The 72089-nt window shown below is 35.0% G+C and overlaps 1 protein-coding gene across 1 annotated transcript; it reads left to right on the forward strand.

Annotated features, from left to right (window-relative positions):
* The first annotated feature begins 35405 nt into the window (after positions 1-35405).
* LOC131029318 (phenylcoumaran benzylic ether reductase TP7) lies at positions 35406-37706 on the forward strand. The gene is made up of 5 exons (XM_057959762.1): positions 35406-35859; positions 35947-36081; positions 36235-36472; positions 36624-36827; positions 37324-37706. Exons 1-5 carry the CDS (start codon positions 35650-35652, stop codon positions 37509-37511), a joined length of 975 nt encoding a protein of 324 aa, XP_057815745.1. The 5' UTR covers positions 35406-35649; the 3' UTR covers positions 37512-37706.
* Positions 37707-72089: the final 34383 nt, after the last annotated feature.

Here is a 72089-nt window from a genome sequence, read left to right on the forward strand (position 1 = left end):
CCATACAATATTTCATAAGGAACATTCAACTGCATCCCAAACATTATAAGATTTTCAATCCTACCATTAGATCACTAACTACGAAGTATGATACTATAATTTCAAATTCTTTAATCACAACTCATAAACATGTCCTAAGATATCTTCCAATATTACTCAAACTCACACATCCTATCAAGACATAACATTTCTTCTACTTATATCATTAGTTAAAGACATCATTTCAAATCTAATACCATTATCATAACATTTACCCGATTTACTTTTAACATGGCTCATCAAGAATACAAAATACATCATTTCATTTTAAAGAACAATACTTATCCACATCTCATGCATCCATTTCATTTAATATAAATATGTTACAATACAACTCAAGTTTCATCATTACAATCACATACCATAACCAAAAGCTATTACTATAACTAGAACAACATAATCATTTCTCATAAGCATGGCTTCTTTTACAACCGTTACATAAGAATTTCATTACATAAATCACATCATCATTTACATTCTTGCTGCAATTATTATCCATGAACTATCTAAAGAAGCATCCTCATCCACGCAAGAAGAATCCAAAGACAGGAACATCCCAATGGTTTAAAAGCACCGACCACCCGACCATGTGGAACCAACGGAACCACCCCCCGTACTAGGAGATGACACAAGGTCCCAACACACACTCTACATCTAGGCTGACACTCAAAACCAAAGAGATTAACCAACAAGGACTCTCAAACAAGAACTCACACAAAGCCACAAGAATAAACTCCCAGAGGCGTAAAACTCATCAGGACATAAATGCATCCAATAAGCATAATCATAAATCATAAAGGGGGAACACATGTAGGAGTGGAGTGTCATCACATGCCATCCTCATAACATAATAACACAAGGCACTATCCTGATGGACATGTGGAGCCATCTCAACCTGTGAGAGACCAAGGGAGATTAGCTTAACGTCTTCACGGCCTTCTCATGCTTATCCTAAAACATCCTCCCTAGGACATAAGTCATGAGGCTCAAAACTATTCATTATCTTGTTTAAGTGAGTTATAATTTTCTCATCCCAATTAATTCATTATCAATGTTATCACTTGATTACAAATCATGGAAAACTCCAATGTGCCCTGGTGGTCTAGACTTCATACATCCTTACAAGGAACCTCATGCCAGCCTATCTCTCGTGACCCTGGTCATCACAAGGAAGCCCACTCCTCCTAACATGGCCCAACAACACATCACAAGAGGCTCTACCAACATAAATACATGAAAATAATACTCAATGCAACAATTAACTTCCACACATACTCTCACAACATATGCAAGGCTACAACAACATCAATATAACAAAATGAGCCTCTTGGCTAGCAATCAACAAAGGCATATCAAGCTATTCAATTTGTTGTCATTAATGAAAGTAAAACCAAGGCAAGGCCAACTCACTTGCTGCCCCAAAACAGCAACACTTCCAACTCACCAAACATAGCACATCAATATGGATGAAAGCACAATTCTTTCCCCAATAACATAGGAAGGTAAATATGCTTGAAACCAACAAAATACATCAAATAAAATCAGATATAAAACTATAAATCATCAACACCCTCAACAATGCCTTTGGTACAAGAATTAATCTGGAAAGTACCACATAATCAAGCAACTAGCAAATTAACCTACAAGAAAAACCAGTCCAAGCCTTTAAACGAATTTAAATCCAACCACTAGAAATCTCCAAATTAATCTCAGAAATTCATTCACCGAAGATGTCAACCCCCGTGAATGCACAGGAAGGCCTATTTATCAAAAATATAAAAAAATAAAACAAAACCAAGCAAAACCATGCTCTAATCAAAATATTTCAAAAATATTATATTCCATACCTACCTTCCCAAAGTTCAAGAAAATAAAATATATATTCTACCTACCACAAATTTCCAGCCAATCAATTCCAAGGGTAGGTAAAATAAATTAAACCATTGACTTGGGGTGAAAATGACTTTTAAATAAAAGAATACAAATTACCCCCTTTTTAAATTACTTAATGGGTAAAATAATATTACCCAATAAATAAAGTTCACTTCAACATTAAATAAATAATAAACACTTGAAAACCAATATTAAATCAAAACTCCATTCACGACATAAACTCAGAAAGACACAAAAGGCTTTCAGCAAACCGAGAAATACAAATATTTCCCACAAACTATAGAATAAAACCTTACAACAAATTCATGCCTTCATATATTTCCTTCCTCACTATACAAATTTTAGATTCATTTCCCCAAGCTCACACATTAAATCTGCAGACACAGAGCATACAAAAAAACTATAAAATAAAATATAAAAAGGTAGAATACATCTCCAACTTGCAACCCGTGTTATGGAAGACGCTGAAAAAGAGATTCCACCAGCCAAACCAAATCCAACCCAAGCTCCAGGCACAATCCAAGAGAGAAGAAAACCAAAACCAAGAAGAAAACTTGCTGGAGAATTTTTTCCAGCGAGGAACCCACCCCTGAAAACTTCACAGGAAAGAAAATAAAAAGACAAACATTAACCAAAAACCTTAGCCTCAATCTCAACCAATCAAAATATTCCAATCTATAATATATTTTACCAACCCCACCATATAATATAATTTTACCTCCCTTTTTAAATTCAACCAATAAGAGAAGAGGGTAGGTAAGGTAAATATAAATCATGCTTTTTACAATTTGGTGGAAATGTTTTATCATTTTATTATTTATGCAACCCACTTAATATAAAAGTCAAACCAATAAATAAAACATGAGCCACAATTAAATAAATTAAATTAAATTAACCAAAAGCTCGTAAATGAATTAATGAACTAGATAAACATTAAAAGTCAAATAAATATTAAACCATAGGCGATTAAATAAATAAATAAATACCAATAAAGATCAAATTACAAATAAATATAAAACACATCATAAGCTAAACAATAAAAATTAAATAAATATTAAATCATCATTAAAATAAATAAACATTTAAATATCAAATAATCAAATAACCAAAAAGTCAAGAATCCAATAAATTAAATTAAACATTAGATAACCAAATAATCAAATCGCTATTAATCAAAATAATTAAAATAAACATCATTAATTATTTAATCTCGCATCAATAATCAAATAGTCAATCTCAACATAAAAGGAATAATCAACCAATACTAACATACTCACAACACAAGAGAAACCCAGCTTACTAACTATCATGACTACTTGTGTCAAGACACTAACAACTCACAGTGAACAACTTAGATCTAGAGTATGTGAGGGGAAATTGTGCCAACTCCGAACCACATACCATTGGGATTTAAAGACACGCTCAGACCTGTGGAGCCAGGTGGAGTCGATGTCTGGTACCTGCAAATCCTGCATCCACAAAGCAACGATATGACATATGCATATATATATTATAACAGACAAGGGTTAGAGAATTGCAACGACACATCCCGCTCGCAATGAGTGATGTGGAATTGTCTCTATCCCGAAGATAGTCATACAACAATCAAACACACCATAAGATCAACTCATCATAGATAATCATTAAATATGGTTAGTACATAAAAACATCATCAAGTGCATGATTAGTATATTTCATGATTATAGTAAGGCATGTAAAATTCATCAACACTTATGCTCATCAAAACACATGATCAATATAATCTTTCGATAATTAATCACATAATATGTATATAGTGACTAATAAATCACATGATCAATAATGATAGTATCAACATCATATAAATCATCTGAAATTGCCTATGCCCAATAATGCCTATCATTTTTTATTAAAAGTCAACTCTAGTCAAAACAAGTCAAGTTAAGGGTGGACACTACACTATCAATATAATCTACTACAAATTTACCAGCCTTTGTTTCTAAAGATTCCTTAAGAGTGATTATTTAAAATATTATGCAGAGAGGGATAGCCACACCTGACCTCCTTTCCCAATGTTCCATGTTAGGTCTTGGTTGAATACCTCCCTGCAACTCACTATGAAGTTCCAAATTCTTGACCCTTTGGGTGTATTAACAGTTCTAAATATGCTTGTGGGATCCCTAGACTCTAAGTATTAAAGAGTTAGGATTCTAACCCATTTCTTGTGGGGTTCCTTATAGATTTTCAAAATTAATTTGGCCCCTAATCCCTTATTTTGGAAAGCCTGATTTCTAAGCCCTAAACCCCATTTCTCCTTAGGTAAACAAAGTTTCTCCCAAGCTATTAATGCAAATTTCTTCTTCTCTGTCAACCCTTGCCAAAAGAAAGTTCTAAGTTTTTGATCTAGCTTGTTCTTAACATTTGTCATTAAAGGGAGGGATGTCATGTAATGTTGAGGAAGGGCTGAAAGAACAGACCGCAGCATGATAACTCTACCTGCCGCTGATAACCATTTGCCTTTCCAATTCTGAAGTTTTTAATCAAGTTTAGATAAAATGTGACCCCAAAGTTTTGAATATCTCTGCCCCTTATTCACGGGGAGGCCTAAATATTTGCAAGGTAAAGAACCTTGTTGAAAGCCTAGCATTTTGGTTATGGCTCTCTCTATATTTGTGTTTTTATTAAAAAATAAAAGGTATGACTTCTCCTTGTTGATCACTTGCCCCGATGCTCTCGAAAACCAATCTAGGATGAATTTATATCTTCTGGCTTCTACCATACTACTTTCTCTGAATAACAAGGTGTCATCAACAAATTGTTGATGAGTAACAGCTGGAAGATTGCTAGTGACATTAATCCCTATTATATTACCCAACTTCTGAGCTTCATGAATGGTTCTTCCTAGGTCTTCTGCCATGATAATAAAGAGGAAGGGGTATAAAGGATCCCCTTGCCTCAGACCTCGCGAAATTTCAAAAAAACCTTCAGGAGGCCCATTGACTAATATTGATATGCTAGGGCTCAAGATGCATTAAATTAGATTTATCCATGACTTGTTAAAGCCAAAAGCCTCTAGGCATTTACAAAGAATTCTCCAATCTACAATGTCATATGCTTTCCTAATATCTAATTTCAACAACATACATGCCTAGTGATTGTGTTGGATTGAGTGGATTGCCTCTTGAGCTATGATGACTCCATCAAAGATAGATCTACTCGGGACAAAACCCGTTTGCTCTTCTAAAATTTTGATTGATAGTAGAGGCTTAAGTCTATTGGCCAATGCCTTTGAAAAACCCTTATATATAGTATTGCATATCGAAATGGGTATAAGGTCATTCATACCATCTACATTCTCCTTTTGGGGGATGAGTGCTAAAAATGTATTATTGATTTCTTTAAGGAATCTTCCTAAGCACCTGGCCACCTCTAGGGCATCTACCATCTCATCTCCTATGAAATTCTAGCAGGCTTAAAAAAAACATGTTGGGAATCCATCTGGTCTCGGGGCCTTATCTGGATGGAGTTGTTTTAAAGCCTCCTCAATTTCATGTTTGGTGAATTTACTATTTAAAAAAGTGTTTTGGTTGTCTGTTATTAATTGGGGGATGTTGTTTAACAAACTGGATTGAGCAATTAGATCAGAAATTCTATCATTATTTAGTAACTTTTGGAAGAAAGATATTGCTTTTGTTGCTTCTATTTCTCATTTTTGCCAGGCCTGAAAGAATTTGGTATTATTGTCTCCTGCTTCAATCCAAGTAGCTCGGGATTTCTACTCCCAATAGGTTTCTTCTTTAGACAAAATTTCTTCATACTTAAGAAGAATCTCTTTCTCCCGCACGTAACTATCTCGGTCCATCCCATCTCTAATAACTTTGTCGTTGAGAAGCACCAAGTCTTCTTCTATAGATTTCTTGGTGGAAAAGACGTCGCCAAAAGTTTCCTTGTTCCATTGAAGTAATTCCCTTTTAATAAATTTAAGTTTAGTAACAAAACAATAGAGTTTTTAGCCCACAACATCCACTTCTTTCCACCATCTTTCCACATTCTCAAGAAAATTTTCATTTTTCATCCACTTTTTTCGAATTTGAAAGGGAACCTCCTAGGCTTTGAGTCCACTTCAATGGTTATTTGAACCAAGTAATGATCTGAGCCTGAAATGGAAAGGATGGAGGCCTTGAGGAGATAGTTAAAGTCCAAGATGTTACCTTTGAAGAGAAACCTATCCAGCCTTTCAGCAATATTACTAAATCCCTGCCTCCTATTGTTCCAAGTAAAGGAACCATTATCCATATTAATGTCTATCATTTGATGAAAATTAATCCAATTCCTGGAATCTATCAAGGATTGGGGTTCTCTCATAACACCCCCTAACTTTTATGATAAGTTTTCTATAGCATTGAAGTCCCCCCCTCATAAGCAATTCCAATCTGGATGAAGTGAAAGTAAATAGCTTATGTCATTCCAAACTATTATCTTATCGTGAGTAGGGTATTGGAATCCAATAACACTGAGAGGGGGGGTGAATCACTGTTATACCAGAATGATTAATTTTAGCCTTATTAAAACATGCATATACCAACCGGTATACCTATACATACAGAATTGACAGAAGTAAAGCAACTAATAATCCAATCACATAAATGAGAACCATAACACATAGATTTATACGTGGAAAACCTCAAAGAGGAAAAACTACAGTGGGATTTGTGACCCACAATATCAATCCACTGGCCATATGAAGATATATTAATAAATATGAGGGGTCTTCACTTGCAGGAAAGCTTACAGCCTAGAGCACACTGCTCAATCACAAAAAGAGCCTCACTGACTACATAAAATTCCAGACTACAATCCAGAGAAGTGTGAACTGCTAAGATAGCATCTTCTATGCCAAAATACAATTCTGGTTTAAACTTTGTCTATTCCAATCTAAAACCCTAAACCCTTTACTGGAATAACCCTTACATGAATTTCCTCACATACATGATCTCTTTGATATATTTCGCATCATATTACATTTGCATATTCATAATCTTCTATCACATGTCTATGTCGAAATGATCTATCAAACTAACCTATATACCCTATACAAATTTTCATGCCTTATGTCAGCTTACAAAGATATATACAATATCAAATTACATGTCGGCCAGATAACATAAATGCATAAACATTAAAACTGATTGTCAATGTCAGATCCAAGAGATGTCGGCCTCCAATACCGATAACCTTTACTAAACCAAGTCAACCTACATTACCAGTTTCCAAAGAAATCCTTCTATCCTTTCGGTGTCGGTGCCGGTGCCGGTGTAGTATTTGTGAAGTACCTGCCGGTACACAACTAAACCAAAACATGAATTCGAAACATAATACCATGTTGCCATCAATGACAACATAGTGAAACCAACCAATTGAGTGTCAATTGCCAACAATCTCCCCCTTTGGCATTGATGGCAATACTCATGTGAAAAATGGTCAAGGTTTCGTCTGTCGGTTTCATCCTGCCCTACTCCCCCTAAGATGAATATGCAAAATACCCAAATCTCCATAACTCCCCCTAATGTATACAACTCCTTTTATTCTTTTTCACATCTATTACACTCCCCCTTTGACATCAATGCCATCAAAAATTCTAAAAAGAATGTCAAAGAAAAAGAATTGTACAATGATTATCCCAAAATGTCTTACCGGAGCCTAAAAAATTTCAAAATTTTCGGATAAGCCTTCTTTAGTAGCTCAAGATAAGTATCCCAACTGGTTTTGAATGTGCCAGAAATAGATACAAGTCCACTCAAAAAGACACTTTCTCATTTACCTCTGTCAGTGTGGGCTTTCCCACCATATCCATGCATTCTTTCTTGTGTACACTGAGTGAATCCAACCGGTGACTCACCAAGCCTCTCAGACTTCTGGCTCTTCTTATTATTTTGTCTCTTTCCTTCTCAAGAACAGAAATTTGGTTCTCCAAAATCAGAATTTGACCATCAATTGATGTAGTCAATGAAATCAATTCGTCAAAAGAATTAGCTATGCTTACAATTTTCTCCTGCAGTTCTTTTATCTTTTTATCTACATTAGTTGTAAGTATTTCAGTGTTACAACATACCCTATATATATTTGTACATTTCTTAAAGAATTTTCTATTAGTATCAGCTTCTTATCAATCTTATTCTTATCAGATTCAATTACCTAATCAAATGCAGCTCTCTTAGCCTGAGTAAACCTTTCTAGTGCTTGTCGGTTTGAGATTTGTTGTAAGGATTGAAAATCCTTTGAAATATGCTCAGTGATTATCTTAAGCTTATCAGATGGGCTCACTTCATTTTCAATCTTACACTCTGGAACCAGTCTGTGTAGAATAGTGATTGATTGATCTATAATCCCTTTATCCATAGATCCCTCCTTCATTAGTTTTTGTGCTGACATCATCATGAGTTCAGTGGGACTCATCTATGTGATATTTTTTCTTTTCGACCTCTGAGGTGTCAATTGACAACAATGATGGATCAAATAATGGTTCCCTGTTGGATTCCCCCATCTTCTCTTCTGAAGATTTATCCTTTATAACTTCCTCACTTGCACCAGTGGCTTCGCCACTTGGTGTAGTCTGTGTAACTGTCAGTTCCTCTATAGGAACTGTAACCTCAACCTATACATTTGTATCCAGAGGACAATTATCCTCAATATTAGTATCTTGTACAATATTAACTTGTTCACTCTCTATATTAACTAGTATCTCAATATTTGTCTATACATCTGTATTTACCAGGGGTTCAATTTCCACTATCTTAATATTTTTCAAAACTAAGGGTGAAGTACCCATAATCCCCTTAAATCCTTTTCCTTCAACTGGGGTATCTACAGTGTCTGTCTTGGTTTCTGGTGAAGTAAAGAATCCCCTGTTCTCTTCAATAAATTTAACCCATGCTTTTTGAGTCTGCTTTATTATTTCATTTACTCTTCCTAGCATCAAACTAGTTATCCTATGTTTGTATTTCAAGACTTTTATGTTTGTCACTTCAAGTGTCTTTTCCATTTCATCTGGAGCAATAGTAACACAAATAGATAATATCTCTTGAATCTTAATATGTTTATCTTCTTTCATAGGTGATAGTCTTCTAGCATCTAACAAATAATACAATTCAACTGGTATTTGATTTTCTATTTTTATTAAGGCTTTCATATAAATATCCAAGTGTAATAAGATTGCTTCCTCTACCTCTCTTTGTTCATCATCCTCTAAGTGTTCATAATAAAATTGAACATTCTTCAACATGTTGTCCTTAGTGATTTCATCTACTAATTTTGCACAAGTTTTAGGTGGTATGATAGTCACATTACCAGATTCAATTGCTAAGTTGATGTCACTCTTCTTCTTCTTCTTTGCAGTACCAGATGCAGCTGAAGGTGTTGCCTTTGGTGCTTTCTTTTGTGCCAGTATTTTGATTGTAACCTTCCTAACCGGTTGCTTCTTAGCTTCTGCCTTTGTTTCCTCTATTTTATTCATAACAACCCTCTTAAATGCCAATGGTGTGTCATCCTCAGATTCTGATTTTGTATTAATAGGTTGAATGTGTACTTCTGGGTCCTTCCTCTTTCTGCCTTTCTCTGGGACAGCATCAATTAATGCTTTGATGTCCTTTGATACCTTCTCCACAAATTTGCTTGCTTTCCCTTCTTGCTTCTCTCTTTTCTTCTTGTTGAACTCTATTTCAACCTTTTGTGTTTTTTGTTGTGCAGTACCACAGGGTTTCTCTTCCTCATCAATTAGTGCATCAATCAGCTTTTTTGCATAGGCATCAAGAATTTGTGCATCCACCTCATAGCCCATTTCGTCAATCTAAATCTTTTGGGACTTAAATGCTTCCATAAGTCTCTCATCTTTCTTCACCATGAAGCATATGTCAGTTGAATATTTTTCTACAATATGCTCACGCACCCTTACCCTGGACCTCATAGATTTCTGGAATGCTTTGAAATATCCCCATACTTTATCATCTCTCTAACTTCCTAAAGCAGCAATTGATTGTTTCAATTGTCTCCCTACTGGGATGTTAAATGCCCATTACCTCTTACCAAAATCGGGTGTATCATTCATGAAATATAACATCAAGCAAACTATCAAGTTGCCATACCGAAATGTACCCTTCTTTTCACCCTTAATCTTCCCTAAGTTTATTAACAACTCATCTAGCATCCAACCGCATAGATCTAATTTCACATTCTCTCTCATCATTTTGTATGCAGCCAAAATGCATGAACTGGAAATAGAATTCAGTCGGTTTGACTGAGTTACCTTATATCTGATGGTCATGCTACCGAATCTGATGTCTGTGTCAGTGATAGTGCTCACTTTCATGGACCTTTTGTCAGATGTCACGTCGATGATCTTTTTCACGAAATCATTTGAAACCTTCTTCTTTGGATGTTGCCCAACCGATGGTAAACCAGTGATTGCCCGAATGGCTTCCTTAGTGATCTTGTAAGGCATGTTTAACCATATAAATTCTCCATGAACTATGCTCAAAACATATCTGATTATCTCATCCTCAAATTTTAGAATATCCAGAATGTCAGTAAACCCTAGGTCTTCAATATGCTTGTATGTCAGTTTGATCTTTCCAGATTCTCCCATTGGCTCACTCATACACATGCCCTTAATTTCAGAAGTTCTCAAGTCGTCAATGTGACAGTGAATATATGCCCTAACATCCTCTACATAGACAACTCCCTCTGGAACACGAGAAAGTGCTCCAACTGAATCTTCTAGGGGCCACATGTGGATACCGCTTGAAAATTGGCCTGGGGTGGTCCTTTACCTCTATTACAGTCGGGTTTGCAAAAAAAATAGGAATAGATGATGATCTCACTTCCATGTTTAAAGATAAATACCTTTTGATCGCTCTTGATGAAACCTCCAACAAATTCTTCCAGACACCAGTGAAATCGCTCAAGAAGAAATCTAATTGCTTTGAATTGCCTTTGATTGTTCTTAGTCACTCTGAATCACTCTGAAATCGCCATGAATGCAAGGTGGTCAACAATCAAATGTATTCAACATTTTAACCTTCAAGAAAATCCCTAATCTTCCATTGACATAAATGACCGTTGATGAAAGATATCGGATCTCGCACAGAACATTTCCATGTCAGATAATCACCTCTAATGTCTAGAACATCTTCCCGAGGCATATGCAACATCTTCATGAATTTTGCCTACCCCTAAGGCATCTGCCTTAGTTATCGAATGAGCTACTTGTCGGTGCAAGAGCAACCTCTTCTATTGGATAAGTAACCGGTGCATTCCCATCTGACGATTGTTCTTCAGTCTTCCTAACCCATCTCTGAGTATGATTTTGTCAGATTTCACTAACCTTCTCTTTTCCTTTCTCATTTGATCCTCCATTACCAACCGGTGAATTTCTTCTTCTATAGAATTCAGCAATATGTCCTACCTCATTACATGCATAACATGTAACATTGTTCCTTTGAATTGCTTTCACTAATTAGCCATATGTCCAAATGTTCCACAAGCATAGCATTTAACATTCATTCTACAATCTTTTGTTTTATGACCATACTTGTTGCATTTAGAACATTTACTGGGAGCAGAATCAGGGTTCTGATTTGCTCTATTTCTACATTGCCTAGCCATGTGACCAAACCTATTGCAAACAAAACATCTACAATTGAATTTATAAGCATTAAATTTCCTTACAGATGCCTTATGGTTTTGATCTTCATTAGCAGTACCGGAACTCTGTCCTTGCTCAAATCCAAGTCCACTGGAATCTCCAATCTGCCTTTGTCTCTTCAGTAACTCATCTAGCTGTGTTGAGCTAATCTTGAATTTTTCTTTGTACTCGCTTGTAGTAGTTAAATCTTCTCTCAGAATTATCATTTATCTCTCAAGCTCTTGTTCATTACTCTGGGATTGTACCAAATCAGTTCTCAATATATCATTCTCATGAACCAACCTACCACATTCTTCAAATTTGTTCTTCTGGGATACAACAAGATTTTCTTCCTTCTTATTTTTGTCCTCAATCTCCTTAGACATCCTCATAGTTATAACTTGTATTTCATTTTTCATAACCATGTTCTCCTGACTCAATTTCTGACATTGTTCCTTAAGTGCATATTTGTCTTCATCATCCTGACTTTGTAAAAGTTCCTTCCTCCTAGCTTGAAAAGATGATAGCCTATCTTGAAGGACAAGAATGAATTCCTTAGCAGAATTCAATTCATCCTATAGCTTTAAGTTCTTAAACCTTTCAAGATCATAATCTTCAAGTGAAATCTCAAGTTGCTTCTCCAAAGCCATATCCAAGGATTTCAGTTTCGGGATCTTCCTCAAGCTGTTAAACTTCCTCTGAGGCACAAGGCTCTTATACCAATTGTTGGAATCCAATAACACTGAAAGGGGGGGTGAATAAGTGTTATACCAGAATGATTAATTTTAGCCTTATTAAAACATGCGTATACCAACCGGTATACCAGTACATACAGAATTGAAAGAAGTAAAGCAATCAATAAGCCAATCACATAAATGAGAACCATAACATAGAGATTTATATGTGGAAAACCTCAAAGAGGAAAAACCATGGTGGGATTTGTGACCCACAATATCAATCCACTGGCCATATGAAGAGATATTACAAAATATTAGGGGCTTGCACTTGCAGGAAGGTTGTGCCTAGAGCACACTTCTCAATCACAAAAAGAACCTCACTGACTACATAAAATTCCAGACTACAATCCGGAGAAGTGTGAACTGCTAAGATAGTATCTTCTATGCCAGAATACAGTTCCTGTTTAAGCTTTGTCTGAAACCCTAAACCCTTTACCGGAATAATCCTTACATGAATTTCCTTACATACAGGATCTCTCTGATATATGTTGCATCATATTATATTTGCATATTCATAATCTCCTATCACATGTCTATGTCAAAATGATCTATCAAACTGACCTATATACCCTATACAAATTTTCATGCCTTACGTCGGCTTACAAAGATATATACAATATCAAATTACATGTCGGTTAGATAACATAAATGCATAAACATTAAAACAAATTGTCGATGCCACATCCAAGAGATGTCGGCCTCCAATACCGACAACCTTTACTAAACCAAGTCGGCATGCATTGTCGATTTCCAAAGAAATTTGTTTGTCCTGCCGATGTCGGTGTCGGTGTCGGTGTAGTATTTGTGAAGTGCCTGTCAGTACATAAGTGAACCAAAACATGAAGTCGTAACATAATACCATGTTGCCATCAATGACAACATAGTGAAACCAACCAATTGAGTGTCAATTGCCAACATAGGGATTGGACCATAAATGTTGAAGAGAGTGAAGTTCAATTTACTTCTAAGATGTTTAATGAGGGAGCACATCCAGAATTTACTATTAGATAATATATCCATTGAGACCCTCCTTGGATCCCAAATGATTCCTAAACCCCCAAAAGCTCCTTCTATAGGGACCGCTTCCCAACTTAAATAGCCTAGACTCCTTTTAAATTTTTCAATTTTGGATTGATTGATCTTGGTTTCTTGAACTAGGGTTAATTATGCTTTAGAGGTTAAGATGCAACATTTTAAAATATGTTGCTTGTTAGGGGCATTAATGCCTCTAGCATTCCGTGTAATGATTTTCATGGATGAGTGGGAAGGAACTTCCCCTTCCCTACAATTAGAATCAAGGTAATTTTGGCTTGTCCTGCTACTTACCCATCAATGTTTCTAAGCTCGGATAAGGATTTCCTTCCTCTCCTTTTTGAGGATGAACCACAATCCAGTTTAGACTTGCCATCTAAAATATTACCTATCCCCAACTTATCTCCTCCTAGAGCCCCATCAACACGACCTACAAGATGGGTCATCTCGTGCACCCCCTCACCTTCAGCCTCCTCTAGAGATGTGAACAGCTCAAAGGGACATTATTCCCTAAACACATTATCATCCATCTCATCCAGATTAGGGCACTCGATTACATTTTGTCCTAAGCCAACTTGTTGATCCAATAAATTCAGCTGCTCCTGCACATCTACTTTGAATTCCTCTGCACCTATCAAATTTTTTTACAATTTTGTTCTTCTTTCAGAAGCCATTTAACTCTCAATCCTTCCTTTAGAAGAGCTAAAACTGCGACTACTATTGCAATCCCTCATATTGCCATTTTCGTGGCATAAATTCTTACCTATTGTGGGAGATTCCTCAGCTAACGATGATCTAGGGGCTACATTAGGGAAAATTAGAGAACCCTTACCCTTCTGGGGGTGCACTACATCTTTATTATTTTGGTGAGGCTTCCTATCCTTACCGCATACACTATCTACCCTAGAATTCACCCTAGGGTTTGAAAGATGTCCATCAGGCTTCAAGTTCGAGACCTCCTTTACAGAGCTCAAGTTCTTCCTATCGCTAGAGTTGGAGGCAGAGGCATGACATTTAGTGGATTTCTCATGGCTTTGGGAATTTTGAACAAAGATATTAAAGGCGTGTATTTCACCTATGGAAAGAGACGGAGAGATATGCCAACTGCTCTTTTCAAGTATTAAATCAATGGGATTCAAGTTTGGGGTTTCAAAATTAAATTCTAAAAGGAGTTTAATATCTTTTGCCCTATCCTTGTTCAAGATACCTTCTACACCTAGGAAAAATCCTAATTGCGATCTTATGAAATCCATGATTTTAGGGAAATGGAATTCTACTAGCATAGAGCCTATATTAACCCATTTTACAAATTTCTTAGGTTTGAAAGTTTTAGGGTTAAAATTCGACATCCAATCAAAACATTGAAAAATATAGCCTTTAAACAATTTTACCTCACTAGATAGAATTTCCTTTTTGATATTCAAATTTGCACAGGTAATGAGAAAGCAATTGTACCCTAGGTTAAAAATACTTACCTGATTAGAGAATTTCTTCTTACACCATTCCTTCATTTCTTCAAAGGTTTGGTGCTGCCCGTTCTAGTAAGCAATAATGCCCTTATTTTTATAGAAATTGCAGTGCTCTTGCAGGAGCTCCGTATTTAGATTAATGACCTTCCTAATTTGTTGTTGCTCAGAATTTGCGGCATTTCCAAAGTTAGCTAACGTCAGAGACAAAGCTTTCTTGGAATCCTCAATTGGTTGATAAGGGTTGGAATTAGGAGGGATAGGAAAAACCCTAGGGTTGCGGCGAGCAACCTGAGGTAGCCTTTGTGGTTGCTGAGATTTATCAAAGCATGATTTCAAGCAACTATATTGGCTAGAGTTTAACCATCTACTATTCAAAATCCTTCTGTAATCATGGGCCTTTCTCACAGGGCTATCGGCAACGCTAGATGAGTTGGGGAGAGATGGCGGGAAACACACATATTTAGTTCCACTTAATAGAGGACAACCATTATTTCCTAAAGGTATGGCATTAGGACCTAATGAATGCTTCTAAGAGTGCCACTACCTTTTGGCTTTCTTTCCCAACACCACCCGCCACTCTCCCTCCTCATCGCTCTGCGTTGGAGCAGGTTTGTTCATAGGATATTTCATAATTCGTATTGTCATTTATTATTAAAATATTCATACTAATGACTTACATTCTATTTAATTTTAAAACTCTTACATTATATTTTAACTCTGAAATGTTGTTACTATTAAAATACATTGATGACATATAAAAATAAAAAACATTATAAACTTGCAAACACTATTTCTTATGTATTATTTGTAAAACATTATATGTATTTAGTTTTGGGGCCAAATAAAATTCAAACTACAAGCACCTTAATCTTTTGTTGCTCTTGAAATAAGCTCAAATTTTCATATTAAAAAAGAAAAAGCTAAGCAAACACAATGTGTATTTAACAAAGCAAAAATTTATTGTATTAATTTAATTTAGTTTTTCTTCACCTATGAGTCTCATCAAAGTATCCTAGGGCATATGTCATGATACAATAATGTGTATCAAATTTGAAAAACAGATCTCTAAAAAAAGAAATACACATTTTTAACAAGAACAACCACCGATAAATTTGTATGAATTCCTATCCAAGGGTATATGACAACAGGTGATGTGCATAGGGAAAAGTTAAACATCAAAATAAATTTATGTGTCTTGTTTTGTACAATTTAGTGTGTCATTGCATTAAATTTCTGACGATTTTTAATTGTGACAGTTTTTAATTGTGTATTTTTTGTTCACGAAAATTAAATTTTATGCCTACAAAAATTCATATAGACCAATCACAGCACAAAGAAATCATTTTTTAAATATTTTTTGTTAAAAAATTAGCAAGTTAATTTTTGAAAAGAGAAAACATAATGAATGCATAAGTATTCCTGCCATGGGCAGGAACTAATAATAGTGACTTTTTCACATTGGGTTGTATTCTAGGAGAGAGATTTCTATGCATAAGGAGCCCATGTGAGGTAAATTTGGAATCTTTCGAGAGGGCAAGGTTCAGAGAAGTATTTTATTTGAAAGTTAGATTTTTTCGTTTTTGTGTATAATTTTTATTATCTAATTTTAATAGAGGATTGGCTACTTCATTTGATTTGAATTTTATTTTAATTGTAAATAGAAGTTTGTATGTATATAATATGTTTATATTTGTAAATAGTATTTATAATATATTAAATATATATGGGATGTAATGTTTATTTTCTTGGATACATTTATATTAGAAATGTTTTGGGAATGTCTTTCATATGTCTTTTATTTTTTGTGTAAAATTGTTTTGAAAGCATTCTAAAAATGTTATAATATTTTGAAAATGGTTAGTTGTGATGTTCCTCCGTCATTTTCAACATGGTTGGGCATCCCACGTAAAAGAACTCATAATTTATTTTTTTTAATTATATTTCTTGGTGGGCTCTCACAATATTATTAGCCCTTAATACCTTGTAAAATCCTTCATCATTCATTTGAACAATATTATTTTATCTTATTTAAGAAATTTCCATTAACACATTTTGTCAAAACTAACCTACACACATGAAAATGAGGAAAAATGGTTGTGTTGTATAGGGGCTTGTCTAAGTCAAACCTCATGTTGGTGTTTCCACCTCCACAACAATTATGGTTGATGAGAAAAGAGAGATTATCCTTAGGGAGGATAGAGGCCAAATCAAAATTGAAATATTGAATTCACAAGATTATAACTTAGGAATAATAATGGTAGTGATGCGATTATCTTTAGACAATTCCTTCAAATATTTATGCAATAACATGATAAACATAAAATAATCAATCTTGAAATCATACTTGAGTTTAGGTTGTTGTAGCATGCTACTCCTTGTACTCAGATATGCTCTTGATTGAATTGAATTGGAGAATGTTTTCTCTTAAAACTTTATTAACATTATAAATGATAAAATATTGATTTATATAGGGTTCACAAGGTGTTTTTTATTATAAAAAAAGCCAACATAAAATAGTCAAGTACAAAAATCAAGACAAGAATTCAAATTGTGAAGGTTGATACTAGAAATGGTTGTAATTTTGGAGAATTCTGGCAAGACATGATTAGAGTGCACACTACTCCCACCAAAATAGGGCCTTTGAAAGGAAGTCATAAGTGTTGGGTTTTGTGATGTTAAAGCGGGTCCTAGTTTGAGTATTTGATAATAGTTAAATGTGATAATGATAATTAAATTATAGGGTAGGATATGCCTCAAATATGCTTAAAATGATCTAGGAAAAGGCACACTAAAGTAGGGACCCCAAATAGAGTGTTGAATTATAAAGGAAAACAATTTACTACACCACACACATACAACATGAACCTTTTCTTATTAATCAGCCTCTATTAATATGGGTTTCATGGAGGAAAGTTTGGTTATATCTCCATGATTCTCCCATACAAGTGAAAGCTTGGTTGTTTATGTAGAGATGGGAATTTGTTACCTCTAAGATGATGAATCTCAGAGAACAAAATATCTGCCACTACCTCACTTAAACTGGCGGTAAGGGTGAGCCAGGGGATAAAAACAACAGAATTAGATGATAATGCCACAGAGAAGACCTCTGGATGACTTTGTGAAGCCTCTATCTTCGGGATGAATGTGCAGAATTGGGACACCAGCACAGCGCGCTATTGTCCTGTACGAACATAGTATGGAGACTATAAAATGGATGCGAATGCAATAATATAACTAAATTAACAATGTTATGATAAATAAAATAAAAGTGATAGAATGTTAACAGTTAAAAGAAGGTAAAGGAAAGTTGAAGGAAGCTTACAACTGGTCCATGATTGAAGCCTCCAGCCAGATAAATCTTCTCTAATAAAACCTGTGCACAAGCTAGAAAGAAAAAATATTAGGGGCTACTTGGGGACTTGCCTCAGTAAAATCCTGGTTTTGGTGTTTCCACCTCCACAAAAAACTAGATAGATAGATAGATAAATAAAACAAATGCGGGATAAGATAAATGATAAATGATTTGATGGATTAGGAATGAGATGAATCCCAAGATGCTCAAGGATAGGATAGGTAGATATATATTATCAAATAGGCTTGACAAAAGCCAAGAGAGTTGCAAGAGATATTGTGAGAGCTTGAGAGTAATGTAGCAAACTAGAGACTGTTGTAACAAGTGAGTGAGAGAGAGAGAGAGAGCTCAAAGAATAAGAGAGATTGTGTCTAGAATCTAGAGAGCTTGAAAGAAGAGAAAATATGGCTTTAAAATGAGAGAAGAGGAGGGAAAGAAGAGGTTGGCGAGCCATTTAGAATATTCCAAGCCGTTTCCATCGACATGTGCAGGTGACAAGTGGAAAAGCATGCTCAAAACTGACATTCAAACGTTAAGATGTCGTCAGACTAACGCACAACGTGCTAACGTTTGTGTGGCACGTTATTGACTGAATGAATCACACTCAAAAATGACAAGCAGTAAGAGAAACACGCGGCTAACAGAAAACGGAAGCAGAAGGATAGTTGTTGAAAGGGTGTCTTGAGCATCTTGAGAGGGAAAAGGCTGATGTAAAGGCATGGGGGTTTCGCTTAGTGAACCTAGGTCATATCACCTGCATTCATGGCATACTAAACAATCCCTATATTTTCAAAAAATATTTCCCTAAACTCCTTATTTTCCACCCCCTCCCAATACACAACCTAAATTAAAAGCCCCCCTATTTGCACAAAATTTTGCATTTTTTCATAGCCCGAATTAAAAACCCCCCTATTTTCACAAATGGGCAATATATTGCACCCTCATTTTGGGGATATTAAACCCCCCAATATGAGCACACGTGATATGATATTGCCTATTTAGTGAAGCCCCCTATGCAAGGGCTTAAATGAGCCTACTCGGGTGCTAGGGGAATGGACACCAAAGTCGTTACAAAAGATGTAGGTCAAATTACAAAGGGGTATGCAATTTTTGACACTACATTTTTCCCCCACTTTAGTGGGCTTATGAATGAACATGAATATGTATATTAAAGGAAATATACTAAACAACAAATAAGATCATGATACCAAAAGGATACTGTAGAGGAAGCAAATAAATCTCCAAGCCAAGGAAGCATGCCCCCAGGCTAAAGACCTACAAAATAAATGCATTAGATAGAAGAACTTGCACAAGATAACAGGGTTAGAGAATAAGGGAATACCAAGATGATAGGGTTAGAACATGATAAAGAAAAAGGTAGCACACACACGAAAGCACATAACAAAGAAACTACAATCTTGAGTCAGCAAAGTAAAAGAGACCTTGATGTAAAAGGTTGTCATAGTAACATACATTGTCCCCAAAATAACAAGAGACACAGATAGAGGAATTCTAAAATGAAGAGAAGAATGCAAGGATTGATCACTTCAAGGAATAATGCACCTAGAAGTCAGAGAAATAATCAATATCAAAGAGATACTACATGACCCAAACACTAGCTTAATGCATCACTAGCAGTCATGTAGACATGATGATGATAAAAAAGATAGATCTAGCAAGTTGTGTTATACTAGATGATCAAAGATAAGTAGCACCAACCTCACTCAAAAGAAAGGTCACTACCAAATATAAGTAGCACCAACCTCTCTCAAAAGGAAGGCCACTACTGATAAAGATAAAAAAAGATAGATGCAAAGCTAAAGTAGAGGAAGACAAAGAAGAGAGTCGCGATAGGGAGGCAGATTTTCATTGATCAAAAGAAATTTCCCCCTAGTGAGATGAAATTGAGATTTGGAATAGATTTTCTCAATACATCGCAAAAATGCTAGATACAGACTAACATGTCAGATGATAAGATAAAGGATAGAGATAAAAGATAAATAAGACAGCGTAATATAAATGAGCCTTGCTTTGGAAGAATGCCCCTTGTTATGAAAAGGTACAAGATAAGCATCCACCATGATATGAGATATGTCCGTATGGATAGCGAAGTGAATTATACTAGATAGTCATATGATAGGGCGATGAGATATGCCAGTATGGATAACCACATGATAAGGCGATGAGATAGATAGATTTTGTCGACATGGGTAGTGACTGTAGACACCTAAAAGTTGCACAATCAATTAAGTGAATTTTATTCATTTAATTATTCTTAATTCTTCGTATTAATTAAATTAAGATTTGATTAATATACCCTTCTTCTATCTAAGCCATTTAATTAAATTCACATTTAATTAAATACTCCCCCCCTCTATCCATTTTAATTAAATTTACATTTAATTAAAACTATCAATTTATCCCCTTTCCCATTTTAATTAAATCTACATTTAATTAAAATCTCATTTGCATTTAAATAAATCTAAATTTATTTATAAATCCCCCCACGTGCAAAATCCTACAAATGCAAGTTGCAACCAAATTGAAATAAAGCAATTTATTTTAATTAATTCTATTTTCCCTCACCCACTTGCATTTTCCTACATCTCCCACTTGCATCCATAACCCTCTTTCTAACCTCTTCTAGATTCTTCTAATCCTAATTTATTAACTCAAACCCATCCATTATCCCTTTCCCCTAAATTTGAGGAGGTCACTTCTCAAATTTGGAGTAAAGTCTTCAAAAAGCATTAAAGCCTTTATCCATTCAACAAGCTAACTTGTTGAATACCCCCAAATTTGGAAGGACTCTTACAAATTTGTCCCCAAAGTCTTCAAACCATTAATGGTTAACTCAACCTTCTTACATGGTCAGGGACTTTTTGCCTAACTCAACCCTCATCTAACCCAAGGGTCTGATCAAGCATTCATTGCTTTGACCATATTTATCCCTTTAACCTTTGCACACGAGTTTATCCTTTGGGTAAAAGCTTTATCCAATGGATAACCCTAACCTAACCTTAACCCTTACCTTCTAAGGTAACCATGAGGTCTTCTCAAGCATTTAATGCTTCTTACATCTCCTCTCAAGCAACCTCTTGTTGACAATTGTCACCATTTCATTGGTGAGAATTGAAAACATGGATTGATTAATTTTCAATCCTGGCCCTTGTTAAGATTATCCAATCTTGACCATCCATTGCCCTATTTTCCCTATAAATAGAGCCCATTCCTTCTTCAAAACAGATCAAGTCTTTGTTCATCAAACTTATAGTCTCATAACATTAAGCATATTATCTTTCTTTGATAGAATAGCATGTTAGATCATTTTGATAGCATTATAATCTTAGATATATCAGGTTAATCTCATATCATGTTAGCTTCATCTTAGTATCATTTTCATACTAGTTTAAGCTTCATATCAATATTGCATCCTATCATCATCTAGTTTCATATCTAAATAATCACTAGGATCTTGGTTGCATTCCATTTAAATCTTAGAATCATTTAAATCTCGTTCTTTAGGTTGTCATCTTAAAGAATCAAGTGCACTTCCAAGCTGAGAGCCACCTTGAATCTTGAAGGTCCTTGGAGATAGAGGAACATGGAACGATATTAAAGAGTTTAGATTCATTTAACTTGTTGTTTTGATTGATTTCTAACCTCTAATGCAATGTTTCATGTGTGTGTTTGAATTGTTTTCTCCTCCTACAGGTTGATACCACATTTTTGACATACATTTCTAGCGCCCACTGTGGGGCTAGACCCCATATATCAAATCGGTTTTTGAATTTAAACACTTTTGCAGGTCCGCGGGAAATAGGAATCAGTGTGTGGGAAACATTCCCTGGCGCATCCGGTTAATAGTCTAGCGCATCCCGCTTACTGTTTAGCGTGTGGGGTTTATACTCTAGCATGTGAAGTCCTTTCTTTAGCGCATGACTTCCACTAATCTTTTCCTGTAGGTATAAATGCGGGAGAAAAATAGAGTAGTGCATCTGAAAAATAGTTTGGTGCATCGGGTCTGTTAGATAGCGCATTCGGCTCACTATTTAGCGCGTGCAATCTATTCTATGGCGCGTAAAGTCTTTTCCTTAGCGCATCATATTCCTAACAGTTTCCTGTAGGTTTTGGTGTGGGAGAAAAATAGAATAGTGCATCGGGAAAACAGCTTAGCGCATTGGGGGCACATAATAGCGCATAGACATCATTTCTTAGCGCATCTGCTCTATCGTTTAGCACATAGAGTTGGCAAAGCCAAAAATTTATGACAAAGTCAAAAATTAGGCTTGTGGGAGGCATAATATATATGGAATATAACATTTAAGTATAAGATTTCTTATACTTTAAGTTATATTCCATATATATTGTCAGGATGTTTGAGAGGGGTTTCAGACCTCTAGGAGTTATAATGCAAAATCTAGTTTTTGGAAGATCTTCCAAATTTCAAACTTAGTCAAATTTCAGGGTATTTCAAGATCAGGATTGTAAAATTTGTAACCAAGATCATAATTTAGGCTTGTGTAAGCCCACACTAACATTTGATCATGGACTGTGTGCAGGTTCTAATATTTTTTTTGTGCAGGTGAAGGAGTTAGTTTAGAGGCTTTAAGTTTCTTTTTTTTACTTTCTTTCAACAAAAGTTGGTTAAAAATAACTCACTCTCCTTTTTGCACAAGTTAAAATAAACTTCATCATTTCATTTGGATGCTAAAATGAACTACATGCTTTCCTTTTTGGTGTTTTAAAAGAAAAATCATCTTTCTTTATTGCATGGTAAAAAGAACAACAAAGCAAACCTTTCATTCCTGCAAGTTAGGAAAAACACTTCATTTTGGAAGCTCTAAAAAGAGAAAGCAAATTTACTTTTAGCAAGGTTAAAACAGACTTCACCTTCCTTTGGTGCCTAAAAGGATCAATCTCAATTCATTGCAAAAGGAAAAAGAACCTCATCTTCATTTTATGTAAAGCAAAGAGGGAAAACTTTCCCCTATCAACTTTAATTCTGTTGACCAACATCACGATTTACTTTGTTGACCATGTTTATTTTTCAAAGGTTTTTGGAAATAAACACTTTGCTATGAAGGGTTAAAAGGAACACCATGCTTTTTGGAGCAACATCTCCAAGTAGAAGTTAGCAAATCATTGTCTTGAAGGCTAAAAAGAACCTTGTTTGCCTTGTCTCAAAAATGGAAGGTACATGCTCTCCCCTTAATTGGGTGATCAAAAATCAAAACCACTCTTACGCTTTCAGTATTTCAAGCAATAAAACCTTTAGTAGGCCTGCCTTCCCGAGGGGTTGAAAAACTCTTAAAGTCATTCTTTGGCCGGTTTGAAGGGAACGACCTAAGTGGGGAACGACTTTGACGCCAAGTGTTCCAACCCACTATAATCAAAAGTGGAAAGTGACGAAAGTCCTTTTCAACGGTTGCACGCAGCGATTAGCCTTCCCCCAGTATCCTTGAGATACGTAAAGCCTTTGTTCTAAAGGTTGGGAAGCCTCCTGAGGGAGTTTATCACTGATGGCCGAACAAGAAGCCTGATTACGAACCATAGAAATAGAAACTTTGAGCCGAGTCAGTAACCAGACATTTGTAATACCATAGTGCAAGGGTGGGGAAGAATCCGCCCCCAAGATCGCTCACCATATATCTCCAAGATAACTACTCAATTGTGAAGCAATTCACTTTGAGTTAATTTCTAGCAAAAGGCAAAAAAATGGGTGCCCTCTAGGGGGTGACAAGGCTATTTGAGCTGACGGGGTATCGAGACTAGTGGGCTATGATATTGTCAATGACCTTTGAATAAAGAGTCTATCTGATGTGTCTTTTGTTGTAAATCAAACCAATGATAACATCGAGGATTTGAACACATCCTCAAAAGAACATACACTCAATGTTTAGCGTTAGGATGACCATTGTCTTCATGTGTGCTATGTATTCTTGTCACAACTGTTAAAATATCTTGCAAAGTATCCAACAATCAAACTCAAAAGTCAGTTCAAACAAGGAAAAATCCTAAAGTGGAGAAGATTTCCAAATCCAACAAAACATCTTTTGAGATGGTTATCAACATTTCAACTATCTTTAGGAAAGACTTTCATCCAACAAGATTAGGGGAATACCAAACCAAGTAATCAAGATTTTATCTATTCGACTTAGTAAGCTTGAGTATCCAAAAAGAAATCATCCATCAAAATCACAAGTGTTAAAAGCCTCACAACATTAAAAGCTTGAGGGGACATGATGGTTACCTTAGGGGTTGGGTTAGGGTTAGGTTAATGGATATTCCTTTTATCCAAGGGATAAATGAATGTGCAAGGGTTAAATGGTTACCTTAGTCAAAACAATATTTGCTTTGAAGAAACCCATGAGTTAAAAGGATGGTCAAGTTAGAGGAAAGTCTCTAACCAAAGGTCAAAGGTGAGTTAACCATAAATGGTTATGGAAGAGTCTTTAATGGTTTGGAAGACTTTAGAGGTTAACCATTTGAAGGCATAAAGTCTTTAATGGTTATTGAAGACTTTGGGGGTTTTTGAGAAGTGACATTTTTCTTAAGGAATGTGCAAATGATTATGAGGGGGATTATGCTAAATTGGAAGTGATTAGAAAAATCTAGAAGGGGTTTACGCATGCAAGTGGATTTTGTAGGAGAATACAAGTGGGGGGATTTTTAGGATTTAATTAAAATAAAATTGATTTGTTTCAATTATTGGTTGCAACTTGCATTTGATAGATTTAAATAAATAGTGATTTATTTAAATGTGAATTTTGGATTTTATTTAAATAAATCTTAATTTATTTAAATGAAAAAATGGAGGATAAAGCATTAATGGTTTGAAGACTTTGAGGGAAACCATTGAAGGCTTAAGAAGACTCTAGAAGTAAGTCATTAAAGGCTTAAAAGACTTTAAGGGAAACCATTAAAAGCTTGAGAAGACTCTAGAAGGAAGCCATTAAAGGCTAATTTAAGACTTTAAGGGTTAACTTGCAACTTGTATTTTCTAGAAATTGCGAGTGGGGGAGGGATTTTAGGAATTTAAATAAATAATTCATTTATGTAAAATAATGGTGCAACTTGCCTTTTGAATAGATATTTAAATATATATTAATTTATGTAAATGTGAGAAGGATTTAATTAAATGTAAATTTTATTAAATGTGGAAAGGGAATTTAATCAAATAAATATAATTTTTTTAATTAATAGTTTAAATTTGTCTAGATGAATTAAATCAAATAAATTGAATAATTTATTTAATTAATAGAAGAAAGGGGTGAATTAATTAAATATTAATTTAATTAATAATTGGAAAAATGGATGATAGATTAATTAAATGTAAATTTAATTAATAGCTAGATGGAGGATAATTAAATAAATATAAAATTTATTTAATCAAGTGGACAGAAATAGGCCTCTACAATTAATAATTTGATGGAAGCTCTTGCCATTTTATATGTTGTGGAACATGGTTGTCAGCTTGGGTGGAGAAGGATCATTTGTGACTCTAATTCCCAGGTGATGGTGAATTTCTTGAATAGGTGGACTTTAGAAGATGTTAGTTGGCATTTAGCTTTAGTTGTTAAACAGATTCTTAATTTGTGTGTTTCTTTGGATTCTATCACTTTCAATCATATTCCTAGAGAATGGAACAAAGTAGAGAATTGTTTGGCCAAATGGGCCTCTAATCACATGCAAAATTGGAACATTGTGGATAGGGGTCAATTACCCTTGGATTTGTCTCAAAAGTTGGACCACTTAGTGGAGCTTGACAAGACTATGTGAGAAGCCCTTTCTTTGTTCTTCTTCTAGTTTAACTAAATTTTTACCCTTCTTTTAGTTAAAAAAAAACTATTTACCTGTAAAACAAAAGACTTATGCCAGACTCCACCCAACCCTATTTGACAAACAAACCTCTCAATCTTCCTTACGAATTTTGGCCAAGTATGCCAATATCAAACAAAATTTTCAAAAAAGTTGTGCCCAAAAGATTGTCAAATCGACAATCTTAGATCTGAACACAATGTCCTGGCAATAGCCAAAATGTTGTCAAAACAATTAGAAAATAATATTCCATTATAGTAAGGGTAACCCTTTTCACAGTTGCGATAGATATATTGGAGGAAGCTCCAGGTAGCCTTTTGTAACAGAATCCTCTTTCACCATGGATGGCAATATTAGGCATGTTGGTTTGCAGAGACAAAGCACAATTTTGATATTTGAAGCGACCGGTTACATGGGCCATGGCAAGCTTATAATCTTCCCACCCAACATGTGTTTTTGTTAGACCTTCATCTTTTCAAGATCCTATCAGGGTTGAAGTAGTTAACAATTTAAGGTATTTTGGATTCATATCATAGTTGTAAGGTTTTAACATCACTATGCCAAATGTTTTTTGAAAAGAAATTGATGTCATGAGATTGAATCTGTGATGATACCCAAAAACAAGGATCTCTAGAGGACCATGAATAACTAGTCAGAACAATTCAAGGAGTTGATTTTGTGATTTCTCTCTTGGGAGGAGCCCAAATTATGGAGTAGTTGAAGATAATTGATGCAATCAAGGAAGTGGGCACTATCAAAGTATGAAATGTTATGTAGCTCTCTATTTTGATTGAGTTTTAGAATTGAACATGATTTAGCAATTACATAAAAGAAACAGCTTAGGTTTAAGTATACAATAAGTTTGATGGAATGAATACCTTTCAATCTTTAATACCAATCTTTCTAACACTCAGCTTAATTTTAGAGGTTTCTGCCATCTGAATTCAGACATGACACATTGATTGAGTTGAACCTGTTGAATCTGCTTTGAGTTTTTATGAAACCAAAAGAAAAATAAGAAGAGCTACAAAGGAAGCCAAGATTGGTTGTACAAATATTTTCTGCAATTCTATAGTTGGGTGACCTTATCCTTATCATACCTATCCTTCCAATATTTTCCCTTTACCGGGTTTTGATAGTCTGGTGACAACAAATTCACCCCCCCTCTCATTTGTCTTCTAGTTATTTGAACTGTCTAACATATTACATATATTTATATAAATCATCAACCTATATTTCAAGGTCGGCAAAACCCTCAACACAAACTACAAAATAATAACCTCACACGCTACAATAATACATGCGGACCAAAACAATGTCGACTAAGACATAGTCTGGACCTAAACCAACACTGCACGCAAGAAACACCTCTAAAGATTGTGCCTCGAATATCCACAATGCACTACAATCATCATGAATGTCACATAATACAAAGAACACCACCAGATCAAGAAAATGATCAATATCGCGCACAATGATCAGTGTAGACCATCAACATGGATAGAACATGATCTAGAAACATCCACAAGCAATGTGAATCACCACAACAACAACCACAACATCACCACTTACTAGAATCTCCATCATCAATATACCAAATCTCAAGAACACACTAAATTGACTGTCAAACTGAAAGATTCACTTACGAACCTCCAAATCATGAACCATTTGAATTGAGAACACATATGAACGTCCAAAACACTTCCAAATTGAAAACCAAGATATTGCAATTCTGTAGCAATGCAGAGCAACATCCTGAATACTGAATAACACGAACAATTGAAAAACAACCTCAATACCGGATCACATAACTCGACCAAATCATCATGTGGACCACTGAAACTTCTTCTTAATCAACTAGAGATAAGTATCTCTAAACCCATTGAACTGCAACAACTCATCTGCAACACACTGACCAAACCAACTCATCTAATCTGATTGCAACACTGGAATGCACAAAAGAATATGTTGACATCAATGACAACACATCATTCCAACAAAATTCTAAGCAATGTCCAACAAAGGCATGCCAACTCTATCCTGAAATCAAAGACACTAAATTGGAGGAATACTTCAACGGCTTTTCATCAAATTTGCAGGCTGAAAATTAAATTCTACTGTTATATTTAGTCAATAGATATTATTAGATTTTGGTGAAGGAATACTTTAGCATCTTTTCATCAAATTTGTAGATAGAAAAATTAATTCTACTATTATATTTAGTTAATAGATATCATTAGATTTTGGTGAAGTTTTCTAAGACTGGTAGACTTACTTTGTAATCAATATTTATTTTAATATATTTTTTGTCTTTCTATTGAAAAGACATAATTTATATAAACCATCAATGAACAAACATTCATTATCAATTGAAAGGAATATTGTGGATCTCCATATTTCGAAAAAGACTAGATTCTTAATAGTTTCATCTTTGATTTAACAAAACATATCTATTTTTATAATTATTTTTTTATTTTTTAATAATAATATATCTTCATATTTTACAATTAATAATTTAAGTTATTTAAAAACTTGCATAAAATTTTTAAGCCAAATTTATTATTTCAATTATATATATTTATTTATTACTATATACAATATTTTAATTTAACATAATATAAAGTATTAAGTATATTTTTAAATACTTTTATACTATTAAATTATTTATTTGTAAATTTCTTAAGTATTAATTATATTCTCATTATTTTTTTATTTAAATTCTAATAAACTAAAATAAAACATTATTCTATTTAATTATCTATTAAATTAATCAACTTATTATATACTAAAGTTATTGTTATATTTTATTAATTTTATTTATTTTTAATAACATTGCAATATTATATATTTTGACTTTGCAATTTTAAATCTATTTTAGTTTTAAATTTAGATTTAATTTGTAATTAATTTAATTATTTATGTCTATTTTATAAAATTAAAATTAAAAATAAATGTTATAAATACTAGTTCAATTTAGAATTATTTGTGTGCCAATAAAAATTTGAATTACTGTACAATAATTACATTTTCAACTTTTTATCTTAATTTATACAATATTTATAAAATTTACTTTTGATTTTTTATCATTTTAATTATATTTAATTTTGTATGTTTTTATTAATTATTTAATAATTATAGAAATAATATTTCTTTAGTTAATAAATAAATCTATAAATAATGTATAGATAGAGAATAAAATCTAATGTTAACTCTATCTCTATCTTCATGCCTCTCACACTAATACACTCACTCCTTGTCTCTCTCTCTCTCCTCTGTAACTCTCCCACTCACACACACAAACACTCCATATTTCACCCTCCATATAGCTCGCTCTCTCTCTCTCTCTCTCTCTCTATAGAATTATCTCCCTCTATTTATTGAGTTATCTATTGCTCTATCTCCCTCTCTACCTAACTCTCTCCCTTTCTCCCCCTTTTCTCTCTCTCCCTCTCTCCCTTTCTCTCAAGTTTTCCCCCTCTCTCTCTAGCTCCATCTATATTTTCCTCTCTAACTCTATCCCCTAGCCCCCTCTCCATCTCTCTTACTCTCCCCTCCTCTATTTATCCTTCTTATATATCTCTCTCCCTCTATCCCTACTCCAGACATAGTAGGAGCATATTTGTAATGGAGCCTAATTATCCTTGTGATTCAAAGGTTTTTCTTCAATCATGTTTGGATCCATGTAAGTGGATGCATAGTTGATTTGAAGTTGTGACTTCTCCATTGAGACCTTTGTCGAACAAATGACATCAATTGTTAAATGTCCTACATATTAACCTCATATATTGCACAAATGCATGCAAAAAATAGACCAATTTCTTTTCTATATTTGACCTTACACACATCTTTGGCATGCCCATTGCACACTCCACCCCTTCTACCAATATAAATGTCTCTAAACACTAGCAATTTCACCTTGGTGTGCAATGGGTACGCCGAATATGTGTGGAAGGTCAATAAGGGAAAAAATTGCTTTTTTTTTTGCAAACATTTGTGTAGTACACAAGATTAAAACTAATAGACATTTAGAAAATGATGTTGTTTGTGTAACAATGGTCTAAATGGGGAAGTGATTGCAAATCAACTATGAATCCACATACAAATATCCAAATATGAATGAAACCAAAAACTCTAAATCAAAAAGATAATAGATGCTTCATTATCAAAAGACTCATATTATGTTTGCAATAATGAGTGAGCGAGAAAGAGGGAGAGATAGAAGGAGGAAGAGCATGAGAGAAGGGTAAGGATATAGAGATAGAGTGGAAGATAGATATGGAGATGGAAGAGATACATATAGAGAGAGGGAAAGATAAGAAGTGATATATAGAGGTATAAGAAGAGGGAAAGAGAAACATAAAGAGGGAGAAAGATGGGTGGATAAGGAGAGGGAAATATATCTAGAGGTAATGGGGGATATAGGAAGATAAAGGTAGATGTAATGATAGAGAGAGAGAGGAAGTGGGAGACAAATATATTAAGAGATAGAGAGAGATAAAGGGGGAGAGAAATAGAGAGATATATAGGAAGATAGAGAGGGAGAAATAGAGAGAAATAGAAAGATATATATATAGACATAGAGATAGAGATAAAAGGAAATATAGAGAGGGAGAGAGGGATATAGATGAAGAGATAAGTGGGGAGATAGGAATGAGTGAGGGGTGGAGAGATGGTGACAGATAAAGAGAGAGGGAAAGAAATGGAGAGAAAAATGGGGAGATAGGAAGGAGTGAGGGGTGGAGAGATGGTGACAGATAAAGAGAGAGGGAAAGAAATGGAGAGAATATTTGAAGCTATCTTTTATCCGCTAAGACATGTGTTGCACAAACAACATGATTCTAAATATGGATGGATAGAAAGAATGAAACATGTTTAGAGATAGAGGGGGAGAGAGAAAATAGAGGTAGAGATGAAGATGGATTAATATTAGAGAGAGAGAGAGAGAGAAAGAGAAAAATATAAAGAGATAGATAGGAAGAGATAGAAAGATATATATAGTGATATGGAGTGATAGAGAAATAGAGATATAAGGAGATGTAGAGAAGGGTGGAGGGAGACAAAGACATAGATATAGAGGTAGATATAAGTAAGAGATATAAAAATATAGAGGGAGTTAGATTGAGAGAGAGAGAGATGGAGATATAAGGAGATATGAAGGGATATAGAGAGGAGAACAAAAAGAGATATACAATGAGATAGATAGAAGAACATACAAATATAGAGAAAGAGAGATACAATGAGATCTAGATAAAAGGACATAGAAACATAGAGATGTAGAGATAGACAAATAGAGATGGACAGAAATAGAGGGAGAGAGAGAAAGGGAGAGAGAAAGAGGAAGAGATAGAGATATATGGGAAGATAAAGATATATGTGGGAAAAGAAAGGGAGAGGAGTAGAATTTGGGATATAGAAAAGGGATGGGGAGAGAGAAAGTGAGTGAGAGATGAGGAAAGATAGAGAATGGGGGTATAGAGAGAGGGATATAGAGAAAGGGGGAGAGATACATAGAGGATGAAGATAAAGAGTATGGGGGAGAGGGAAAAATCATCCAATATAGAGAGAGGGAGATAGCAGTAGAGAAATATATGGATGGAAAGTGATAAACAGGGATGGGAGGGAGAGGGAGAGATAATAGATAGACAGAGAAGACTGATATAGATAGAGGGAGATATAGAGAGATAGAGAGGAATAGAGAGAGAAGGAAAGATGGAGTGAACAAGAGAGAGATAATGAGATAGTGATAGAGATATGGATAAAAAGAGATAGAGAGAGGAAGAAGATGGAGGTAAAGATGTAAATTAGGAGAGATGAAGTGAATAAGAGAGAGGTACAGATAATGAGATATAGATAGAGAAGGGGAGGGAGAGATATGAAGATAGAGATAGAGGGGAAAATAATGAGAGAGTTTGAACTTAGGTGATAGAGAGAGGTACAAAGAGGTGAAGAGAGGTGGAATGGGGAATTAGAGAGTGATGGAGACGAGGGAGAAACAAGGTGTGTGTGTGTGTATGAGTGATATATATATATATATATATAGAGAGAGAGAGAGAGAGAGAGATGGAAGAAGAAATATGAAGGTAGAGATAGACGAACAAATACATATATATAAAGGTCTAAGAAGAGGGGTAGGGAGGGATAAAGATGGATGTATAGAGAGAGGGAAACATGTTTAGAGATAGAGGGGGAGAGAGGAAGATAGAGCAGGATAAGATAATGAAGAGAAATAGAGGCACAGAGAGAGAGAGAGAGGGAGGGAGATAGAGAGGGAGACACATAGATATGTGAGAAGAAAAAGAGAGATATTAAATGGCCTACCATTTTTATAATTGTATGCATAAAATAGACCTTAATTTTTTTCAAATTTACTCTCCAAACCTCTTCCATATACCTATTATGTACCAAAGTGTGATTTCTTGTTATATAAAGTTATTAAACTTTTAGATTATACATTTCTTATTATTATTATTAAACATTAGTCCATATTCACATCTAAAGGCATTAGAAGGTGTTAAAATCACATAGGCATAGTAGTGGAAGAGTGGAATAGTGTTGCTAGTGCAAGGTGATAAGACGTGAGTAAGTGAAACGTAACATTCTAATGATAAGAATTGAAATAGTCATGTATTGTGTTTAAGGGAACTGTGAAAGGATAGCTGCTGGGTGGGTATCAACTACGGACATGTCTATTTTGGCTCCAAAAAGACAGTACGGAGTGACTAACATGTGTGTTAGTCACACGTTTTATACTGTTGATTTTGCAATTAACGATTGCGATTGACTAACCTATGACTAACACGTTGTATGAAAGGTCCGTTTTGAAACTAGAATAGCTTCAGCCATCAACTACTAGCCACAAAGGATGCTCATGTATTTGTGAATGTCGAGGAGTTTATCCCTATGAAGTTTCTTAGAAAAGAAGGTGAAAAGCTTTTGGAGTGTGTATTGAACATGGTTGGCAATCGTTGTAGACAAATCGTCCTCGACTATCTTTACCAAACTCAAAGAGGCTTCTTAGAAAGATAAAATATGACTTTATCATGCATTCGCATATGCCTGACTTGTGGCTAATGCTATCATTCCATTCACATGTTCAATTTGCTGAAAATTGCCCTTCCCTATGGAAAACATTTATAAATCTAGTTGCAGTATTTATATTTTTTTTCATCACAATGTTTTCCCTATGATCTTTGCAAAGACTCATCGATTCAAGCATCTCTGCGATTTCACATTAATCGATTTATTTAATTGATGCAATGCCTTTTAATCGATTTCAAAATATGTTAATATTGAATATTTGAGTTTTTTATAGGATTCAAGAATTTGATGCGTACTTGCCATAAACTAGTCAGAGATGGTGCAGGTTGTATTTGGATTTGAGTAAAGGCATCCCATTATAGACAAAGTCGAGTAGTCTAAGGCCTATAATGTAGGACAGAGGGAGGAGAAATAACTAAGAACAACCATAATTATATTGCTCAGAATAACATTACATTTATCAGACTTTTCACAGAGCTTCAGCTCTTCGTACAAGCACCTTGGCTGAACTTCTCCTCATACTCATGAACTAAACCAGACTTCTTACAGCTCTGCAGAGCTGGACTCGTGAAGGAGTGCAGATCAATTTCATTACATTCCTTTTATAGCCAATGTGACATTAAAGCCTTTGTCTATACAGTAGTTGGGTGGAAAAGAGAGCAATTAATAAGAGATGAATATCTGGACTGTTGGCAAGGAGAGAAATCTAAAGTGTTGTGGAAGCTGCTGCTTTAATCCCACCAAACAATTGTCGCATATTTGGTGGGAGAAATTAATACTATCAACATATATAGTAAATGTCAACAAAATACTTTAGGAATTTTGTTATGGTTCTAATAGCCGTCATAGTGAAAACAACATTAATAAATTTGTTTTGTACTAATAGCCGATCATTTTTTGTAATTAATTAGCCCATTTGTGCACAACTATTGGAACATTTGTCCCATTTGTGCACCACTATTGGGACATTTGTCAACAAGTACTAGCGATTTTGAGACTGTTGGCAAGGAGAGAAATCTAAAGTGTTGTGGAAGCTGCTGCTTTAATCCCACCAAACAATTGTTGTATGTTTGGTGGGAGAAATTAATACTATCAACATATACGGTAAATGTCAAAAAAATATTTTAGGAATTTTGTTATGGTTCTAATAGCCGTCATAGTGAAAACATCATTAATAAATTTGTTTTGTACTAATAGCCGATCATTTTTTGTAATTGGAACATTTTTCCCATTTGTGCACCACTATTGGGACATTTGTCAACAAGTACTAGCGATTTTGAGTTGACGGTTACTGGAACATCTTTAGTTAGGTATCAGGCGACACTTTGAAATGTGTACTTTTTGACCTTTGTGCGATAAGTGATTCCATGGCATGCATCGTTACTACCTAAAAGCCAGATCAATAGCTATAAGCAGTTAAGTCGCATACGAAGACAACTATAAAAAAAATCAAAATCCGATATACCGTTTATGATCTGTGGGTGCGCGAAGTCAGCTATGACGGCTACTGGTGCTCTTCCCCTAGCAGTGACAAAGAAGAATCCACACTTTCCAATAATGAATATTGAATGGTAGATGAACAATGGTACAACTATTTAGGCTGAAAGATGTGTTGTTAATTATGAATGCAACTAAATTAATCCCTTGCAAATTGTGATTGGATAATTCACTCTAACGTCTTTATTATTCTCGCCAACAAGTTGAAAAGTGTCAAGTCCGAAACAGTGGAAGACAAAAGAGAGCCCGTGCAAAATATGGGGAACGACCAACAAAAACACAATGAACAGAAGGAAAAAACGACAACCGAAAAATCCAACGGTGGCGACAATTCCAATCGTCTTGCATTTTATTTTAAACAATCCATGCCGCTGATTTTAAAGTCAAGTGCATCTCATATAAGAAGGCCCAATTTTATGATTGTTAGTAAAATGGTCATTCTTGTTATTAAATTAGAATATTAAACTAAACTAACTTTCACAAACCGTTTAAAATATAATTTATTTTCTAAAAATAATATATATAATAATAATAAATATAAATATAATAACATACAAACTTTGTTTTTTAATCTAAAGGAGTGTTAGCTAGGGCCCCAACCCTTTAACATAGACAAAACTATCCACAGCGCATTAACACCAAAATAAAACAGTTAAACCAAATAGAGTTCAACAGTAAATAACCTGCAAACTTTGCTAATATTGACATAATATGATGATTAAGTTTCAGTGTTGCTGTTCTTACCATCAAGATTCAGATGCTATTAAAATCCAGATGACATTTACCCCAAGAAAAACAACATACAGAACCCTAATCAACAAACAAACAATCCCTAAATATTCCCTATGAAAGTCTTAGCAAAGCATGACAATATGAGGCTAAGCTTTCGAGAAAGTTGTGCCCAAAAGACTGTCAAATCGCTAATCTTGGCAATAGCCAAAATACTGTTAAATCAATTAATAAATAATATTCCATTTTACCAAGGGTTTGCCGCTAGTAACCCTCTTAACAGTTGGGACCCCATCCATTTTTGTTGACCCAACTCACAGGGTTTAAGATAAATATATTGGAGGAAGCTTTTGATAGCCTTCTGCAACAGAGTCCTCTGTCACCATGGATGGCAATATTAGGCATGTTGATTTGCAGGGAAAAAGCAGAGTTTTGATATTTGGAGCGACCGGTTACATGGGTCATTTCATTGCCATGGCAAGCTTAGAATCTGCCCACCCAACATTTGCTTTTGTTAGACCTTCAGCTCTTCAGGATCCTGTCAGGGCTGAAGTACTTAGCAATTTAAGGTCTTCTGGAATTCATATCATAGCTGTAAGGTTTTAACATCACTGTGCCAAATGTTTTTTTGAAAAGAATTCAATGTCATGAGATTGAATCGGTGATGATACCCAAAAACAGGGATCTCTGGAGGACCCTGAATCACTGGTCAGAGCAATTCAAGGAGTGGATGTTGTGATTTCTCTCTTGGGAGGAGCCCAAATCATGGAGCAGTTGAAGATAATTGATGCAATCAAGGAAGTGGGCACTGTCAAAGTACGAAATGTTATGTAGCTCTTTGTTTTGGTTGAGTTTTAGAATTGAAAATTGTTTAGCAATTAGATAAAAGAAAGAGGTTAGGTTTAAGTATGTCATAAGTCTGATAGAATGAATACTTTTCAATTTTTCTAACACCTTATGTAATTTTAGAGGTTTCTGCCGTCTGAATTTGGACATGATGTTGATAGAGCTGAACCTATTGAACCTGCTTTGAGTTTTTATGAAACCAAGAGAAGAATAAGAAGAGCCACAGAAGAAGCCAAGATTGGTTACACATACATTTGCTGCAATTCTATAGCTGGGTGGCCTTATCACTATCATACCCATCCTTCCAAGATGTTACCACCAACAGACAAGATCCACATCTATGGTGATGGCAATATTAAAGGTATAGGGTTCTATTCATTCCATCAAATTTCATATAAATGAATTAACTTTTTTTTCTAAATCTGTAACATCAATATCAAAAAATATAGGGGTTATATTCATTCTATCAAATTTGATATCTCAATTATCACTTTTTCGCACTGTACAAACAGCCTATTTTATGACTGGAAGAGATATAGGATCTTATACAGTGAGGGCAATAGAAGACCCCAGGGCTCTGAATAAGAAGCTTCACTTTAGACCCGCAGATAACTTCTTAACAATGAATGAATTATCAGTCATTTGGCAGAAGCAACTGGGCAAGAAGTTACCAGTGGCTGTTATCAGTGAAGAAGACTTATTGAAGTGTGCACGAGGTGATAATTTTCCCTTAGTTTTTCCTTTATTTCTTATCTCTGAATGATTTTTAATTGAATGAATTGACTGTAGAACATATGATTTTTGAGGTTCATAATATTATTGTGCAAATTTCTTCTGATTTCTGCAGTTCATAATATTTTTGATTAAAAAATCTTGAAAACCAGGGCACTGATTCTTTACATATCAAAACTATCAATGAAACCACAATGTAATCCTGTAATTGTTGTGTTCTCTGTTTTTCTGCAGTTCATAATGTTATTGTACAAATTGTTTCTGAATTCCATAATCCAAACGTTATTGTACAAATTGGTTCTGATTTCTACAGTCCATAATATTATTGTGCAAATTGTTGTGCAAATTTCTTCTGATTTTTACAGTGTATAACCTTAACACTTATTAGACAAATTGCTTTTCATTTCTGCAGTCCATAATATTATTGTGCAAATTGCTTATGATGATAGCTTGTGACTGTAATTTTTTCTTTCCTTTCAGCAAATGTGATACCAGCAAGCATAGTTGCAGCCATAACTCATGACATATTTATCAAGGGATGCCAGTTTAATTTTTCAATTGAAGGCGAAGAGGATGAAGAGGCATGCCAACTCTATCCTGATATCAAATACACTAAATTGGAGGATTACTTTAGCAGCTTTTCATCAAATTTGCAGCCAGAAAATTAAATTCTACTGTTATATTTAGTTTATAGATATTATTAGATTTTGGTAAAAAAATACTTTAGTAGCTTTTTATCAAATTTACAGGTAGAAAATTAATTTCTACTGTAATATTTAGTTAATAGATATTATTAGATTTTGGTGAATCTTGTAAAGAAAGTAGACTTTAATTTAATAGGTGTGATTAGATTTTGGTGAAGATTTCCAAGACTGTTAGATTTACTTTGTAATCAATATTTTTTAATTTATTTTTTGACTTTTTATTAAAATATAAAATTTATATGAACTGCTAATGTACAAACTTTCATTATCAATTGAAAAGAATATTGTGAGTTTAAATTTTGGAAAAGCCTATATTCTTAATAGTTTCATCTTTGATTTTAATAAGAAATATAATGTTTCTATTGTTTATGATAGTGAATGAGAATGTTTTGGATTTTAATCATGTAATAGTTTTTAACATGGACACTTTAGATCATATTATACCATTTATCATTGAGAACCATTCATTATCAAAATAATTCTTTTTATGAATTATATATGAAAATATTTATCAATAAAAAATTTTCATAATTAAAATAATATTTTTAATAATTATATTTATAAATTAAATAGTTTTACAATGAGTGCTAAGTGGACAATTCATTTTCATGAGAGATAGGCTTTTGTGAACCACTAATCATGAAACATGGATCCTTGAACTTGACTCAAAAACTAATGATAGCAATATCATCATTATGACACGATCAAAAAAATTCTGACATTCTTTATCAATTTTTAAATATATTTGAATGGAATGAAATTACTAGCACCACATATAACCCTACAACGTGGAGACATGATAGCTACATTTTCAACAAAAGTCGTACTTTTCTCATGTCAAGGGGCCCATGTGAGGTAAATTTGGAATCTTTGGAGAGGGTGTGGTTTACAGATTTTAGAAGAATTTCACTATTTTAAATGATACCCAAATGAAAAGTGAAAGTATATTATTTGAAAGTTAGATGTTTTGTCTTGTGTATATTTGCTATTTGAAAGTTAGATGTTTTGTCTTGTGTATATTTGCTTTTATGTAACTTTAATAGAGGATTAGCTAATTTATTTTGATTTAAATTTTATTTTAAGGGTAAATAGAAGTTTATATGTATGTAATATATTTATATTTGTAAATAGTATTTATTAGTATGTTATCTTATCACTACGTTATTTTATATTATTATTATATTTTTATTTTATTGGTTTAGTCATTAATGTCTTATGTTTTCAATAAGAGAATCAACATAACATATTGTTTATTTTTTAGACACATTTTTATATTAAAAATGTTTGGGAATGTCTTTCATATGTCTTTTATTTTGTTTTTGTGTAAATTTGTTTTGGAAACATTATAAAAATGTTATAATATTTTGGAGATGGCTAGTTGTGACGTCCCATCTTGAACATGGTTGGACATCCACTTAAAAGCACTCATAATTTTAAAAGAAAAGCATAATTGAGTTTTTAAAAATAAAAAATTATATTTCTCAATACGTCCCCAAGATATTAGTACATTATCCTATTTAGAAATTTTGAGAGAAAGAAGGGTGGATGTATTGGGTAAGTGTTATTATTGTTTTGTTTTTTCAAGTTTGAAGGGTTTTTTATGTGTCTTTTTTTCTATTGTATTTTTAGTTTGCATTTGTAACTTACATTTTATTTTTCACCAAACATAAAAAAAAAAGTAAAATCAATGCGAGTAAACATGATGATGAAATAGTTGGCAGAGGACAAATAAGAGTTTCAATTGGGGATTCATTATCATGTGGGAGTCTTGTGGGTGAACTATGACAACCCACTTTACTCATTACGCAAAAATCTATTGCAAATCCTCTAAACTTATTTAATTTGTGATAACTTTAAACAAAACAAAAGAAATTAGGGGTCAACTTTGTCATATTTACAACAAAAGTTTTAAAGGGATCTACACCAAGCTATATATTCACCTCTTGAGCATTATAGGACAAGGTATTAAGGTTTGTCCAAAAATAAAGATAGCTAATAAGCAAGAGAATAATAGATTATTCATAGTTCAGATGAAGGAAGGTTCAAGGGTATGCCAATGCTACTAGAGTCTACATAATCAACTATGTCATCAATAATTACAAGTGGTGTTAGGAAAGGTATCACAACCTTACATCCTAATATTAAGAACACAAATCATAATTTTTGGGCTATAGAGGTCATTTTGTGGGTCCCTCATTTACTCCATAAAGAACAAAATATATACAGCATCCTCCTTGATAAAGAATATTATAACATGCATCTGGTGAAGTGATACATGAGTTCAATTTGAATGAGGACAAGATAAGTATTAGGGTTTCACCCTTTAATGTAGTAAAACCACTAATTTTTCTTAGAGACCATCATATTAGGGAAAGATGGAATTTGATAGATCTAGATTCTAATTAGATTCCTGGTTTCTTAGATGGAACTCTTCTTTCCCTTTAAATTGAATTGAATTAATTAAAGATGTTGAAATTAGGTTAAATGTGTTGATATTGAAGCAATTATGCATAATCAATGAGCTACAGTCGTCAAACAGAGCCACAAACCTTAATCTAAGTAGTAGGTGAAGGTTCAGATATCTTCCAAAAGTTGACCTAAATTGTCAGGACTATGGTGGTGGTTGTCATGGTCCTCCAAAATTTTCGCCATCCAAAAGGGAACCTATTCATCTCTAGAAATCTTGGCGTTCCTCTAAAACACAACTTTGTACATGTTCCTGCACACAGTAGAAAGGGGAAAAGGTTGGGAATAGGGGTTTGCCTTAGGTCGAACCCTCATTTTGAAATTAACCATGAAATAGAATTGAAATGTAAATGAAGTATTGTAATGGAAATGCTTTCCTTTTGAGGAAGAGACTGAAAATATCTAAAATGCTAATGTTATACCTTTTTATGAAGTTTTGTTTGTCTTCACAAGGAATTAGGGTTTCATGTAGATAGTCTTCATAAAACATAGAACATGAATGTCATCTCCAATGTTTGAATCTTGACTTCACTTCTGATCTAATGCTTGATAGAAGACTGATTGCTTGCTCACTTGAATTTGTTGGATCTCAATGTTGCTCTCTTGAGTGGATTATGAATTCAAATTAGGATTAAAATGAGAGGGAAGGACCTCCTTTTATACATACTAGTCGAAAAATAAATTAATTTTTTGACATAGACCGACATGGGATCTAGGTTCCCACTCAAATTGTGTTAACATTATTAGGCCCCAAAATGGGCCCTACTTGGGAGGACCATGGCATTGGGAACCCTAGTCCTTGAGGACCATGGCGGCCAGTGCCATGGTCCTATACATCATAGTCCTAGGATCTTGGGGAGAGAAATACATATAATAAAAATTTGGGTTTGGTGACATGTGTGAGCAAAATCATAGATTCAATTAGGTCTTAGGGGATGAATGCCAAAGTGAGGGCCCAAGTGAGGATAAAATAATAGGTGAGTTTAATTTAGGATGCTACATTTAGCCCCCACTTTAGCGGGAGTATGAGACAAAGCATACTCATGGTAAACTAAAAAGGTTTGCATTAAAAAACTTTCATTAAGACATCAAAGATACAAGACAAGCTAAGCCCCCAAGGGACTTCAGGATCTTACTACTTCAATATCAAGATAAAAGGGACATCATTGTTAGGAATTGATGTAGAAAATATCAATTAAATGCAAATAAAGATTAAATAGAGGAATGAAAAAGACATAAATAATAATAGTGAAGAGACGATTTTTAACGTGGTTCACCCAAACTTGGGCTACATCCACCAAACATAGATTCCAATATTATTATTGAGTAAATCAAACTGATTACAATCAACAATCCCTTGCAACTCAATACCACTGCAAAATGCTACAAAAATCTTCATAGAAAACCCTAACACTTAGTCGTTTTATCAAGAGTTAAATGTCAGTTACAAAAATAGGGTTAGAATATGTCAACCAATAGAAAAAATAACTCCTGATACCTTTTTAAAAAATAATAAAAGGGAGTGTGCTAGGGGCATTGCCCCTGGACCCCGCAAGGAGTATGGTATAGTCGTCGGTTAGGAGGGACCTCAGAGATATCAATCTGGATTGGTCACCAAGAGTAAACACAACAGAAACACAAGGATATGATGGAGGCAATACAGAACTAAATGAATTATATCATGAACACTTATTACAATCAACCGGTAACAATCGGGTTACAGAAACTGACTCACTAGCTTGCTAAAACATGCTTAATTACAGAATAGGTCACAACCGGGACCTCAAATCTTAAGATCTATCTTATATGTTCTATATCTTAACTGATCTATAGTCTAATGCTCAATTACAGTGATTTATATTATATCCAAACAGCTCAAAAAGGGATCAAATGCCAAAGAACATGACCTAACATGTAAAAACAACAAGGTCGGCCTCCGCCAAAGAAATTACTTCGAAAAATCCAAAGAATGAAGTGCAGATCAAAGGGAAGGTCGGCCACACACCAAGGAACATCAGAATCAATTCTCAAGGCTCCGCAAGCTATGGAAGTGATCCAATAGATCCCAGTAGATTACAAATGCAAATAGGTCCAGGCAACCGGTACCAGAAAACTGTCTCGGAAATCGGTAGTGATAACTTGCTGGAAAATGATCCAAATGCTCTGTGGTTTGAGAATAAGGTAGATGATCAAGTCTTGAAGCAAAAATCTAACTCCTTAAGATTCGGTGAGCCAATGCCAGAAAATGCATAATGAAATGTTGAAACTGCAAAACAGAAAGGAAATATTTTTGGTTGATGCAAGATTGCCACAAATTGGGGATGCTCATGTATCAGGGTGCTGCCCCCAAACCCCCATTGAATAATTTGGGGAGAAATTGCACCAATAAAAGTGGGGAAAATTTAACCTTCGAGTCTAATTAGGCTCCATATAGCAACAATCATAAGAGAGAGAGAGAGGGGGGGAGAGAGAGAGAATCGTGACTGCTAGCCTAATAAGGTTCGCTTGCTATGAGTCATGAAAAAGAAAAATACCAAATTACAAAGCAAAAGGCTCAGCTGGAAAAGTAACTTGAGTATCAAAACATGTGATAATGTATGCATAAAGTGAAACATTGAGTGTTGCATATGGCCACATGTTAAAGCGATTGCATATGCCTTATCGAGAGCAATTGCTTGAAGGTAGCATGCATCCAAAGACAAGAACATTACCACAATGATATGCCCCCAAGAAAGGACAAATCAAAGGATAATGGTCACATATATAAAACACATAAGGGATCCACTAACTCTAGGGTCAGTGTGCTCTTATGATAAATAGTGTATATCATGAATAATTACATTGAATTGACCCCATCCCCCAAAGATAGTGGAACCACAAGCACAATGGAAGAAGGGCACATGTGTCTTTTGAGTCAACGTGAAAGAGACCAAAAGAGATCTCAATGCCTTGCATCATCCCCAAGTAAACAACACAAGGGATAATAGATAGAAGAATGTCATAATAGATTTGGCCTCTTTATTACCTTGCACCAATGGAGTGACAAGGGTCATCCAAAGAGAACCTAACATAACAAAAAAAAACACATCATGACGAAAACACATTATGAACAAGCAAGAGAAGAGAGATATCTACGAAACGAATGAAGCTAATCAAGAAAATCATCCAACTCCCAATCTTGTTCAACACTGTTTTGGGAAGGTAGGCAAGATGCAAGAGGAGCAACTTCGAGCATGGTAGATGGAGCTACCACAAGTTCCAAACAAGGACCATGCTCTAATGATGAGTCACTTTGTTTGTCACTGCGAGCTAGAATTAATGCTTTTGGAAATTGTTAGATAAATCATTGTCAACATCAACAAGCTCATATTCATCATTAGAATCAACATTGCTATCATGAACAACATTATGATTCATTTCTTCATCAAGTTTAATAAAAATAGGATACAAATAGAACATGAACCATCATATTTCTTAAGCATTTTTAATCTTGGTGATTTAGGTTGATCTTCCCCCCTATGGTTAGGCAAAGGCTAGGCAAATGGGACCAAGTCAATATTTGGTGTCTGTGAGGAGGAAAAGGGTTGAGAAGCAAGTTCACAAGCCTTAGCATGATGTCTTCATTAGCGTTCTTTCACACAATCATTTCTTTTAGTTTTAGCCAAGGTTTGTGAAGTTTTAGGATTAAAGGACATAGGCTTCTTCTCTTCCTTTAAAAGAGGAGGAATGGGAGAAGGTCTACTAGGTTGAAAAACAGGAGATGTTAGGTGTTTCCCTTTGTAAGATGTAGGAGGTAGAACTATGGCATATATAGGAAGAATAGAAGGTGTAGGAAGGATACTACGTCCATCATGAGGAGGAGGAATAGGTCTAGGATCTCTAGGCTTAGTCAAAGATAAGATCATCTCATTCTTCCACTTTTGATGAGATAGAAAAAGAGCATCACTTTGAGGCTTAAGAGGTTCAAATTGTTTAGGCCAAAAGTAATCAAGGGTTAGATCTCCATTCCTCACCGTGGGTTGATACATTCTATGATTGATTCTTATGATTTTGCCATTATGAAGAAATTTTAAACATTTATGAATAGTGGAAGGGATCACTTTCATGGAAGAGAGCCAAAGATGTCCCAACTTCACACAAAATTGATCCAATTAGGAATGATAGAAAAGATGAAATCTAAACTCTTAGTACCAACCTCAACAGGAAGAGTAATAGAACCAATACTAGGGCAAGAGAAACCATCATACATCTTGACCACTACATCAGATTGATCACATGTTACTGATACCGTTGTAACTTGTATAAAGATATTCTTCAGTGATCACATTCACCATACACACGAGATCAATGAGCACCCCTCATGGGAGTTTGTCTTTGATCTTTGCAGTGATATATAGTGGTCCATTAGGTGTAAAAATAGTCTCACTAGGATAAAAGGTAATTCATAGGTCCTTAGGAGGTATAGGTTTGTCAACAAGATTCACAACATTATTAGATTCAACACCAAGGTCATTGGGAGAAAAATCAAGAGGCTCAAATTCAACCAAATTAGTAGAATGGGAAGGAAAAGGATCAGTAAAGATTTGGAGGAGCTATGGATTTGTTTCCTTTCTCATTCACACCAACTACAAATATGGTATTGTTATTAATAAAGTCTTGAATCTTACTCCTTAAGGTATAACACTTCTCAATATCATGACCAAGTTAACGATGAAATTGGCAAAAGGCTTTGGGGTCATGATAAGGTGGCAAAGGTTTGGAGGTATCAATTGGCTTGATGGGAGGAATTTTCAACATATTTGTATTTATCAATTGTGTCATTATGCTATGCAAAGACTCAAAAAGAGGAGTAAATTCCTTTCTAAAGTATTCGGATAAAGGGGCCACACCTGATGTCATGGCTAAAACTTGAGTATTGATGTTGTCATTAATCTTGATGTATCCCTTGTTTGGTTTAAATTTTGCAAAAGATTTTTTAGCACTCTCATTCTTATCAACCAAAGCCATTAAAGGATATGATTCAAATTGACTCACTTGACGTTGATAATTATGAAGCATTGTGCATAATTGTGTAAAGGAAGTAAACTCAGAAAAGAGAAGCTTATCTCTAATGTCTTTTTTGTAAATTAGCAATAAAAATTATTTGAACATCGTGTTCAGGAATAGGATAAGCAATTTGAGAATATAAATGTTTATATCTACCAATAAAATCAGTCACTTTTTCTTTAACACCTTGCTTATAATGAATCAAATCGATCAAAGTAATTTTAGGACCAATATTATTGTGAAACTGTTGAATGAAAGTATTATCTAATTGTTGAAATGATGTAGTAGAATAAGGAGGAAAAGAACAATACCATTGAAAAGCTTTATCCCTAAAGGTTCAATTAAACAATTTAGCCATGTGTCTTTGATCGAGCAAAGTCACTAAACAAAGTTTGAAATGTTTTCACATGAGTCAAGGGGTCACTTTTTCCATTGTAAAGCTCCAATTGAGGGATTTCAATATGTTTAGGAGGGATGACAATGGACACTATCATCAGATAAAGAGATCGCTACATCAAATGTGGGCACATCAAACTTGGATTGGGTAATGGAAGCCAACTGTTGTTATAGGAATGAAATAGTTTGGGCTAAGTTATTGATGTTTGCTTCGATGGATGGATTGAAATTGGACATATTGGATTGTGATGGAGGAGTAAAATTGGTGTATGTAGGTTGAGGTTGAGAATAAGGAGGTGGAACACAATGATATGTAGGTATGGGAGATGATCAGATCACAAATGGAAGACTCACAGAAGGAGGTATGAAAGAATTTTGATTAACAAGGTTGTCCCCTTGACTAACATGTGTAGGATTAACATTTTTGTGTGGAAGTAGTCATGATAGAAGATGTAACTGTAGGCACAATAGGAAAGAATTTGGGCATAGGAATAGAATGATTAACTTGACTAGTGGTTTGAGCGTATCCAAGGACTTCAAAATAACTTTTAGTAGGCATGATATTAGTGTCAACAATATGAGAAAGGCCACGCAACAAATCAACAACAATTTTATCACTTTGCACCATTCTTTTTAATCCTTTAATCAATGGGATTGCCTCACTTTCTCGGTATTGTTGACTTGTCCATTTTTGAATATTTTCAAATTCATTGTCAATCTCTCCAATTGGTCAATAGAAACCCTAGTTAGTGATTCATCCTCATCATGAGAACTATGAAAAGAGTGGGAATAAATAACATCATTTGTTGGATTAGAGGAACCACCAATATTCTCATGAAATAAGCTATCCAAATTAGGCTCCATATCCTTAGTAATTAAACCTTGAGAAGCCTTAATTCTACCACTTCTTCTCACAACAATATTGCAGGCAGGGCTAATGGTGACAAAACTCATGCACAAAGGAGGAAAATTTGAATGCACAAATTGAAAATTGTGATTAAACAATGCAAATAAAATTTAAAAGTGATTGATTAACTAGTTAATTAAGCAATTTGATTTGTGAATTTTAAATATATTTTCCTCTATAACATATCATTAAGATCAGATTTGGAAATAGATTTAAAAATTTATGCAACCCACAAGTAAATTTTAGAACTATAAATTAGGGGTTTTGTGAATTGAACCACTAAATTTATGTAATTCAATTGAAAATGAGATCTATGAGTGCAAATTTGAATTTTAAATTGCATAAACAATCAGATCTAAGATAATGAATCCAAATTAAGCAACCCACAAGTTCAATTTTAGAATTAAAAATTAGGTTTTTTAAATTTAACCTCTAAATTTATGTAACTCAATGAAAAATTAAACTTGTAAATGTAAATTTGAATTTTTAATTGCATAAACAATTATATCTAAGAACATAAATTAGAAATTAAGGTGCAAGATATCAGGTTCACCAAAATGTGGATGATGAAAAATTAGGGTTTCACCCTTTAATGTAGTAAAACCGCTATTTTTTGCTTAGGGACCATCACATTAGGGAAAGATGGAATTTGATAGATCTAGCCTAGATCTAGATTTTGATATAATTCTTGTTTTCTTAGATGGAACTCTTCTTTCCCTTTATATTGAATTGAATTAATTAAAGATGTTTAAATTAGGTTAAATGTGTGGATATTGGAGCAATTATGCATTTAAACAATGAACTACAGTTGTCAAATGGAGCTACAAACCTAGACCTGAGCAGTAGATGGAGGTTCGGATCTGTTCCTGACAGTTCAACCTAAATTGTTGGGACTGTGGTGGTGGTTGCCATGGTCCTTCAAACTTTTTGACGTCCAAAAGGGAACCTATTCATCTCTATGAATCCTATCGTTCCTCTGAAATGCGACTATGCACCTATTCTTGCACACTGTAGAAAGGAGAAAATGGTTGGGAATAGGGATTTGCCTTAGGTCAAACCCCAATTTTGGAATTAACCATGAAATAGAATTGAAATGTAAATGAAGTACTATAATGGAAATGCTTTCCTTTTGAGGGAAAGGCTGAATATATCTGAAACACTAGTGTTATACCTTTTAATGAAGTTTTGTTTGTCTTCACAAGGAATTAGGGTTTCATTTAGATAATCTTCATAAAACATAGAACATGAATAGAATCTCCAATGCTTGAATCTTAACTTCACTTCTGCTCTAATGCTTGATAGAAGATCGATTGCTTTCTCACTTGAATTTGTTGGATCTCAATTTTGATCTCTTGAGTGGATTATGAATTCGAATTAGGATTAAAATGAGAGGGGTAGACCTCCTTTTATACATGCTAGTCAAAAAAAATTATTTTTTTGACACAGGTTGACACATGATCTAGGTTCTCGCTCAAATTGTGTTATCATTATGAGGCCCCAAAATGGGCCCTACTTGGGAGGACCATGGCGTTGGGCACCCTGATCCTAGACATCAAGGTCTTAGGATCTTGGGGAGAGATGTAGATAATGAAAATTTGGGTTTGGTAGTAGGTGTGAGTAGAATTATAGCTTCAATCAGGCTTTAGGGGATGAATGCCAAAGTGAGGGCCCAAGTGAGGACAAAATTGTAGGCGAGTACAATTTAGGATGCTACAATAACATGTGTAAGTTCATAGTTTGATGTGCAATAAGGAGAATTGGATTTGGTCGTGACATCAACAACTATTTTATTCTAGTGGATATTTATTGAATCAACCCACCCTCTACAATTCAAATTATATGTATCATGTATATGGTAAACAAAATGATAATTAGATAATTTCAAAATTGAATTTGGTTGGTGTAATAACCATTTAAAGTGAAGTATTAAATTTATAAGAAATTGAGTTACATGAAGATTCAAATTACTCATTGGAATAAAAACCACTTAAAAAATATATCCTCTACAAATTCATCCCTCCAACAATAATTATAAATTATTAATGATCAAATTACCCCCATGGCTTGAACTCGGTTCTATATGATGGTCAAGTGGATTTGCAAAGGGAATTTGAAGAAATCTTTGCTAGAGAAGAAATCTATTGGAGGTATGAATCTAGAGAGCTTTGGCTCAACGAGGGGGACATAAATACAAAATTCTTCCATTCCTTAGTAAAAATAAAGAAACAATGTAACACCATCTTCCAAATCAAGGATAGTCTTGGGAACTCGATCTCAGATAACTCAAAAATTCAAGAAGAGGCAATTAACTTTTCAAATCTACTCTCAAAGGATAGCACACTTGCCCAACATTTAGAAGAAGAGATAAATTTTGGAAAATATTCCACATCTTGTATAAGAAGCAGATAACTCCCTTCTTCTTAAACCTTTCACCTTGGAGGAAGTTAAATCAGTGGTATTCTCTCTTCAAGTAGGTAAGGCCCCAAGTCCAAATGGTTTCATTGCTTGTTTCTTTCAGAAGTGTTGGGATTTATGGGCCAAGATATATGGTTAGCTATGGAATAATCTTGAAAACATGGATCTATGCTCAAATAGTTCAACACCACCTTGCTAGCACTTACTCCAAAAGGAACCAATGCTTCCTTTTTTGCAGAATTTAGACCTATCTCTTTGTGCAACATAATTTATAAAATCTTTAAACAAACTATTTCTCTTTGTAGTGTCATAAAATTGCACCCTAATGCAAATTCATACTTATCTAGTCCCCATTTTAGCATTCCTAGACTTCAGTTCCCAATATGCTTGACCCAACTTAATTTAGTATATGTTTCTAGCTTTTGTGCCCCATTTAGGACCTCAAGTCCCAAATGGGGGGAGCATGGCACCTAGGGTTCCCCACTCTCCTTAGTTTGGCCCCAAATTGAAATCACACAATGGTCAGCTTGATTTAGCAATAAATCTTTTCCCGTGTCAACCTTCTCTGTGTTTTGCACCCTGAAAGGCTTGGGAAAGGTAAATAAGAAAGGGATCCTCCCTCATTCTGAGATCCATGAATCAATGTATCAACTACAAGGATGATGATATTATACCAAATTCTCAAGAGCAAGAGATCAATCATCAAGGCATTAAAGACTAGGAGTTTGTGGCAGATCTATGCATTTGTGATGGCCTCCCTAATCTTTTTTTTCTAAGTCAATTATAAGTCAGCATCAAGCATCTTCATAAGCATTTCAACAAAAAGAAGGCCTGTGAAGGTATAAACATTTCAATTTCAATTCTAACCTCTCTTACCTAACAACACACTTTCATTTTCAATTCCAAATCAATTCAATTTTCTACAAAGGAAGAAAAGGAGTCGATGGTGGTTGATTGCAAACCTTCTCAAATTTCAAACCGAACCAAACACAATGCTCGTGATTGATGCCAAAGAAACTATGCTAAGGCCCATGAAATTGCTTCCCAAACCATTTTCTCCCCTAAGGCACCTACCAATGCTTTGATCCTATTTGACCAAACCATAACTAGCCCAAGGGAGGAAGAAAATCTTAAGAAGATTAAATTGTCTAAGCATGATAATTTTTCTTTTTTCATTAATTATCGTATTATGATAAATCTAGATGGTGATATGGATGATAATATTTATGACACTAACAAGGCTGATTCAAATAATACAAATAATTATAATGGTTCTGATGACATGTATGAGGTTATTGTAAAGACGTAGATGCTCTAACTTCAATAAAAGAATGAATACTCTTTATTCTTCAAACAAATCTATAATTCATTTGATAAATTCATTTTTTTCGCTCTCTAATCATTCCATATGAGAGTTCAATAATAGAAATTCACAAGTCTATATTCATTAAAGAGATATAATATAGTATTCTTACAACATAGGGTACTCTTTTCATAGTATTTCAATCATACTATTCATCATTCATAATTTCATTACCTAACTTAGGCATTCAATTGCCTTAAGCTTAAATATACATATAAATGATAAATAACACAATAAGGGATGAGATGCGTCCTTTGATCTCCAATCCTTTAGCTATCTTCAATTAAATCCTTCAAATGAAGATGAGAACAAGATCTAGGTGCTTTTTCCACCCAACCTTGAAGCATACACTTCCTTGGAATCCTCAATCATTCAAGAATACGCGACCCTGCATGAATTGCTTAGCAAGAAGAATTTGATATGCAAGATAGAATCTTGGTGCGTGCCTAGTATGATACATGCATTTTCATTTATTCTAACTCATTTAAGAAACAAGAAAGATCAATACAAGGATATGGTAGAGAGTCATAAATATATACATCTATTCCAATGGTCAATAAGTTACTTGACTAAGTATAATGCCATGCATAGCAATAAAATATTTTGGAAAAGCAAACTATACTCTCTAAACCCCATATTCGACATTCGTCCTGGAATGTATACTTTCCCATAAAACACATGAATATCACATTCATTCATCTAGCATGTCTATTCCTTTCATACAATATCTTTAAATTATATGACATGCTCTATCATTCACATGCAAACAATAAACGTAAATCCTTTCTCAATAAAACAATCTTTTCGTTTTCAGCATTAAGAAAATAGTAAAATGAAGAAAAGAAGGTGTAACACATGTATGCGCATATTTGCATATAAAAGAATACACAAATGAAGATATGAGAACACGTTCTTAAATTCTATGTTCCTATATGGTTCTGGGTTTATTTTATGTATGCATAATCTCACTGTTTCTGTTATTTAATATCTATGTTTCAGATTTTCAACTACTAAATTCATACTTTATTTATGTTTCAATAACAGTAGTTAAATTTCCAAAACTCAAGTTTACATGAATGTATCTTCACTTTCATGTTATCTGACTAATCTTGCTTGCTGACAGGTTTTCTATAGTTTCGAACTAGTTTGGTACAAATCAATATGTTTTCTCTTCTCAAGTTGAAATCTAAGAATACATTTACCAACATATAATGAAAACCCATCATTTTAATATTCAATGTATATATCTGTGTGTGTGTGTGTGTATACATGCATACATGTGTATGCGTGTACATATATACATATGTATGCATGTACATATATACATATATGTATATATGTACATGCATACACATGTATACATGTATGCATGTATGTATGTATGTATGTATGTATGTATATATGTGTATACATGTGTATGTATGTATGTATGTATATATGTGTATACATGTGTATGTATGTATGTATGTACATGTATACATGTATATACATACATACATACATACATATGCATACATGTATACCTGTATATATATGTATGTATGTATGTATGTAGTACACACACACACACACACACACACATATATTTATGTGTGTGTGTGTGTATACATATATGTATACACATATACATATACATCTACATATATGTGTGTGTGTGTGTGTGTGTGTGTGTGTGTGTGTGTGTGTGTGTGTGTGTGTGTGTGTCTGTATTTATTTATTTATTGAAAGCAAAACAAATAGAGATCTTTTACATAACAGAGGTAAACGAAATAAGATTATTTGAAAGAGATGTAATCTGAAAAGGATTTTATCTTCTTTTATTTTGCAAATTCTGAAAATGAAAATTTGTTCATCTACATGAAGTAATTGGTTTCATGAATTTGTTCACATGTATATGTATATTTATATACATATGTGCAAATATATGGGTATATATTTGTACATATATATATAATTATAAAAGCTCTACTGTGCTGATTTGATCTTCAGCCAAACAAATATGAATTCTACAACAAACGGAGATGCAATTCTAACAAATTGGAGTTCTAAATTGACAGAGAAAGACATATATACTTCAGAAATATGATTAAGACAGTGATTTCATTCAAAAGAAATGATTTTTCTACCATTCATATTTCAAACAAACTGAAACAATGGCCTACCTCAGTAAATCGATTCTCTTGTATTGGAATGATCAAAAACCTAAAGGATGTTATTGATTTCCCTCTCTTCTCTTTTTGATCTCTTTTCCTAAATTGGCTAAATGTTTAAGAGTATTCTTTGTGCTTTTATGTTGTGTTCTCAATGTATCTATTCATTTTTTTTCATCTACCCTCTCTAAAATAACTGTGTATTCCCTATATGTTGAAGGCGTTACATTCTTCCTTGCAAGCATGGCTTAAAACTCTATGATCATTAACTATAAACTGAAGTTTTATCGTTTCCAATAGTAGTGGTGGCGTTTTGATTTTGCCAGGTACGTGTAGTTTGGTTAGCAAAGTCTTCCTCTACAAATAGATAACGAAGAGTCTTAATTATTACTTTTAACAATTTTTCAAAACATGCCAAGTCGATTTTCCATGAGTCATGACTTCCTAACTTGCCATGGTTTGCAGTCAATCGCTAGTTCGGTTTCTTAACAATCCCTTGCAACTAAGTTTTACATTCTCCATTTGGTGGTCAATGTATAGTATGCTAAGTTGAGTTTACTAAATATTGACTCCTTAGCATTTAAAATAATTTCAAGCTTTCAAAGTATGGGGCATGCATTAGGCAAGTCGGTGTATATATATATATATATACTCAAATTTTGGTATCCATGCCATTCATTTTTAATTTGACATAATATATATATATAAATTTATGTGTATGTATATTGAAAAACAATATACATATATACGTATATATATGTGTGTTTAATCAATCAATCAATCAATCAATATATATATATATATATATATATATATATATATATATATATATATATATATATATATATATATATATATATATATATATATATATATATATTTGTGTGTGTATGTATGTATAATCAAAACATATACATACATATATACATACATACATATGTATATGTACATGTACATATACATATGTATGCACACACACACACACACACACACACACACACACACACACACACACACACATATATATATATATGTATGTATGTATGTATGTATGTATGTATGTATGTATGTATGTATGTATATCTATAGATATATACATATACATACATACATACATACATACATACATACATACATACATACATACATATATATATATATATATATATATGCTTGTTCATAATATGCTTCCCCCATAATGTTTTGATTGATATGCCTTTGTGTTATATTAGGTCCTCTTTGAATGACCCATGTTACTCTGTTGGTGCAAGGTAATAAAGAGACCAAATCCGTTGTGACGTTCTTCTATTTATTGTGCACTTTATCTTTGTTCCTTGTGTTTTCTACTTGGGGATGATGCAAGGCATTTATATCTCTACCACCATCTGTCAGATGGCTTCTGAAGTCATTGCCTTCAGAGGCATTGAACTTGCTTTTGATTCTTAACAATCTAACATACACCAAATCTTTCAAACAATGGCTCTGATACCACTCTGATGCAAAGAGTCTTGAAGCCTTGTTTGATACACCTTCTTGAGTGACTTGTCCTACTCAACCCTACAACTACTCAAGTCCTTCCTATGGCACTTGGTAGGGGTTATGATAATGAGACCTCCAAGGTTTGAACCTTATTGACTTGCCTCCTAGTTATAGCCAATGGTTTCTGGACAATCAACTCCTCCACTTGAGGTTGCCACCTCAGTTACTCACACACTCCTCTCTTGGGCTCCAACCACTCTTGCATGGATCTTAACACACAATCTCTTCCTATGGTTTCCCAATGCATTGACAAGGTGTCTTCAATGTGTTTTGAGGTTTAAGACTCACCAAATCCATCGTCTTGGCTTCTTAACCCTTCTAGGTCTCTATCGGCACCTAATTAGGCCTAATTGCATTAGCCCTCCCTAGGCGGTTTTAGGGGGTGTTAATTTGCAAAAGTCCCAAAAAAGATGATAAATAAATCATGGATTTGAGTACCCTTTTGGAAGTTATAGACAATACTGCAAAAGTGAATTTGGGTTATCCGTACAAGTGGGGTTTCCAATGCTGCACTAATTTGAAGGCTTTTAGGCCTAGCCGGTGAATTGGCAAGTTGGGTCTAGAACTCTTCACCAGTCAAATATACTGCTCCAAACACCTTGGAAAACTTCAAGGGGACTCAGGGGGATTTCCATTCATATGCCACTTGGACCTGCACCGATCTTCATGTGCGCACAAATCGCACCTTTCTTGTTGTCCTAACTCACCTACTCCCAACAGTGAGCCTAAGGCTTCATTGTTTCTCCTCCTCCTGGACCTGCAACATCACACACCCTATTCCTAAGCTATGTACATACCATAACCTATCATTCTTAGTGATTTCAACAGGTTCCATAAAATTTTGCCTAGGTTAGAGTCATTTCTTGCTCTTAAACCCTACTTGCAAGGGTTTTGCTCCTAGTTGCAAAGAATGAAACAAATCTCTACAACCTGGAACAATCAAACCTGAAAATAAACCTTAATGAAATAAAATACAATGAACATACAAATATAGCAATGATTTTACACCATCTAGTCTATACTGGACCGTACAAGCAAGGAAAAACAAGACAAAAACTGTCAAAAACTGGTGGAAACAAGGTTGCTTCACAAACCAAAACTTGCTCTTGCATTTCCAATCGTCTAACCCATAAAATGAAGTGAAATTTTTCTTATATCGTCTAACCCATAACATGAGGTGAAATGTTGCTCAACAACTTTTGACAACTTTTGCTCCAGGATGCAATTTTGCATTCTAATGCATTCTAAGGTTCTTAAAGGTCCTCAAACACCCTAGAAGACCTAAACACAACTCAATTGACTCCTAATACATGAATACATTCATCTGGAGTATTTTGCCTATGAACTACCTAAGCATCTCACTTCTCAGGCTAATAGCATCCTAAGCACAATTGACTCAAACCAAAATCTGGACAACTCAACCATGGCTCTACTGAGTCCTCAATGGTTGGTCCATTATTACATCACAAATTAACACACAAACGTAAAATAAATCAAATCTTTCATTCTTGGAATGCTAGGTGCCTTGCACCATACTCCCCTGGGTCAAAGAACTCAAGTCCCTTGAGTTATAAGGTTTGAAATCTCCACTCCATGTTAAAGTATATCTGCCTCTGACATCCACATGGCATCTGAATCGGGTAACCCTTTCCACTTAACAAGATAGTGCTTGTAGACTCCTTTCCTTGTCTTTTTTACTATCTTGGTATCCAAGATACTCTCTAACTCAACCGGTTGACTAGGTGGCAAATCCTTTACCCAATCTTCATGATCCGGTGATGGCATGTCTATTTGATTTGTTGGTGTCTCTCCCTTGTATGGATAGACATCACATACATTAAAAATAGGAGATATCCACAAGGTAGGTGGAAGTTCAACCTCATAGGCATTCTGCCCATACTTGTGCACCACCTTGAGAGGTCCAATTTTCTTCATCATGAGCTTGATAGGCTGCCCTTTTGGAAGTCTCTCCTTCCTAAGGTATGCCAACACTAAGTATCCTTGGTGCAGGAGCACCTAGGCCTCATTTTTCAACACAGGTTTGAGAGCAAGTTTAATTTTCATTAGCTTTGAGTGGGAATGGTTGTTTAAGTGTTTTTGTGTTGCTTTAAGTTGTTTGGATGAGTTTTGAACTCATTGTGAGGTTTTGTTTTCATGTTTTCATCTTTTGCTCAAAATTGCCAGTTTTGGAGTTGCCTGGCAAAATGTTGTAAAAAGTGAGTTTTTTTAGGTGATTTTGTTTTGAAAAGGTCTAGGCATGTTTTGTGTTTGGTTTTTAGGTGTGAGAAGTGTTCTTAGGTGTTTTGTGGGTTTTGAGTTCAACCCTACACCTTCTAGGCACAAAAGTTGTCATTTTAGGCATCCAAAATGTCAAATGTAGTGTGCTTGGACATGTACCTGTCTGTACAAGAGGTTAACCAACCTAGAATGGTATTTATTCTCTTGTTGGAACTATTGTAAGGGTTGTTCAATCGGAGTTTTTAATGATTATGGAAGTTTGCACTCATTTTACCTTGTTTTTTCCCTAGTTTCTAACTTGGTGTGAATAGCAGTCCGTACACCTGCTATACTTTTCCATACTATTCTTGCATTTTCAGTTTCTACTATGTTTTCTTAGACTCCTCCCTTTGGTGGCATTAAATTTGTTCAAGTTTTGAAGTTGTAGCAAAATTGTTTTGATTTCACAGTTTCACCGCCCAATCTAGGAATTTGGGAAAGAATGCTTGACCAACTTGGTTTCTTGGAGTCCTAAAGTGTTCATGGATTCTCAAGAACCAGTTGGTCAATTTGTAAATTATGTAAATATGTTTTTTGGTTTCAAGAGTGTAGGTACAAGGTGTTTTGTGGCCATGGAGCCCTAGGCAAGTATGCCATTTGGCTAGGGTCTTGCATAAATTTGATGCTTTGCTCTCCCATAGCAATTGCATTCTTTTGGTGAATAGTCCTAAGTGATGTCCAAGTGATGTGTGCAAGCAAAGAGACTTCCTAAGTCTGGAAGAGGAAGGTTATATGTTTCGGTTTTATGAATTGTAAACCAAAACAATGAGTGACTATTTGGTAGTTGTTTTCTTTCCTAGTTTGCTCTCCACCATTCATTGGTGTGTGAAAACCTCTATCTATACTTTGTTTGATTGTAAACAAGAACAAAGAGAGGTGTAAGCCCTGCTCATGGGTAATGTAAAAGCCAAGATCAAACAATGATCTCCTTAGGCAAAATGAAAAACGCCCAGCAGGCTGTCACAGTCAAGTATGACTGATTTTTGCATATTTGTTGAAGTTGTATATGGATTTCTCCCCTCCAAATTGCAGGTATGAAGAAGGCAGAGCATTTCTAATAAGGCACAAACAAACCTTCAAAGAGGAGTTTTAACATTGCAAAGTGCAGGTCCAAAATGGGAAAACAGTGAAAAGAGAAAAAGTGCAGTCCTATTTAGTTTGACAGTGAACTATTTACTATTTGTAATTTCCTAATGCCTTTTGTGCAGAGAAAATTGGATTCCTTCTTGTCTCTAATGTTGGTTATGTTCATATGCTTTAGTTGTAATTGGAATTTTGCAAAAAAGTGCTTGTAGAAGGCAAAAGTGAAAAGTTGTCAAATGTTGCATTTCCCTTTTGTGCATTTTATGAAAATCTTGTTCTTCACTTTGTGAGGTTTAAACCTTTTTGTTTATGGTCTTGTTAGCCAACAAAAAGGTTGAATTAGGTGTCCTTGAGTCATTTGGAGGATCCCAAGTTGGAAATGTGGTTTTTGCCATCTTGCCCTACCAAAACCCTCTTTTTATGCCCATTTTTGGGACAGTCATGGAGAAGGCTTTAGGGACCCCCAAACTTGTTGAATCTTCAAGAACCCCCAAAAGGGTATCCAAAAATGTGATACTTTCAGTCTGGAAGTCCATCGCTTGAACAGGGTGAGCACAAAACCCCAAAAGGAGGGCTAATTGCTTGTAGCCTTTTTAGGCCTTAAAATTGAGTTTTGGTCAAATCGGGTATACAAATGGTGAATGAAAAGCACAAAAGACATCAATTCCAATTGAAACAAGTTGCCCTCACATGAATTTGACACCTTTTGTGGGATAGACTCCAAAAACATAGTTTTAGCACTTGAGGAGGGCTTCTACATCTCAAAACATGGAAGACAAAAGACACCATTGGGAGCAAAACTTAGTTTCAATGTGTAAACCAACAAAAGGAGACCTTGTGCAGTCAGGGAGAAGGTTAAGGATAGAGTTATGAAAGCCTAAAGGATGAGCAAGGAGTCAGTTTACCAAGCCAGAGTGGTTATGGGGTTGAAGCCCTTGAGCTACCAAGAAGTCTTGTCTTAGGGAGGTGGAACAAGAGGAAGTTTTAGGTTGTCTATGAACCTTTGCACTCTAAGTACAACAAAAATACCTTGAAATTAGTAAGGACCTATTCTTAGTGAACAAACAAGTCACTTAAGCATTCCACTTGCATTACCTCCCTATCAATCCTACTTGAAATTTTATCTTCCTCCTTGTTTTATCAGCTTGAACCTTATACTACTTGGATTTTTGTTGTAAGGATTGCCTTACCTTATCATGCACCTCTTTAATACCTTTTGCAAAGTTCTCCCCTTGTGCACTCTTGGGTGCCATTGAAATGAGATCTTTGAGCTCTAATATGCCCCTAGGATGGAATCAATACACTATCTCAAAAGGACTTTTACTTGTGCTATGGTTCTGTTGCCCCATATTTGGCATACCTAAAATTTGAATTTCAAATCGATCTCAATGTTGAATGAAGATCCAATAGGTGTTTATGTGTAAACAGTGAACACACAATCCAAGGTCCTTACTAGTCAAAATATGAAAAATGAAAGCTTTTTTAGAATTACCACAAATTGAGGGAAACCAGTTGAAAGTCGGGATCTAAACATCATTTTGTATCACATGTCCAACTTTCACCTGAACCCAGTTCATACTTTGTCATATTTTAAACTTTCAATTTTTGGTGTTTGTTGCTCCCAAATGATTAAAATATCTCATTTAAGGCTTTGCCATGAGGTGTTAATAATTGTGTGGACCTTTTTCCCTTTCATTGATGTGTGTTTCAAATTTCAGGACCTAACTCCCTACTGTTTGAAAGTTATGCCATTTTTCTCCAGCCAAAGCGATATATTTAAAATATTTAAATTATTTCTCAAATGACAATTTAATATTTTAAATTATTTCAATATGTTTGGTCATTTGCGATAATAAAATCATCTTCAGACATCAGTGGCATTCTCCCGTGATTCATTCTCAATGAAAAATGGTTTCCAAGGTGTAAAGGATAGCTCGTTGAAGCACAAGGTTAGAAATGCTCACTTTTTGAGCATTCTTAACCTCGTTTCTCAACCTTTTGTCAAAAAGATTAGAAATGCTCACTTTTTGACCATTTATAACCCATATTTTTAACTTTTAATGAAAAGGTTAGAAATGCTCACTTTTTGAGCATTTCTAACCTCATTTCTTAACCTTTCAGGTCCCACTTTGTCCGAAAGGTTAGAAATACTCAAAAAATGAGCATTCTTAACCCTTGTTCATAAGAATTTTTTTTAAAAAGAGAGGAAAATAAAGCTTCAAATAGCAGGATTATGAACATCATCAATGCACTGAAAGAAGCATGGACATACCTGAAATGGAGTATGGATGCGGTGTGGAAGGCGTAGATTGTCAAAATGAATGAATGCCTTTAGCTGAGGTTGAGTTAATCTGACGCGATATTCATCAAGGCATAAGAGGATAAAGGAATCACGTCAGATGTTGTAGTCACGGTTGCTCTGGTAAACAATACACGACATGCTTATGAATGCAAACCATGGAACCATAGCTCAAGTCATGATTTGCCTCGAATCATATATTTGAATAGCTGCAAACTGTAAATGTATGATAAAGTCGTTAGTTGTTTTGTCAAAGTGCAACGACTCTAATAGACAATACACTTAACATGTTTGAATGTTGCAGAATGGGGAAGAATTGACAATATCCATGAGATGCTTGACAAGAATACCACGTATGTTGCAGATTATGGATGCACAAACAACGCATGTAAATTGTTTGACAGAATCTCTCAAAGAAACATCTCTTTGGCAGGCGTTAACGCCAAAGATGTGGTCTCATGACATGCGGTGATGCACAGACAACGCATGTGAACTGTTCGACAGAATATCGTGGTAGACATGAATGCACCGTGGAAGAACAGACAATGCACATGAAATGTTTGGCAATCTACCTCAAAGAACTATGTCTCCCAGCGAATGCAGACCATGGAGGCATTAATGTAGCACGTGAGGGGAATAAATGAGATCTCTCCAAATACAATAATTTTAGGATATACCCAAATTGCCAATAGACATCCATCTATGCATAATAATGGAAGAATTGCGTAGGTGTTGTGGTCACAGCCACTCTGGTAGATGAGGTTGCAAATCCTTAAGTTCACATAAGGCACGTGAAATTATATGACAGGATGCTCCAAAGACATGTAGTGGCAAGTGTAAACCCGAATTCCATGATTGGTGAATGGCGATTTATTAGAGCATGGTTATAATTGCAGCTACTCTGGTACTCATAGATGCAAATTGCAATGCATAGGCACCGTGCATATTTGTTTGACAGAAAACATGGCATTATGTGGAGCATTGGATAGTATACTACATAACACGCAATAATGGGAAGCCATATTGAAAGTCCAAATGAAGTGGATGTAGACAAAGAAGTACCTCAACATAACTTATTACTTGGTTATTCATCAGAGCTAAAAGTTTCAAATTCTCATTTGTAAAAGTGATTTAACTCACTTATTGTAACTAAAGGTTAGGAAGTTGACTTTTTCTGCGCATAAGTGTGTAAGTTATTAACTCTTTGAAATTCATGCAAAAAAGAGTTAGTTACTAAGGTGGTTATTCTGGGAAGCCTACAAATACAAGGCTATTTGTAATGTAAACGGGGGGGAGACTTTTACAGGGGGAAAACTCTGCTGGAATTTTGGGAGAAACTTGTAATGACATTTTGATTTGCACTATATAGAAAGGATTTTGGACTTGTATATTTCCAAAAGGATAATGAAGAATACGTCTTAGTTCGTGTGTTCTAAATGTATTTGTGTATTATCATTGTTGATTTCTCATATGTCAAATTGGTAGTCTTTTTATGCATATGTGATCTGTACAATTGATGCGATGATGCACAAGCAACCTTTGGTATCTCAGTTTGAATGTGTTGAAGTATCTTATCTCTCTATATGTTGAGATTTGTCATTCTTCTTTATCGTCATCTCATGGCTAAGCATATTACCTTATAAACTCCCCTTGTAATTTGTTGCTACTATTGGGAAATCTCAGTTGATGGTTGTATGTCTATTGTTGGGGTTTCTATATTTATTTATTTTTAGTTTTATGTTTTCTCCTTTATGTACTTTTAGGTTAAAAGTACATGAAAATCCTAAATACCCCTATCATATGAGGGAGCTGCCCCTCTCAAAAGCAGAGGAAGATCGTGTTTCACAGAACGATCTCTCCAATTGTTGGAACGTTTGTCATTGCTCATTGGGCAAACAGGGTTAGTCTCAGGTAAACAACCGCAGTGACAAATCTGTTTACCAACAGGTTCATTGAGTCATTATATGCATATTTTGCCTGTCCAAGTACTAGATCCCAAGTCTGCCCATGTTGTTTGGTAAGACATCTTAGCAAGTTACCCAATGACTAGTTGACTACCTCTATCTGACCATCTAATTGAGGATGATAGGTAGATGAGAAAGATAACTTGGTGCCCAACTTCCTCCAAAGTTTCCTCCAAAAGTGGCTCAAAAACTTCACATCTCTATCACTAACAATGTTGATTGAAAGACCATGAATTCTAACTATCTCCTTGAAGAAGAGGCCTGCAATATAGGTTGCATCATTAGTACTCTTGCAAGGTATGAAATGTGCCATTTTGCTGAACCTATCTACTACTACATACACACTATCAAATCCTCTTGGTGTCCTAGGCAAGCCTAACACAAAATTCATGCTCAAACATTCCCAAGGCCTATGAGGTATGACCAAGGGTTGATATAAACCTGCATTGCTTGAGGTTCATTTTGCTCTTTGGCAGATGGCACATTGCTCTACAAATATTCTCACTGCTGATTGCAACTTGGGCCAATAATAAAACCTACCAACCTGCTCCAATGTCTTATCAATGCCAAAATGACCTCCTAGACCTCCTTGATGCTTTTCTTGAATAATATTTTGCCTCATAGAACATTGAGGTATGCAAAGAAGATGACCTTTGAATAAAAACCCCTCTTGTATCATGTATTCTAAATAAGAGACATGTGAGGTATTAGAAAATCATAACAAACATTATATATCTCTGCAAAATCCTTATCATCGTTGTAGAGGTCTTTCAATTCACTCAAACCCACACTTTGCAATTGAATATCCTGCATGGTCATGATTCTCCTACTTAGTGCATCAACAAATTTGTTGGTTGTCCCTTTCTTGTGTTTAATAGTGAATGTATAAGATTGTAGGTACTCAACCCACTTTAGGTGTCTTTGGTTCAACTTCTCTTGCCCATTGAGAAAACTAAGGGCATGGTTGTCAGTGAAGACTACAAATTCTTTGGGCAGCAGGTAGTGACGCCATTTTTTCAATGCTTCAACCATTGCATACAACTCCAAGTCATATGTGGAGTACCTTTTCTTAGCTTCATTTAACATTTTTGGGAAGAAAGTTATAGGATGTCCCTCTTGGCTTAAAAATGTCCCTATTGCCCTTTGGCTTGCATCACATTCTACTGTAAACAACTGATTGAAATCAGGCAATATAATCCCTCCTTTAATGGTATTGAGAATAGGAGCACAAACATGGCTAAAGTTCCTCACAAATTTCCTATAAAAAGATGTCATTCCATGAAAGCTTCTAACTTCACTTATGCCCCTAGGGACAAGCCAATTATGTATTGCTTCTACCTTACTTGGATCCATTTTTAAACATCCATGAGAAATAACAAAACCAAGGTAGACAAGCTTTGTTTTCAAAAACTCACATTTTCCAAGGTTAATCTTGAGTTGAGCCTCCTTCAACTTCTTCAAAACCATCTCCAAATGCTTGAGGTGTTCCTCCTTGAACCTGTTGTAGATCAAAATGTCATCAAGATATACAATTACAAATCTACCAATAAGCTCAACTAAGACTTCATTCATGAGCCTTTGGAAGGTACTAGGTGCATTGGTGAGGCCAAATGGCATCACCAACCACTCATATAGGCCTGCATTGGTTCTAAAGGTTGTCTTCCATTCATCTCCAGGTCTTATTCTGATTTGATGATAACCAAACTTTAATTCCACCTTTGTGAAGTAGATTGTACCTCCTAGATTGTCTAATAGGTCTTCAATCCTTGGCATGGGAAACCGCTACCTTATAGTAATCTTGTTGATTTCTCTAGAGTCTGTGCACATTCTCCATTTGCCTCCCTTCTTAGGCACTAACACAGTAGGAATAGCACATCAACTCAAACTCTTTTTGATAAATCCTTTGTCTAAGAGTTCTTGCACTTGTTTGGCGATCTCTTCATTTTGACTAGGTGTCATTTTGTAGGTAGCTTTGTTTGGTAGATTGGCCCCCGCTATTAAGTCTATTTGATTATTTACATCTCTCATTGGAGGAAAAGAATCAAGTAAGTCATCCCCTATCACTTCTTCATATTGTTTGAGTAGACCTTGCACCTCTTGAGGCACTTCACTCATTAGATCTGCCCTAGCTTCTTCTCTAAGTTTCAACACTATAGCATGGCCTTGATGTCTTTCTTGTTTCAACACTTTGAGAAACTATTTTACACTCATCAACATCACACTTGAGCCTATTTGTTTTTCTTCCTTTGGTTTAGGTAGTAGATCCATTTGATACTTCTTCCTATTCTTGGTGATGAGATAGATGTTCTTCTCCCCATCATGAGTAGCTTTCACATCATATCGCCATGGACAACCCAGCAACCAACGACAAGCATCCATAGGCAATCTGTCACATAATAATTTGTCCTTGTACTCACCAATTTCAAAATCCACCCATGCTTGTTCATCGACCAATACATGTTGACCCCGGTTGAGCCATGGTACCTTTTAGGGAGTGAGGTGAGGCAATCTTTTTAGTTTGAGTTTGTCCACCATTTCAACTCAAAAAATATTCTCAGTGGAACCTGAATCTACAATTACTTTACAAATCTTCCCATGTGACCTACGAGTGGTCCTAAACAAGCTTTTCCTTTGTGGTGGCTCTTGAGCTTGGGGTATCTTGAGCATTGTTCTCCTCATCATCAAGTTTTCTCCATCTGTCACTGGCCCTGCCTTGCTGATTGAAGAAGTTACACTCTGAGTGTCCTCCTCTTGCAACAATTGAGTTCTTCTTTCCCCCATGTATGAGCTTGTGGAGCTTGAGGTTTTCCCTGGGCACTTGCTCATGGTATGCCCAACTTGGTTGCAATGATAACACCTACCGGTAAAAACTATATTTCCTCTATCTGAGTTTCCAAACCTACCCCTAAAATTGCTCCTTCTTCTATAGGATCCTCTAAATGCTTCTCTTTGAGAGTCTCCACTGCCTTCTTGGCCTTGCTGCTCTTCACTTCTTGGTGATTTCTTCCCTCCACCAGAGTTTCCTCTACCTCTGAAATTCTTTCCTCCCCTATGTTTCTGATTTTGTTCACTCCTTCTTTTGATCTTCTCTTCTGCCCTTTGGGCCAACTGAAAACACTTATGGATAGTGTTTGGTGGGAGGATACTTATCTCATCTTGTATATTTTGTCTAAGGCCATTCAAGTACCTAGACAACTTCTCCACCTCATTCTCATGCTTCCTAGCCCTCAAACTAAGCTTATGGAACTCTTTCAGTGTATGCATTGACATCTAACTCCCATTGTTTCAAATTTTGCAGTCTCTTATGAATTTGAACTTCATAATCTCCTGGAAGGAATTGTGCCTTAAGTCTGATCTTCATACGCTCCCATGAAGTTATCTTCTTTTTTCCTTCTTATATCCTTTCTTCTTGCATCATATTCCACCAAACCAATGCTGGTCCTCTTATTCTTGATTTGGCCACATTGACTCTTTTCTCTTCTGCTACCTCTTTGTAATCAAAGTGATTATTGAGAGCTTCTATCCAATCTAGCAACTCTTCTCCATTGAGGTTTCCTCCATATGCGGGTAATCCATCCAAGTTGTCTTTAGATATAGATTTGACTGCATCTAAGAATAACTTTTGGTCTTGGGGCATAGCTACTACTGCTGGTTCCTCTCCATCTTCCACTTCTTCATCGGTCTCATCACCCCATTCTATTTTAACCTTCCCCTTCTCCTTCTTTACATCTCTGGTTCCTCTACTTCCTTATGCATCCTTCAATCCTTCTATCATCTATGCCACCATCTGTCAGATGGCTTCTAGAGTCATTGCCTTCGAAGGCATTGAACTTGCTTCTAATTCTTCACAATCTGACATACACCAAATCTTTCAAAGAATGGCTCTAATACCACTCTAATGCAGAGAGTCTTGAAGCCTTGTTTGATATACCTTCTTGAGTGACTTGTCCTACTCAACCCTACAACTACTCAAGTCTTTCCTATGTCACTTGGTAGGGGTTATGATAATGAGACCTCCAAGGTCTGAACCTTCTTGACCTGCCTCCTAGGTATAGCCAATGGTTTCTGGACAATCAACTCCTCCACTTGAGGTTGCCACCTCAGTTACTCACACACTCCTCTCTTGGGCTCCAACCACTCCTGCAAGGATCTTAACACACAATCTCTTCCTATAGTTTCCCAATGCATCAACAAGGTGTCTTCAATGTTTTTTGAGGTTTAAGACTCACCAAATCCATCGCCTTGGCTTCTTAACCCTTCTAGGTCTCTACCGGCACCTAATTAGGCCTAATTGCATTATCCCTCCCTAGGCGGTTTTAGGGGGGTGTTAATTTGCAAAATTCACAAACAAGACAAGAAATAAATCATGGATTTGAGTACCATTTTGGAAGTTATAGACAATACTAGAAAAGTGCATCCGGGTTATCCGTACAAGTGGGGTTTCCAATGCTGCACTAATTTGAAGGGTTTTAGGCCTAGCCGATGAATTGGCAAGTTGGGTCTAGAACTCTTCACTAATAAAATATCCTGCTCTAAACACCTTGGTAACATTCAAGGGGAATCAGAGGGATTTCCATTCAAATTCCACTTGGACCTACACCGATCTTCATGTGCGCACAAATCGCACCTTTCTTGCTATCCTAACTCACCTACTCCCAGCAGTGAGCCTAGGGCTTCATTGTTTCTCCTCCTCCTAGACCTGCAACATCAAAAACCCTATTCCTAAGATATTTAAAGACCCTAACCTATCATTCTTAGTGATTTCAATAGGTGTCATCAAATAATGCCTAAGTTGGAGCCATTTCTTGCTCTTAAACCCTACTTGCAAGGGTTTTGCTCCTAGTTGCAAAGAATGAAAGAAATCTCTACAACCTAGAACAATCAAACCTGAAAATAAACCTTAATGAAATAAAATACAATGAACATACAAATATGGCAATTATTTTACACCATCTAGTCCATACTGGACCGTACAAGCAAGGAAAAACAAGACAAAAACTGTCAAAACCAGCGGAAACAAGGTTGCTTCACAAACCAAAAACTTGCTCCTACATTTCCAATCCTCTAACCTATACAATGAAGTGAAATTTGGCTTATATCCACTTGTCTCAGTCAGTTCAACCAGCTTTATAACGCCTATAACCAAAAATGCAACTTTTTCAAGAAATTGCAAAATGTTGCTCAACAACTTTTGACAACTTTTGCTCTAGGATGCAATTTTGCATTCTAATGCATTCTAAGGTTCTTAAAGGTCATAAAACACCCTAGAATACCTAAACACAACTCAATTGACTCCCAATACATTAATACATTGATCTGGAGTATTTTGCCTGTGAACTACCTAAGCATCTCACTTCTCAGGCTAACAACATCTTGAGCACGATTGACTCAAACCAAAATTTGGACAAGTCAACCATGACTCTATTGAGTCCTCAATGGTTTTTCCATTATTACATCACAAATTAACACACAAACTTAAAATAAATCAAAGCTTTCATTCTTGGAGTGCTAGGTGCCCTGCACCATGTATGCAATCGCTTTAACGTGGAGGCATACACTTCGCTCTTTGTTACAGTTTATGCACACACCACCGATCAATATTTGTTATCATTTTGTAATCTTCTCTCTTGGATACAATGCTTTCCTTGGTTATCCTTAAGGTGAATTGACTAGCATAACATAGCTTTCTAGACTATTTCAATTCTCCTTTGCACCATTTTCTTTACATGAATCATTGTAAGTTTTAACCTTACTAGGTTAGCATGATCTCTCTCTCTCTCTCTCTCTCTCTCTCTCTCTCTCTCTCTCTCTCTCTCTCTCTCTCTCTCTCTCTCTCTCTCTCTCTCTCTCTCTCTCTCTCTCTCTCTCCATGTATATCTCCTTTTATCTTGGTTTTAGATTGATAAGGTCCAAAGTCAATTGGGGGCTCGATGATCCTTGTCACTTTGACCCTAATGAAAGTTTATTATGCTTCAATCTTTGTTATCATGAGTATGAATGTGAATTCATACTAGCACTAAAGTGGAATGTAGCATCACAAAATTGCACCCTTATGCAAATTCATGCTTATTTAGGCCCCATTTTAGCATTCCTAGACTTCAATGCCTGGTATGTTTGACCAAGCTCAATTCATCATATGTTTCCAACTTCCTTGTCTCATTTAGGACCTTAGGTCCTAATTTGGGCCTGCTTTGGAAGGAGCATGGTGCCTAAGGCATCTCACTCCCCTTTGTTTGGCCCCAAATTGAAATCTCGTGCAACAATTAGCTTGATTTAGTAGGGAATATTTTCTCGTGTTGGCAAAATTCTTGGGAGAGGTATATAAGAAAGGTATCCTCCCTCATTTTGAGATTCATGAATCAATATATCAACTACAAGGATGATTATATTATACCAATTCTTAAGAGAAAGAGATCAAGCATCAAGGCATTGAAGACTAGGAGTTTGTAGCGGATCTATGCATTTGTGATGGCCTCCATGATATTCTATTTCTAAATCAATTACAAGTCAATAAAAAGCATCTTCATGAGCATTTCAACACAAAGAATTCCTATGAAGGTATAAACATTCAATTTTAGTTCTAGCCTCTTCTACCTAACAACATGCTTTCAATTTCAATTCCAATTTAATTCAATTTCAAGCTTGATTCCTAAATTGGGGTTTGACTTAGGGAAACCCATGTCTCCCCAGCAATTTCCTCTCTTTTATATGTGCAATAATAGGTGAAACAGCTACTGAAAGAGGTGCAGGATCATCAAACAACGATCTATAGTTTACAATTTCTTAGAATCAAAACTGACGGGAGTGGGGTGTCCTGGGTGATTGAGTCTCAAGAGTGGGTTGAGCGAGGTGACTGAGTCCTTGAAATCTTGCCTCAAATTTTGTTTGTAGGTTAGTTACAGTCTGTACTTCTGCATACTTTTCTAGAATTGAGTTTCAAGTCTGATGTCTTCATATACATGTAGAAAACTATCATTTTAGCTTACTTGCTCCTAATTTGTTCATTCTTCCTTACAATTGCATAGTCATTTTCAACCCAATAGCTAAGGACTATTGCATCCCCTTTGTGCTTGAGCCATCTTGGGCCTAGTGGATCATTCTCCTTTTGAATGTAATCAAAGTGGAAATATGCCTAGTTTCCTAGTTTGCATGCATTAAGCTAGTGAACACTATTTCCCCACATTGCACTCAGGTTGGCATCTATCAAACATAAAATCATTTTAGAAGAAAAAGGTGGTTGTGTTCCAAGTAGAAATACATCAAAAGGGGATTTAAGACCATGAATTTCTTCATTCCATCCATAATAGCACGATCTCGATGATGATCATTAAGCTAAACATGATAAAGGCTTATGACAAGGTGAATTGGGCTTTTTTATTTAGAACATCCTTATTTGGTTTGAATTTGGAAAAAAATGTTGCAAATGAATAATATCATGTATCTAAGGGGGAAAAATTCTCAGTGTTAGTTAATGGAAGCCCATATGGATTCTTTAGCTCCTCCCAAGGAGTTCGTCAAGGGGGTCCTCTCTCCCCTTTTCTCTTCATCATTCTTATCGAGGGTCTAAGTAGATCAATTAAAATTCTCCAGTAGCTCAATTGTGAAAAGGAATTTCAATTCCAAACTCCCAAATAACAACAACTCACATTCTTGTTGATGACACTTTATTGTTTGGAGATGCCACCATGGTGGAAGTAAGGGTTATCAAAGGTTGCCTAGATAAGTACCTTTTTGTATTAGGTCAAAAAGTAAATTAGAACAAGTCAAAGGTCTTCTAACTAAATATTAAGATTAATTGAAAGAAAAGTGTAGAGGTTATTGGATTTTAAACTAGACTTCCTTCCTTGCAAATACCTTGGTATTCCCGTTTTTGTAGGTGCAAATAAAATTCCTATTGGTCTTCACTATTCTCTTCAATTCAGAATGAAAATTCCTCATGGAAGTGTAAATGGTTGTTCTTTTTTGGTAGGATCCTAAAAATCAAATTTGTGCTCTCTACAATTTCAAATTATATTATGTCAGTACTCCAAGTTTTGAAGGGCATTACAATAGCTTTGGAGAAAAAGTTAAGATATTTTCTTTGGAGAGGGAATGTGGATAATAAAAACAAAATTTCCTCTCATTTCATGAGGGAACATTTGTAAACCTAAACTATTAGGAGGAACAAGGATCCATAACTTGGAAGCTAGGAATCTCACTCTGAGAGCAAAACTATCTTAGACATTATATTCTAAACCTACTTCAAAATGGCAAAAAATAATTCAAGCAAATTACTTGGATACTACAAAACCTTAAAGAATTTTCACTGTAGCCAATCCATATCCAAGATCTAAAATGTGAAACTTCATCTCAAAATGCAAGTTAGTTATTCTTCCTCATCTAATGTGGATCATTTAGAACGGCTCAAAAGCTTTATTTTGGGAAGGATCATGGCTGGTTCATCCCCCTCTTGCTAATAATGAAGGCCTTCATCAAGCTCTAGTAGTATTAAAGTCAGTTTGTGGTGATAAGGTTAGAGACTATATGATACTACATCAGGAGAATGATTCAAATTAATTTGAATGGAAGGATTTTTCTAATCTTCCATTTCCTCTAGAACAAAAGCATACTCTTTGTAAAATTAACCAAGAGAGGGATGTCTAGTATGCACCAAGGGAAGAATACTTAATTTGGGCAGCATCTCCGATTGGCACATACAAGGTGAAAAAAGGATATGTGTATCTTAAATTTCAAATAAGTTCTAGCTCCTTTAGAGATTTCTTTTTCTATTGGAATCAATTTGTCCTCCCTAAAGCTAGAGTTTTTACTTGGACTACTAACAATCAGAGGATTCTAGTTAGCTCTTGCCTTGCTCACTTAGGTATTGTGAATCATTTTAATTGTGTTCTCAGAAACTTAGTATCTGATTTTTACTGACCACCTTTTGGTTCAATGTCCCTTCACCAAGCAATGTTAGGATTGGTTGAGAAACAAACTTAAATGGTCAGCTCCTTTACAACATACCCTGAAAGAGGTTTTGGATAACTTTGGCCATTACTACCTTAGGATTCCTTCTTCAGTTACCTCTAGATAATCTCCCCGCCTATTCTATTATGGAATATTTGGTGGGAAAGGAACAAAAAAAAATTTAGACATCAAACTGCACCTGTGGACAAAGTTATTAAGGGAATTGAATCAACTATTTCAGAGAATGTTAATGCATCAACTTCTAAGACTAAACACCTCACATCAATTTTTACTTCTTGGGACTCTACTATTATTTTATAATGGAATCAAATGTTCCTCCCTTCCAAAGGGAGCCTATTACACAATACTTCCCCCAAGATTGACAGAAAGATTTTTTCTTGGATTCCTCCCCCATCATGCTTCTTAAGATTGAAATTTGATGGAGTATCAAAAGGAAACCCAAGGGTAGGATGTGTTATAAGATCTCATACAAGTAAAATTATTGTTGCCTATGTTGTCAGAATACAAGACAACATAAATAATATAGCAGAAGAAAAGGTGCTTCTTTTGGGCCTCAAATTGGCAATTAAACACAGAATCAATTGTCTGCTAACCAAAGGAGATTTAATAATCACTATTAATGCCCTCAGCCTGAAATAAATTTCAAATTGGAAGCTTCACTACATCTTTTTTGAAGAATGGGAACTACTTCAAAAATCTCATAATTACAAAACAACCCTTTGTTACAGAGAGGGTAATAAATTGGTAGACCTTCTTGACAATATTGGTTCATCTCTTTCATGTGGGGAGAAAACATTCATGCACATTGATCTATCAGAATATGTAGACCTAAATGAGGAACTTCAAAGATCTTTTAAAATATTTTTAACTCTTTTTTAGGTTTTGCAAAGGGGATATTTTATTCCAAATATAACTATGTGTTTGGTAGATGCATTGCATGCACTTCCTCTAAGTGATGTTGAGGATTCCATGTGATTACTTAATGGTGATAGCTCATGTTAAAGATAGGTTTGGAAAATTGGACCCAACTATCTCTTTCATCTCTGTGATTGTTTGGTACTTGTGAATTTAATCCCTTGAAGGTAGTTTTGAACAATTGGACCTAATTCGCCCTTTCTTCTCTATGATTGTCTAGTACTTGCAAATTTCATCCCAAGTGTGTTCGCGTCCTATCTATTTATGGATTGCACTTGTTTCTTTTATCTTTCCTATCCCAAGTGCATTCTCGTCTTGTTTATTTATGGATTGTACTTGCTTATTTTCTCTTTCCTACTTCAATCCCACCACTTGTGTACTCCTTTATTGTCATTCTCATTTTTTTATCAATCATGATACATTGGATGATTTCATCAGTCCTTTCCCACATGTGTGGAGATTATTTTATAAATGCCCACCTTGCCATTTTCTTCATCCCTTTAACCTAAATTTCTCATTGTTATTCTTTCAATTAGGATATCAAGATAAGGTAGTGATGTCTACTTCTGCTAACAATTCAATCTTCATGTATCAACCTTATAAGTTCAGGATTAAGTTCCTAGTGAAATGCTATGAATTCCCAATTTAAAGTTCATTCTCAAGCCTTCATTTATCCCATATCTTCATTTTAAATAACTATGTGGTACAAGAGGCTATTAGTGATATTATTGGCAAGCATGTTCTATTCCCCCAAT

This window comes from Cryptomeria japonica, chromosome 10 (assembly GCF_030272615.1).
Source record: "Cryptomeria japonica chromosome 10, Sugi_1.0, whole genome shotgun sequence".
NCBI lineage: Eukaryota > Viridiplantae > Streptophyta > Pinopsida > Cupressales > Cupressaceae > Cryptomeria > Cryptomeria japonica.

Bases quoted from the DNA above. Each gene is read 5' to 3' on its own strand.
- LOC131029318 (XM_057959762.1), top strand. From the start codon at position 35,650: ATGGATGGCAATATTAGGCATGTTGATTTGCAGGGAAAAAGCAGAGTT. The intron at 35,860-35,946 runs GTAAGGTTTTAA...ACCCAAAAACAG, and splicing joins CTGGAATTCATATCATAGCT to GGATCTCTGGAGGACCCTGA. The intron at 36,082-36,234 runs GTACGAAATGTT...ATGTAATTTTAG, and splicing joins AGGAAGTGGGCACTGTCAAA to AGGTTTCTGCCGTCTGAATT.